Source organism: Electrona antarctica (assembly GCF_951216825.1).
Source record: "Electrona antarctica genome assembly, chromosome: 20".
Lineage (NCBI taxonomy): Eukaryota > Metazoa > Chordata > Actinopteri > Myctophiformes > Myctophidae > Electrona > Electrona antarctica.
In genome coordinates, this window is record NC_136801.1 from 20881414 (window position 1) to 20953502 (window position 72089).

The 72089-nt window shown below is 42.3% G+C and overlaps 3 protein-coding genes and 3 long non-coding RNA genes across 6 annotated transcripts; all 6 read left to right on the forward strand.

The window, feature by feature from the left end:
* The first annotated feature begins 4571 nt into the window (after positions 1 to 4571).
* On the forward strand, positions 4572 to 13342 carry LOC306913183. The gene is made up of 3 exons (XR_013788504.1): positions 4572 to 4681; positions 7850 to 8084; positions 13212 to 13342. It is a non-coding gene; the product is annotated as an uncharacterized lncRNA (long non-coding RNA).
* An 11-nt stretch (positions 13343 to 13353) lies between these two features.
* On the forward strand, positions 13354 to 23452 carry LOC306913201 (uncharacterized protein; the record flags this gene model as incomplete). The annotated part of the gene is made up of 8 exons (XM_079489789.1): positions 13354 to 13379; positions 13802 to 13942; positions 14861 to 14925; positions 16575 to 16862; positions 17872 to 18213; positions 19715 to 19825; positions 20312 to 20371; positions 21812 to 23452. The coding sequence occupies 8 exons, from the start codon at positions 13354 to 13356 to the stop codon at positions 21907 to 21909; spliced, it is 1131 nt and encodes a 376-aa protein (XP_079345915.1). The 3' UTR covers positions 21910 to 23452.
* A 7008-nt stretch (positions 23453 to 30460) lies between these two features.
* On the forward strand, positions 30461 to 32907 carry LOC306913107. Its single transcript, XR_013788481.1, has 3 exons — positions 30461 to 30728; positions 30995 to 32006; positions 32059 to 32907. It is a non-coding gene; the product is annotated as an uncharacterized lncRNA (long non-coding RNA).
* A 6260-nt stretch (positions 32908 to 39167) lies between these two features.
* On the forward strand, positions 39168 to 42056 carry LOC306913182 (uncharacterized protein). The gene is made up of 5 exons (XM_079489770.1): positions 39168 to 39345; positions 39589 to 39855; positions 41039 to 41344; positions 41792 to 41919; positions 42012 to 42056. The coding sequence occupies exons 2-4, from the start codon at positions 39609 to 39611 to the stop codon at positions 41878 to 41880; spliced, it is 642 nt and encodes a 213-aa protein (XP_079345896.1). The 5' UTR covers positions 39168 to 39345; positions 39589 to 39608; the 3' UTR covers positions 41881 to 41919; positions 42012 to 42056.
* Positions 42057 to 44392: 2336 nt separating this feature from the next.
* On the forward strand, positions 44393 to 50325 carry LOC306913202 (V-set domain-containing T-cell activation inhibitor 1-like; the record flags this gene model as incomplete). The annotated part of the gene is made up of 7 exons (XM_079489790.1): positions 44393 to 44513; positions 45806 to 46132; positions 46376 to 46642; positions 46922 to 47218; positions 48094 to 48189; positions 48609 to 48671; positions 50261 to 50325. The coding sequence occupies exons 1-7, from the start codon at positions 44444 to 44446 to the stop codon at positions 50323 to 50325; spliced, it is 1185 nt and encodes a 394-aa protein (XP_079345916.1). The 5' UTR covers positions 44393 to 44443.
* Positions 50326 to 60606: 10281 nt separating this feature from the next.
* On the forward strand, positions 60607 to 62139 carry LOC306913088. The gene is made up of 2 exons (XR_013788477.1): positions 60607 to 60660; positions 61437 to 62139. It is a non-coding gene; the product is annotated as an uncharacterized lncRNA (long non-coding RNA).
* The last annotated feature ends 9950 nt before the right edge of the window (positions 62140 to 72089 follow it).

A 72089-nucleotide genomic window follows, 5' to 3' on the forward strand; every position in this document is an offset into this window, starting at 1 on the left:
ACGGAAGGACGGACGGAAGGAAGGACACACACACACACACACACACGGACGAAGTGCAAAACATACTCTCTCCCCATGCCTTCGGCCTGGTGGAGACAATAACTTTCAACACTGTTATCTATCTTTTTTTGCCCGTGTAATAAATGTCACATGAATCTTACATAACACAGTTTAAAGAGAAGACTAACTAGAAACAAATCGCTGCAAGCAGCGATAAGGCAGGACCAAGCAGGAAGGCAATAAGAATAATATGCACAAGAAACATGGAAGACTAAACTTGATTAAAAGACCATGGAATTGTGACAGGGTCGGTTTTTTATAGTGGGGGGCAGCCAGGTACGGGTTCTTGAAGACTCATACACAGTTGGCGGTGCCCAGATTTGAACCCATGACCTTGTGTTGCAAAGGCAAGAGCTCTACCTACCGAGCTAACAAGCAAAATCATTCAGTGTTTTTGTAGCAAGTTGCGCAAGGATAACTAATGATAAGGTGGGTATAAAGATTTATGAATTGACTGCGTATAAACCAGAAAATATACCAGATTCGGATGAGGAGCTCAATGAGTGAAAACCAATGAAATGAGTCTGAAACAGGGATTAAAGGTTAACTGAAAAATTATTATTAAACTTCAGAGAAAATAAACAGCTTTGAAAATTCATGAAAAACAAACAAATGGGGCCCACTTTAAGTTGTTGACTTGAAAAGTCCCAGTTCAGTTCCTATTCAGTTCAGGGAAAGCAGTCTCTTTCTCCAATTTGGAGAACCAGATTACCACATTTGTGGGTGAAGGGGGGTTCAGAGTTCCGGGTCGGCTCGCCAGGTCTGGGTACCATCCGGTACCAGAACCATCCATGCAAGGGAATCCTTTCAGGACACAAAAAACCTGAACTGAAAGGCCAGGTGTCCAAATCAGTCTTTGTTTCAAAATCACTGTTGTACAACATCAAATAATCTATCAATGCATGAGTAAAGAACCTGATTTGATCAGGACCAAGTTCTTTATACATGTTTCCCACTAAACAAATCAGTTTCTAGCATTGTTACGGCCCTTTAAACTTGGCTCAACCAAGGGCTAACATAAAAGGACACAAAGTCAGATCAAAAGTTTACAAAGATATTACACATTTATTTAAAATCCTGCATTGCAAAACAGGGACTGATTGACAAGAATACTTACGACCAGCCCATCTGAAACTTAACTAATAACAGCAACAAAAAGGGAACACAACTGTTCAGTTTGGGTGTTTGGGAGACAATGAGCTGCTGGCCTCAAGTCCTCTTATATAGCCTGCAACTAATCAAGAACAGCTGACACAGGGTGTGGCAGCCAGAACTCTCAGGTGATTGACAGGTGAGGCACTTTAGACCAACAGAGGTCAGAAAAGCCACAGGCACTACAACAGAACAAAGTAAAGACAACATTTCACAAAACGGCAATTTTCATTGGCTCATAAAACCTTCATTCTTTCACTTAAAAAACGTACTATACTTTCCCATGTCCGTATAGGTCCAAAGTTCATGTGTAGAAGTTTCCGTGCATTTTGATCAAAGATCCTGGGAGGAGATGCATTTTAATTGATTTTCATATAATTCAAAATGGCAGGTGATCTAGAGATCAGAGGTCAAAAGTAAGAGCACCGTTCTTGTTCGGCATGAGGAGATGCATATGTGTGTCGAGGTTTCATTGCTGACGGTCAAACGGTTCATGAGCTATGCATGGTCAAAGTTTGCATTTTCAATATAGCGCCACCCATTGGCCAATGGTTGTGGGCTTCGCATCCTCACCGTTTGGCATGGCCCTCTACCATATCTCCAAATTTCACGAAAACCGACTGCACGTTTCAGCCAGAACTGCTATTTTTGGCGGAAGAAAAATAACTACAAATCCAATAAAGGACCAAGTCCTTTCAGGACTGCTTGGTCCTTTAAATATGCACAGAAGCTACATCAAAAGAACAGACATCACCTCACCTAACCTTGTCAGGCAGGCTATCTGCAGTTCATGGAAAGCCTGGTTTCTGTATACTGCTCAGTGATCTGTGGTCAGTGCTAGTGCCCGCCTACAGTACAAGGTAATTTGCACGCACACACACACACACGCACGCACACACGCGCAGGCACACGCACACACCCACGCACAAATTATTTATAGCATCGCCGATGTACAGGTCAAGGCCAAGGCCTGCTGTACAGGTCAAGAAATAAAACAACAAGGCAATACAATCAAACAAACAATAAAACGGTAGCTAATCAAGTTAAGATAAGCAAGTAATCCAGGAATCAGCTTGGCTGATTCCTAGATGACTTGATTCTAGGCTTAAAATAATAATTGATATAAATATTTTTGTTTCTCTATGGGAGGCAACAAAGTCTTATGCACAGTCTATGGGAAAAATAAATAGTAGATCTTTCAGTGGGTCCACACCCACGACATTGCTCTATAGGGCTAGCCTGGCTAATAAGCCAGACCGAATCAGCCGTTGGCAAAAAAAAAAAAGCCTGCCGGCGGATTACGGTCAGGAGAGGCTCAATTGTACCTCCATTTCCTACACCAGAGAACTGGTGTGGCCAATCGGGACACGGTATGCAATATGGGCGGGCTTTGGTACAGTGACGTTCAATGCGTGAGACCTTTGACTGACAGTAGCTCTGACCAATTGCGTCAAAGAGAAAATGTTTGAACCCGCCCCCCGGGAAACAAGATCCATACACAGCATCTCCAGACTCAAATACCACACGACAGTGTGATTTGAGTCTGGCTTAACCAGGCTACTATAGGGCAGCCACCCCCTCCTGGTGCTGCGGCCATCTTGGAAACTAAACACAATATAAACAGTGGGAGAGGGGTGGGGCCGAGAAATGCCCTTATTGGATCCGCCTCAAGGTTCTCGAGGATGCACACGCCGAGTTTGAAGTCGATTGCTGGGACGATTCTCGAGATACACAAACTGATGATGCACACATACTCCATGCTGAAAGTGGTTAATACACTTCTTAACCGTTATGTGCACAAATGCATGGAAGTCTATGTCATTTTGGGTCGCTCACAGCAAGACTGAAATTTTACCTTTTTATTTTCTACATCACAAATAAATGGCGCGCGATTCGGCTATCCAGCCTTCATGACACCGATGAAGGCTGGATAGCCGAAACATCTGCCATTTATTTGTGATGTAGAAAATAAATAAGTATACATTGCTGTGTGCGACCCAATACCTCTATTGTTATGATGTTGATTTAAGTGGGTAACGCACCATAAGTCAAAGCACGGCGGTTACAAGAAAAGTTATTCATTCTACGACGTCATGCTATCATAAGTGTTGGTATATTTATGAATCATGTGTACTGTATGCTGCATTGAATATCCGGCGTGTGTGTGTGTACATATCTGTGGGCGTAGTTTCATCAACAGACGACGATCAAAGCGTGAGTGGATAGCCGTTCTTTTGAGAGAGGTGACACGCCTGAGTGGTGCACAGTGGGGTACAAATTACATACACCTGGCTGACTCACAGCATGAACAGACAGACGTTGATGAAGGTCGTGCGGGGCCAAAACATTTTACTTTATTTTCCCTGAACAAAAGTCTCATAAAGCTATCCAATCGCTTTAGACTTAGAGCCTCAACCATCTATATGATGTACAGTACATGTTGGGAAAAGTGTTCAAATGTTCAAATACTGCAATATAGAAATACTCAAAATTATTGGTATCAAAATATAATTAAAGCACCAAAAGTAGAAAAGTACTCAATATGCAGAATGTCCCATGTCACATTTTCAAATTTATAAACTATAAATTGATATATTTTGAAAATAGAAGATCTGCGTCGCGATGCGTTACATTGTGAGCTTGTAGATCGGCTATTTTAATAGTTTAATAGTCTAATAGACAAAAATAATGCTCAGTGGGTATAACATTTCAGATGACTATTATGACTAAAACAAAATGGTATTTTATCCAAAAGACTGTGACTAAAACTAAATACAAATCAAGTCAAAATCAACACTGGTCCCTTGCAAGTTTGCCTAACATGTTTCCAAGACTTGAGCAAGCGTCTATTAGTGTGTGTTCTGGTAAAAACATGTCACATCCATCATAGGTATGGGTGTGTAAGTGCTTGACAGTGTGCGTGTGCGTGTGTGTGTGTGAATCATATCCTATCTCTCCACCCCATTCAGGGGAGGGGGGCACAGCGTAATAGAGAAGGCGGGGTTGTGCGTGTGTGTGTGTGTGTGTGTGTGTGTGTGTGTGGTGACGCGAGGTTAGTGTGTGTGTGACAGCCGTAACTCCACCCCATTCAGAGGGGCATGTGTGTAATAGTTATGCGTTTGCACGTGCGTGCGTGTGTGGTGTAGAGTGTATTCGCCTCCCTACAGTGCCTTGGGCTTTGCTAAGTGGATGTGCACATTGTTGTGTGTGTGTGTGTGTGTGTGTGTGTGTGTGTGTGTGTGTGTGTGTGTGAGAGAGAGAGAAAAAGAGAGAGAGAGAGAGAGAGAAAGCACGCACGCGCGTCAGTGAGTGCGTGCATGTCTGTCCGTGCATGCGTGAGTCTATTCTCTAAATAACCTGTTGGTCTAGTCAAGACCAGGCTCAGTCTCAAAAGGCTAAGATCGTTCTCTGGTTTGTACCTCTCCGCACCCTCACCGTGTCTGTCTGTCTACTACACCTCTGGACTACAGTAAGTCTTTTTCATCAATTTTCTTAGGATGGTTGAAGCAAAGAAAATCAATTGCCAATTGCCTTCTTCTCCCATTGACTTGGAATTCAGAGTTTTAGTAATATCTTAACATGTGGGAGATTTATTCCCCAAGTTGCTCAAACTATACTGTGCGTCACAGTGGGTTTATACCCTTTGAGACGTTTTGTTGTTACAGAGTGGCTCAAAACCATCTCATCATGTCCTTTATTTAAAGCTACACACTGAATTGCATGTCCTACCCCAGTTTTCAACCTGGGTCTCTGGCACAGATGCCGACCGTTTTACCACTGAACCATTAGAGCCTGCCTGCTTGCTCAGGGGAGAAATATAATTTTGACCTTCAATCAGTACCACCTGTCAAGTGTCAAGTAGCAGTGGTCAAACCAGACCACAGGATCAAAATGCCTCAATAGAAGAGCAGGGAGACAAAACAAAACAAACCCAAATGTGTTAGTTACCGTACCATACTTGATGGGTCAAAATACAAATGTATTGACTAAAGCGGTTACGCAGTGTAGCTTTAGCCATGCACCAGGTAAAAGTCTCATTGAGACAAGAGTCAACAAACAATACAAACAAATACAACCATCACACACTACAACCATGTGAACACAATATCCATTTCAAATGCAATACAGGGTCAACAACTAAAAAAACTGTTCAAATGCATAACCAGGTTTTTATGGAAGTTTATTTTCTATTTTGATCATTCATTATATGTACTGTATATTTGCCATTGTCTTGTTATCAAACTTTGTTCCTTTCTCTATTCTTTATTTTGATGCAGCAAAAAAAAGAAGGAAAACAAATCACCCACTCTATAAATAATGTGTGATGTGATAATAAGATAAGTTAAGATGCTGAAGCACTGAGCACCAGAGCTGTATTGTTTTGGAGCTCTGTAAGAGCAAGTGCTTTGTCTGTGAAAATCATGTAGCACTGACGAAGGTCTTAGGACCGAAACGTTTTCTACTTTTAATAGCACTTTGAGCACAGAGCACTTTATGAGCATGTTAAAAGAAAAGAAAAAATGTTTTCTTAAGTCTCGGTCTAAGGAGTTTTCCTTCATTTTTTTATACAATGAGCGACGCTTTTTCTGTCAAGTTTTCCTGAAGTTAAGATGCAACAGATTTGAAAACAAATTCAATGAAGATTTTAAAAATCTATCACAATGACAAACGGTACACATTTTTCGATCATTTTTAAACTGTGACACATCAGCTTGTAGATCACCTATTTATTCACTAGCAACCGTACAACAAAGTATACTGTATAGGACTTCAGTATCGTTAATGTGAGCTCACTGAACATTGCCCAAGTCATTCTAATCGTGACATACTGTACTGTAACTCTGTAAAGTAATATCCTCTCAGTTCCCGGTAGCTTTCCGTCTCTGCATTACAGGAACCTGAACGGGCATCATTGTGTGACAGTCAGCACAAAAAAAAAGGTTTCCTTTCAAATTTGAATCAGCTGCGGAGCTCTGACTGTATCCGTCTTGAGAGATTACAGTCACAGTGATTCGTAACATTCGTCTCTTTCCTTTCTCAAAGTGACTCACCGGTGTGTAAACACGGTCACGGTCAGCCTAATTAGCCCTTTTATCAGTGCAGAGATTAGGTTGCCGATCATTGATGCGAGGTACCAAGTCCATAGTGTTTATATTAGGCACGGTGATGGTAAGATGGTTGGCTGAGATACGGCTAAGATGGGGAGAATGAGATAACCTGCTGGGGATTTTCTTGTGAATGGAGACCAGCTGTAGAGCTAAGCCTGCCCTGTCCTCTCTCCACCCCTCTGTCACACAGTCACGCTCTGTACGTTACAATTCCAAACAACTGATGTAGAAGGGGTGTGTGTGTGTGTGCGTGTGTGTGTGTGTGTGTGTGTGTGTGTGTACTTGTTTGACAATACTTGTGAGAGCCAAATGTCCACACACACAAGTGCAGTATAGTGGAGTTTGAAAAGTAGGCATTTTGAGGAAATGTTAAGCATTTAGAGGTTATAGGTTTGGGTTAGGGTTATGCCTGATATAGTTTGTAGACCGGCTATTTTCACTGGCACATAACCAAGTAAACACTAAACAGACTTTAGGGCCTACCCGGTCCCACCCAAACAAGCCTAAGGGCCACGAGTTGGCGTGTCGAGCAACGAAGCCCCATCCGAGTTGTAACCCAATAGCCCCCCCCCCCCCCCCCCCCCCCCCCAATAGGATTGCCCATAGGATACATAACAACCTTTTGAAATAGTTAAGAGTCTTTTTTTTTAATATTTAATTTTAAAATAAATAAAAACTCTCTCTCACACTTATGCCAGTGTGTGACTGATCAACGTCTCCTGTGCCAATGTTGGCACCCGTGCCTAAGGTTGCCTACCCCTGAACTATATAGCATAGCAGCCTATATATCCAAATTGGTGCTCAGAAAATGTCATGGAAATCCAGCAGTTTTCAAGGTTTGCTGTTTGGGATCAAAGTAGTTGACAGACTGACGATGAGCCGACGTCAGCATTCTTAAAATACTTTCAATGAAAAATACTTTCCAATTTCCATGACGATTTTACTTGACTATTTACTTGCAAGCCTTTCAGCAGAGGAATAAAGTGATATTAGACAGTAGACACCCTGCAGTAAATCTATCTCCTGGAATAAAAGGGAAGGTTAAAAGTAAAACCAGAGGTGGTTGGAACATCACCGCTTATCGGGAGATCAAACCTGCGGCGTAAAAACCACAGTGTCTAAGAACAAGTTCTTCCACAGCAGTATGTTATGTGCGGTCGTGCGATTTGGAACGTGCCTCTCATTAGCTCTGCTCCTCTCTCTCTCTCTCTCACTCACTCACTCCCTCTCTCCCTCACCACCTCCCTCTCTCTCTCTCTCTGATGTGTGTGTCTCCCATGTGAGTCACTCTCTCTTTCTCCCTTGGCCTCTCGCTCTCCTCTTCTCTTCTCTTTCTTCATCTGACTGTCTCTATTGCTCTCTGAATTGTTCTCTCTCTCTCTCTCTCTCTCTCTCTGGGTGTGTGTGTGTGTGTGTGTGTGTGTGTGTGTGTGTGTGTGTGTGTGTGTGTGTGTGTGTGTGCCTGTGCACGCGTGCATGTGTGTGTGTATCTCTCTCTCTCATTACTCTGTCTCGTCACAACCACCCAGAGTGATAAAAGAGAAAGTTGCTGAAGGAAGAGCCGAGGGAGACATCACGGGGAGAGAGCCGACACCACCCCGTCAGAAGAAGAGATGGTCCCACTCTCGCCGCCTGGCTGCTCAGCGTGAGCCGCGTGCATTTCAAATGTGCACTTGTGCGCGAGGAAAAAAGCCATGTCAGCGATACACACCTGGGCCTGCCTTCTCCTCTGCATCAGCTACACACGACAGGATAAGCCACCAGGTAAGACACAGGGCCACTCATTGTCCATGATACTCGGCCGGCTGAATTGACCCATTGTCCAGCATAGCGGTTAACAGCGACTTAACCGTTTCACCCCCAGATGATGATATCGAGTTATCTTAACCATTTGAAGGAAGTGCAGCTAAGCTTACAAAAGTATCGCTTACTATCACAACGTTATAACTGAGGCACTGGTTTAACTCATTAAGACCTGAGGCCGATTCTACAAAATGCCTTTTTAAAGCAGTAGTTCTTCTCACCCTTTCAAGATTTTTCCAAAAATGTTCAAAAATGGTATATCTGCTATTTTTGAATAGCCAAGCCGAAAATCTAGAATGTAGAAATCTACAAATGTGCTTTTAATGGGTTAACTGTTTCACCCCCAAATGCTGATATAATGAATTGCATTTTTATAGCGCTTTTCTATGCACTGCGTGCCTACTCAAAGCGCTTACAATGGTTCATTCATTCATACATTGGGAGTAATCTAACCATTTGAAGGAAGTACAGCTAAGCTTACAAATGTATCGTTTGCCACAAAGCCTAAGACACTGGTTTAATAACTGTTTCCTAGTTTCCCAAAGTAGACACTGAAGTGAACTTCTCCCCCCCAAAAAATGGATAAGGATCATTCTGGAAATGAAGGGCTAGCTAGTTAGTTGGAATGAGTGACTGTTGGAGAGGTGACGGTATGAGTGTGGTTAGTGTTTGGCAGGGTCATTCTACATGTGGCAGGCAGATGGGCCGCCATTCCCTGGACTGAGCAAGTCAGGTATAGCAACCCAGTGACCACAGAGCAAATCCTGCATTCAGCAGAATGGTGTGTCAGTACATTTAGCGCAGAAGTATGAAATGTCACGTTCTGTCCCTGGGTTTCAGGCACAGACATTCACTGCTTCCTTTCAGCTTGGTCATCGACCAGAAGGAGCAGGAAATCGAGTTTTGCTGACACTAGAGTTATATGTTCTTTGATGGCCATCGGGTTGTGTACAGTGCGGGCTGAATTGATAGTACTTTGGACATCTCCATCAAAATTAGAAATGCATGATTAGGTGCAAGAATAAAATAACTTCTCTAATGACTGCAGCATCATTATAGGCCATATACAGGTCACATACATAGTGAATAATTCAAAGGGGCAGCTGTCACAATGGCAAGAACTGTGTTCAGTACTTATTCAACACCGCAGAATGAATACATTAAGGCAGACTCTTACAGTGGTCACCACTGTGTGCGTACAGCACAGCTGAATAACTGCATGAATAATACATTCATTCTAGAAAGACTAGAATGGTCGGCACTGTACACAGCCACTGTACACAGCCACTGTACACAGCCCTAGTCGAGGATACTGCACATGAAGGATGAATGCGCGAAGGAAGTCTGCCCACTGCTCTTTGATTTTGATTTGATTTCTTAGCAATTAACCGCAACATCAAAGCACACTGGTTCATGCATTCTTGAGAATAATACACAATACAGTGGCCTGGGCCATGGCTCAGTGGTCCAGGCACCTTGGCTGGTAATCCAGTCTGGCAGTGTGCCGCGGGTTCGACTCCCGATCCCGACGGCCTTTACTGCATGTCTTCCCCCCATCTCCCACCCCATTTCCTGTCAGCCTACTGTCTGTCCCTCCATAAAAAATATAAAATGAAGGCGAAAGCCACAAAAAACAAATCACACCCGTGTGAACTGAGTGGTGCAACTATCTGTGATGTCAGTGACGTCACATAGCAACCATGCTCGTTTTTTTGGTACGAACAAACACGGGTACACGTGTACACGGGTACAAAGCCAGTTGTTGGAGTGGTTTGCACCACTCAAAATCAATACACAATACAGTTATCTCCACTATGTTGTCCTCAACAGAACAAAAAGACACAACAAATAAACCCACTTTTCAGGCTCAGCCCTACACAGTAGCTAGATTCCTGCATCAGCCTACACACACAGCTAGAGTGCAGAGTCACTGTTATGACTATTGTCACTGGAGTGATTTATAGCATGGGGAAGACAGGAAAGTGCAGTCAGTGCGGTGTGTCCCCGTAGTGAACCATGTGTTGCACATGAGCTGGCAAAGTGCACAGGGCATTGTACCAATATGACAAGGGCGTACAACAATGACGCTGCTAGGCCATGGACAGACAGGCGAGACTGATGAAAGAGAGCATTCAGGTCTTTAGAACAATAACAGCCCAGGTGCTAAAACAACCGATCCCTCCCCATGATCCCGTGTTTAGACGGCGGTAACTGACACTCACATTTATTAACACTGACACGCACACGCGCGCGCACACGCGCGCGCACACACACACAAAGTATGTGGTCGTGCTACTAGGCAGATGCGTGTTATGTTGTTCATTGCGAGAAGGATAACCTGGGGGACTCCAGTCGACAAAGTATAGGGTTTAAAGCGGTTAAGAAAGGCAAGGACCCTCCTCCGTACACATGACTTCCTCTCGAGTCAGTTGCTATGTGGCAATAGAATAGAAGTACATTTTCTTGATTGCAAGTCAACGAGATTGATGGTCCTTGGCACGAAAAAGTTTGAGAACTACTGATTTAGAAGGAATTTGTGGAATCAGCCTCAAGTTTCTTCTTGTTTTTTTCTTTTAAGATTTGTTTTTGGCTTTTTGCCTTTATTGATAGGGAACAATACACAGACAGGAACGGGGAGAGAGAGACGGGGAGTGACACGCTGCAAAGGCCGTCGGGCTCGGGAGTCGAGCCCGCGGCACGCCGTCCGGCTGGCTCGGCAGCCTAGGTGCCCAGACGGTTGAGCTAACGGTCCGGGCCCAGCCTCAAGTTTTGAATGGGTTAAAAGGCTGTCAAAAACTGTTTGACAGTACAGTATGTTTACATACCTTTCACCACTCTCAGTTGTAACTTGGAAGGTGTGTCACTCTGATGGCAGTCCTTAATGTCACATGGTCAATGTGGTCATTTGTCTTGAAATGAGCAGGATCCACTTTCAGTGGTGACACTTCCTTGTTCCACCGACTTTAACAAATAGGAAAAAAAGTTCCTGGTAAGGGTGTGTGTGTGTGTGTGTGTGTGTGTGTGTGTGTGTGTGTGTGTGTGCGTGCGTGCGTGCGTGCGTGCGTGCGTGCGTGCAAACACATTTTTAGATCAGGTTTAGAACTTCTATTCCAGAGGGGGGAGACCCTATACGCACCTCTAGATTCTATATTTAATATATTGCAACATAAGTTGCAATATTACTGATACAGCTCAGATAAATCCAATCTGATCTGTATTAAATGACGTTAAACTCACCAACTTTGCAGCTCTAGGCTCCCCCCGTCCATAGGGATATCCTTTTGGTCTAGTGGTTAAGATATTGGACTTTTGCGCGGGAGACCCGAGTTCGAATCCCGGGCGTTACATTGGTGCCGTGACCCGGATCAGGTTAATTCCCTGTGGGAGGCGGTCAAAAGGGAGGTGAGTGTAGCAGAGTGGCTCAGAGCCTCAGCCTGATGGACTCAAAAGTCTAATATCTCCCCCAGAAAGTCCATATAGGCCAGGGATATCCCTTTATTATAGATCTATATAATAGATATAATAGATATTGGACTTTCGAGTTTGAATCCTGGGCGTTACACTTGAATTATCCTTTTTCCAAGTGTGCCAAGTTTGTGTTTAATGAAAATCCAGTACTGTAGACATGTTAATTTATGAGTAGCATGGATTAATCCAACATACATATTATATGAGCATCAATAATTAATTCCGTGCAGGTGATTATTTTTCTAAATGTTGGAGTTTTGAAGCCCTGGGCCCCTGCATACCACCTGTTTCGAATTTGCAAATTAATCCTGGAGGCTAATATTGTATTCATAGGAGACAATACTAGCATCCTGGAGGCTAAAAACGTGTGCTTCTAAACTCCAATACCGGTACTTTAGGAAAACAATATGGCACGGAATCTCTTGACAGAAAGTAGCTCATAAGTCATAACATGTCTACATGGATTTTTATGAAACAAACGCTTTGCATAAAGGATAATTCAAGCATTAGCTGCCTGCAATGTTGGTGAGTTTGGAGGTTTCATGGATACATGGGCTGTCAATGGTTGGTGTTGCAATTCTAGAATCAAACATATAGCCCCTTTCGCGAATCGTGACTATGTTTACCTTTTTTCTGCCACGTGACGTCCCAAATACAGAAACGGTAAACAAGTGTCTACATACACTCGTTGCTTGGCGGCTAGTAGAGGGGACCCCCTGTTATACTTACTAATGCAATGAATCCGAATCCAGAGCTGTTAACACTTATTTAAACAAAAACAGATCACTTTAACAACAGCCCCCTTTTAAAAGTGTTGCTTGGAGCGGTGGGAAGTGGAACAGTGTTTGGCCTGGCGTTGATAGTTGGGACTCTGGCCAGAGCTAGGACTCCCCCGTTTCATGTTTACACTTGAAACACATCAGCTGATGATACTCTTACTTCTGATGGACAGCAGCCAGTCAGTGTGTTGCACTGCACTACTGCCATCTACTGGTAACATGATAGGTGGGCTGCGTGGGCACCTTGGCTGTTTTTTCCAAAATGTTAAAAAATGAAATATTTGTAAACTGTTTTAAGTAAAGGTTACAAGATTAGGACATGCTTAAACATTTGACAATTAAGGTCTAATATTTCTACAACTGCTACAGACTGTTACAAAACCTGTACATATCCTATCCTGTCATGTTGGGGCATAAACAAGAAGTTGAAGGATAAAATTAAGTCTGATAATGATTTACCATGCATGATCACATCATGTATACATACGTTAGGCCTACTTCTAATTTTTCTTTTTAACTTTTTTTTTTTTTTTACAAAATAGCCACTTTTACATCGAGGTGCCCAAATGTCCTGCAGCCTGTCTGGCCAAGTACTAGATTCATTTTATGATTTTTTTAAATTTATTTTGTAGTAAACATAGGCAGTTTATGTAGGCTAGCCTATAATTGCTCTGCCATTTTCCCCCGCCTAATGTATAGCCCACCTCTCTGTGTGGACATTCTTACAAAGAATGAAAGATGATTGGGGCTAGCGAATGGTAATTATACAGACTTTTTAATCCCGAAAGAGGTCACACCCACACCCAGTGTTGTGCTTTGCCTTTCTTTCCCCCCCATGCAGACGCTCATGTGACATGTGTCTTTTCGCGGGAGTGCCTGCTGCCGTGCAGCTTCCAGCCCGCCGCCGACGGTGACGCCGACGAAGTCATCAAGTGGTTCCGGCAGAAGGAGCTGGTCTACACCTTCTTCAGGTAGGTGACCAGATGTCTTTGCGTGGGACAGTCCCTCAGTCATTTCCAAGACTTTTCAGGCGTCCCACAAAGTGAGACGCTGTCCCACATTGTGACTGGCAGGCATCAGTGTTCAAATGCCCTAATAGTTTGTCCCCTAATAGTTGGCTTTCTGTTGTAAAGCTCTCTCATCGACTCTTTTTCCTGCAAGATGTGTTTTTAAGCCTGTTAAAATAACATGAGAAATATCACCTAGAGTCTAGGGGATATTTCTCATGTTGGTACTGTAGTCTAGGGCCTAGGCCCTAGACTACAGTACCAAGTCAGCCATTAGAGACACTAGTCGGGGTTTAACAACAACATTATAAGCAATAGGCCTAACTGGTTGAATATGACATCACGGCATTTAAGTAATACGTTTCTAACCCCGTCCAATACTTCTGTCCCTCAAATGAATTGGATCTGGTCACCCTACCTTCAGGCCGAGGAGGAGGGACGATGACAGCGGGGAGGAGCTGGAGCAGTCCGTGGAAGACGAGCAGTACGCCATCTTCCCCCGCCTGGTCTCCCAGGGCAACGCCACGCTGGTGCTCCGAGGCTGCGGCATCAGAGACAGGGGCAGGTACAAGCAGGGGTGCTGGGCTATATGGTGATCAATATAAACCTGACTGCGCCGGATTGAAGAAGTTTGCTTCACACTCGTTTCACAAACTACTTCCATCTGGTATCCATGTCTGCAACCCAATCGCTGAAGAAGGCGGGCCCTTTTTTTTCAAGCTACTTAATTGGCAGGAGGTGATTGGCAGATCCCGCCCGTAGCTGCCACTGATTGGTCTGAACCGTGTTTGGTTCCTCGATACTGCGGGAGCGAATCCAGATGGAGGCTGTGTTGTGAACTTGTGAATCAATACCGCCACCATCTGGCGGTGTCAGGTTAGATCGATATTGTATCGTGATGAATATCGTATCGTGATACGATATTCAGAGATATCGTATATATCGTGATACAGTGAATGCATGATTTGCAGTTCTATACCTTAATTTACACTTTTCTAGAACGATGGTTTCGTTGTTCTGTTAATCATTTTTCCTTGTATGTACCTTGTAGGTGGTTGTACTGTTAAGTAACTTGATCAACAACCCTAAGAACTGCATGGGAAAATATTGTGATAATATCACGTATCGTGATACTGCTTGAGAAAAATGATATTACACTGTATTAGGGCTGCTATATTAGGGCGACTGTGGCTCAGGAGGTAGAGCAGGTCGTCCAATGATCCCTGGGTCGGCGGTTTGAATCTCAGCTCTTCCTGTCCACATGTCGAAGTGTCCTTGGGCAAGACACTGAACCCTACATTGCCTCCAATGAGTTGGTCGGTGTGAGCTTGCCACCATTGGTGTGTGAATGTGTGAAGTGAGGACGCTGGTGTTGACTGTTCGCCGCTTCATCTCCCAATATATGAATGAATGAGCCATTGTAAAGTGCACTTGGAAAAGCGCTATAAAAATGCAATTCATTATTATATTTTTCCACCCCTAGGTACAAGTGCCAGGTGCACACCTCAGCGGGAGTGCACGAAGCCCACGTCATTGTCAAGGTGGAGGGTGAGTTCTGTTCTGACCGTACAAAGTCTGAGCATTAAGTGTCACTTTCATGCAGTGGTGGAAAAAGTACTCAATTTTTTTACTTAAAAGTGTCAATACGTCCGGAATTCAAAATGTACTTGAGTAAAAGTACAAAAGTATTGGCATCAAAATGTACTTAAATATATCAAAAGTAGAAAGTACTCACTATGCAGCATGTCCCGTTTGAAGTTTTCAAATGTATAAAAGTCAATCTACAAGCTGAGCTTGTAGATTGGCTATTTTCAAATGGCCGAAATGTGTATAGGGCTGACGTGGTTCATGTATGTTTTGTAATAATAATGCGTTCATGTTATACCCCAAATTCCGACCCAGGTGTCCTGTGCAAGAGCTGAATTCTTTACCACTGAGCTAATAGAAGCCTGACGGCATGCTCAGCTGAGAAATACAATTTCTATTCGATCTAAATGTCTCAATAGAAAAGCAGGGGAGACCAAATACAACCACCCCATTTGTATGAGTAATATTCTATTAACATGCTCCATGATATGTATGACATGATTGTTGAAGGATCTGGCAGGGAGTATAGAGCAGTGGCTCTCAATATTTTTTAATTTCAAGGACCCCCAGATTGTTATGCTTTGATAAACCTATTTGGGCCATGGATCCCATCATTCTGTGAGTGTAGAACTGGAACCATATTTGTTTCTATTTGTATACAACTCTCAGCGTTACAGACCTGTAAGGGTCCATTTGGTTCCCTATACTAGGCCTATCAATCAATTTGGTTGTATCACGACAAGGACCTCTGGGGTCCCCGGACAACACCTTGAGAAGTGTACAGTATAACATATTATATTATATTAAAGAGTCAAATCAAATTATTGATTTGTCCACTCTCTAAATACTCTGAAAACACCCCACCACCGCATGATCCTGCATGGGAATGTACCGTACTGCTAACTTCTCCGGAACTAGCCTTATCTCCTCCTGTAGGAGTAAGAAGTCCTGAATCTCTCATATGGGTTACTCCCTTCGGAATTCTGCAGTGTTCTCAGGGTCTTGGTGGTTTGTTGGCAGGACAGACACCTCATGTTTGTTTAAATGAGAGTCCAAAACTCCAGCCATGATTAGGAAACACTTAGACAAGAAGGTAATATGAACAGATTGTAAAATGGGTGTAAGCGCTGACCCCAACAGTAATGCTTTTGTGTGTTTTTCTTTTGCTGTGATATTGATATTATAATTTAATTTCATATCAGCAAAAATACTATCTCAATACCCAATATATCACTTCCGTTGCACACATGATAGTTTTTGGTGAAACAGGAGAGAGTACTTTAGATAGTACTCATCGCTTGGCTCTATCTAGTAGTCATGATGCAATGCCAAGGAATTTTATTTAACATTCTAGAACAGTGCTTCTCAAAGTGGGGTCTGGGGACTCCCCTGGGTCCTTGAGGGGGTTCCAGGGGGTCCCTGGCCAAATGAGTTAATATCACATCAAAATGTTGATCTGCTATATATGTGCGTGTCTCTATACATAAAGCGTTAATGTGTGTCTTTGTGTGTGTGTATGTGCATGTGTGTGCATGTGTGTGCGTGTGTGTGTGTGTGTGTGTGTGTGTGTGTGTGTGTGTGTGTGTGTGTGTGTGTGTGTGTGTGTGTAGCGCCCATCCGCTCTCTGACCCTGAAGCTGTCTCGGCTGAGCGGCTACGAGGAGATGATGTGTGCCACCCGTGACGTTTACCCCGCGCCCGACGTCACCTGGGCCACCGAGCCGCCCAGCTCCGAGGTCCTCCGGCCCACCACGCGCAAGCTGCCCGACAAGCAGACCGGCCTGTACACTGTGGAGAGCCGCATGCGGAGGCTGAAGGGTCTCTCCGAGATCAACTACGTCTGCAAGGTCAACTCGTCCTACGGAACGCAAGCCTGGACCGCCTCGCTGACAGAGCGAGGTCAGCCCATTATTATACATGCACACATGTACATGTGAACAGTGTTCATTTTGTTGACTAAAAAAGACTTAGCCTCGGAGCCCACAGGCGTTTCGTTTTCACGAGAAAAAGAAAACGCACTGGGCAAACGAGCCACGTACATGAACTACAGTGCAGTGGCGTCACTCCAAATTTGGTGACGTCAGTGTTACCCGCTGTTTTCTACCGGGAAGGAGGGGGGGGGGGGGCGGGCGCTCAGATCAGTGAATCAGGATCCACCGCCTGATCTATGTATGCCGGCACCCGCCCCTCTATACCAGAAATTACGCTGGCTGGGCCAGGCTAATTAAGACTAAGACTAAACAATTTCAGATTACTAAAATAGGACTAAAACTAAATGACGTGTTATTAAAAAAAGAAATCTGTATTTGCTGTCAAAATTAACACTGTGTTCATTTTTTTCTTAACTATTAATGCACAGTACACACCTGCTGCTATATATCTCTGCTGTCGGGAGGTAACCTCATAACTCCAAAATGTTCATTTTTCAGGAAATGAAAAATATGCATTTTTCAGGAAATAAAGAAAACCTTATATTTTTAAAACAAAGCAATACAGCCTCATCAAAGTTGGTGTTGTAACTTTATATATTGTCAATTACTTCCATGAGAGGGGGAGAGGTGGTGGAGTTAGTTGCTTTAGCAGACATTTTGAGTGTCCAAGTGAGTTAAGAGGTTTTGTCCAAAGCACTTTTTACTACTTTCCATTGGTTCAATATTTTCGACACAACATGACGTTCAATAGCACTGATTTATGCCAAAAAATAATCAAAAACCTCAAAAATTTAGTTATGAGGTTTCCTCCCGACAGCAACGTATGCTCACGCACCTTATCTCAGGTTCATGTGGATTTTTGACTTTGCTTCTTTTTCTTGATCTCCTTTCCCACCACGAATTTCACCCACTCTTTTACTTTGTAAATCTGTGATGTGACAATAAAGCTGATTCTTGATTGTGATTCTGCTATACAGAGCTGCACGGCGTGGAGGGCCAGGGTCTGACCATCCCGTGCCACGCCCCCGCGTACCTCCTCCACGCGCCCGCCGTGTCCTGGAGCTTTGCGACGGGAGGCGGCGAGGTGGACGAGCACATCTTGGCCTACGACAGCGCGTCGGGGCGGTCTGAGGAGTCCGCCTCGCCCGTGTGGAAGAGCGCGGGCGTCCGGGTGGACACGCGCAGGGTCTCGTCCGGAGACGGCTCCCTGATGCTGCTGGTCCCGCACCACTCCGAGCACTCGGGCCTGTATACGTGCGTGTACTCGGCGCCGCACCACACGCACACCGAGCACATTGACGTGGTCATAGCGGCCATCGGTGAGATATCATGTTCACGGAAATAAATGAGCAAATAAATGTCATGCAGCGCACGCACACACACGCACGCACACACACGCACCACACACACACTGGCCACTCGACACACCAGGCATATGCCCCAATCTTAGGTTCATTATGGTAATTATCAGAACATGGAGGGATGTTTCTCAGTAAATGTGGTATTAGGGCTTGTTCGTTTGTGTGTGCCGCGACAGAGCGGGGAGTATGCTATCTGCGTGCCAGTTGTGGTGGGCCGGTCTGGGCCAAATGTCAGGGCCACATTTTACCCATTCCAGCCCTGAGAACTGACACACACACACGCACACACGCACGCACGCACGCACGCACGCACGCACGCACGCACGCACGCACACACACACACACACACACACACACACACACACACACACACACACACACACACACACACACACACACACACACTAGAGCATTTACTATGACAGATTCTTTTGTATTTGACTTCGAATACCAAAAAGTATTTGAATAGCGGAATATTCGTGGGTGATTTAAAAAGTAAAAAACTACATTTCTCATTATGCCGTGTTGTAAGCGTCAATTTGATTTGCTTTTACGTCATACAAGAAAAACACATGTTAAGCCCAAACCACACCAATGCAACTAGTCGCAACTCCTTGCAACAAAACAGTGTTAAGATCAGCCGCAACAATGCAACTCCTTGCCACTGCCATTGGGGATAATTGTTGCAAGGAGTTGCATGGCGAATCATTGGTGCGGTTGAGTTTTACATGTTCATAGGAGAAACGTCATCAAGGATACAAACACCCACGCCCTGGAAACCCCCAAGTCAAACACCTTGAGCTTTCTCCACTCTGCTATAAAAATATGGAACAGTCTTCCCCCTTCGGTTGTTGGAGACATTACATCAAGCAGTGTTCATGCCTTCAAGAAGAGGCTGAACAAACACCTCCTCAGTCTGTGACTGTAATCCCATAAAGCTCAAGGACTTTTAATCATCCAACATCCAGTTTACTTATACCCTGCCCTGACTGAGTAGCTGCAGATCACTGATGGCTCTTTGAATAGTTTTCTTAAAGCCTGTATCTGCCCGAAGCTTAATAAATAGAAATAAAAACAACAAAGTCGTGAGACTTACAGTAGGGTATTTCCATTGTGGTCCTTGGTCTGAGACAAACAATACATTACAACAAGTAGAGTCATGTTTGTTATGCCCTTTTATCTTTCTGGCATGAGTGCAGAGCAGTTTTAGCTCCCCCAGGTCACGTACAGTATGATTTGACAATTGTAAAAATAATGTCAGCAAATATTCGACTTTGAGGTACAGTGTTGAATAGTGGTTTGGATATTCCAATAGTCGAATATTCGATTAAAACACAAAACAGGCTTGTTGCACACACGCATAGACACACTCATAGAACACACTGACACACGCATGCGACAGGTAATTATTATTTCAAATGTCACTGCGTAGTGCTCATCATGTGTCACCTGTGTGCAGGTGAAAAACTACAAGGTGATTTGTACCCTTCCCATTGGTGGATCGTTGCCTTGGTGGTCGCCGTGGTGGCTCTCGTGCTCCTCGCCATGTTGGTGCATCTGAAACTGAAAGGTAAAAAATAACTAAGGAGAAAACTGACATTGTGTATTATTATTATTATTATTATTATTATTATTATTATTATTATTATTATTATTATTATTATTATTATTATTATTATTATTATTATTATTATTATTATTTAGCTTTTACATTGGTATAAACCTCATTTCATTGTTATATTATTTATTTTATTGTTATCTACACTGTTGAGGAAGCCTGAACAACAATAATTTCACTTCCAACAATGTTTGTTTCAAATAAAAATTGACATACAAAAAAAAGAGCCACAACCCTGGTATCTCGTCAACAATGTTTGAACCTTGACTTTATTGTATTGTATTGTATTGTATTGTATTGTATTGTATTGTATTGTATTGTATTGTATTGTATTGTATTGTATTGTATTGTATTGTATTGTATTGTATTGTATTGTATTGTATTGGCCATAAACAAAGACACATATTTCAGCTTTCCCACTATATCTCTCTCACTCAGATGTCCGTTCAAAGGCTACAAAGAGTTCCAATGAGGCTACTGAGCTGTACACGGTAAAAGGTGAGCTTTTCACACACGTGAAATATAATGTTGATCTCAGCCACTAGATAGAGCTAGACCACCGTCTTCTCATATCTCTTCTTTTCAAAATCTTTTTATTTCCGTTTTATAACAGTATGGGTGTCAAGTCACAGGTTCATAGAAAAAATAAAATATCAGATTTTAGTATCAGTGACTGAGGTAAACAAACGTAGCCTACTGTATGAATCAGAGATCGTGGGCAGACAATGAAAAGACTGTTATTGTGCAAAACATGCCCCTTCAAGACAAAAGAAAAACATTTTCTCCCCTTCAAGTCCCAATTTAGTATAGCCAATTCCCAATTCCCCAGCCTCTCTACAAGTACTCCATCTCTGCTAACCCCCACAATCAGTCATTGGGACTCCCAATTTGGGAGGGTGAAGAAAGCCTCGGGTCTCCTCCGATACCCGGGCCATCAAGCCAACATCTTCTTTACACCCGACAGTGAAAGGTCTCACTAGGGGGGGCGTAACGCATGTGGAGGTACACGCTGTCTTCTCATATCTCACTGAGCTCCATTGCCTGAGAAAAGCAAATATGACTATCAAGACTATCATGACTATCGAGCAGTGTTGTTTTCGTCGACCAAATCTAAGACGAAAAACGTTCGTCGACTACCTTTTTTCACTGACAAAAATGAAATGGAAACTAAATGAAGACTAAGCTATGATGACTAAAACTAAGACTAAATATACTGACAATTTCGTCAACAAATAAAAACTAGACTAAAATGTTAGGACTAGTGGACAAGACATCCAGTATAAGTCATTTTACACTTGGTTGCAATGCTGAAAATAGTAGATCTACACGCTCACAAGGCATCATGGCCTGCCAAAATACATTTTAGTCGACTAAATCACCTGTAGATTTAGTCGACTAAAATCTTATGATATTTAGTCGACTAAAACTAGACTAACACTAAAACATTCCAGGTAACTAAAATATGACTAAAACTAGAAGTTTTATTCCAAAGACTGTGACTAGACTAAAATAGAAATTTGCTGCCAAAAACAACACTGCTATCAAGTCAACACTACTAAATGTGTGACATTTCCCTTAATTGTGGGATCAATCAAGTTAGATAATCTATCTATCTAACATAAATTACTGTAGCTACACATAGGCTATATGCTGCCAACAACTATACGAGTCCCACAGAGTAGAGTATTAAGAGAGCAAAGAGCATGTCTCACACTACCCCCGCCATCCTGATGGACTTGAACAACAAGTCCATTCAAAATAATTTAAACAGAAAATGTTGTTTATCAAGGTAGCACAACCGAGCCCTTGTGTCTTTCTTATTCAATCCTCTTATACCTTCTGTGTTTTATCTTAAATCATTTGGAGGGATGTTTGGACTTTATGTTTCCATGCAAATAAATAAATCACAGCAAACTAAACCTCTCCATCTCATTGCAGAAACCGCAGTGGACTGTACCCTGAGCGAATGCAGCCCCTTGACAGTGGAGGACAATAATGAACACAATGGACACAAGTCTGGCTCTACCTCAACTTGAGGGCAAACCAGCGCCCCCCCCCCCCTTACACACACACACACACACACACACACACACACACACACACACACACACACACACACACACACACACACACACACACACACACACACTAACAACAACATAGACATATATGAACACAGCAAGGCTATACAAGAACATCCAGATGGCTGGGTGATGGGATAAAGAGGCCTGCATACAGTATGTTTGGAGATGTGCCTTCCTCTGTTGGCTTGCTATCGAAACCTAACACACATCCTTTGATTTTTTGTTCTTTTTACCTGTCACGTCACTCTCTTTCCTACTGTCTGTCAATCAAGAAGGGAATTGCTAAGGAACACTGTGACTGGCTTTATAAGTAGTGCCAGAGGGCAAATAACTGATGTCACAACTCAAAATCACTGTCTCACCATTGTGCCACATTGTGCCACGGGATTTAATCCACTGTGGTCTGTGGTGTCCCTCTCCCAGCTCTGTCTTAGATAGTGGACTGGCCTCTAGCTCAGTTGTTCTCAACCTGTGGGTCCCCAGTACCCCCATGATGGGGGGGGGGGGGGGGGGGGTCCAGATGACACTGGTGACAACAATTTAAGGACTTTTAAGACCTTTTTAGTACCTCAAAAAACGAAAGAAATAAAAGACAAAGACCGTTAACACATCAAAGGTAATCAACAAACTATACTATAAAAACTGGTCAAACATTGGGCAAATTGTCCTCAAACGTAATGCCTCAAAACTCCTACAATTCCAAGTGCTTGTCAGGGTTTGGGTCCCCAGTTAAAATACAATTATTTTAGGGGGTCCCCAGTTAAAATATGATTATTTGGTGGTCACAGCCTGAAAAGGTTGAGAACCTGCACTGCTCTAGCTAACTGAAATAGATGACAGCCTGTCAATGGATTTGAAATATGTAAACAATATATAAACATCCTTGTGTTAGGACAAAGGCAATTTGATTTGATTGCCATTCACTGATACTTAAAGCCATCTGAATTGGCTCAGAAAGAGGCTTGCTAGTTATGGCACGTTCATCATACGTAATCCATGCCGGAATGTCCCGCTCAGTGTAATTCTCATTATACTGAAAGATGAATTACTTGTTGGTAATGGTAATGCTGTGCATGAAACCCCCACATATGTGTATGCTTTCATGGGAGCTTAGGGGGCTCAGACCTCTCCTTATAGGAGCTCAGAACCCCCCTTACTGAATGTCACATACTGAAACCATGCTAGCATAGCATGACCAGACTGTAGCCTAATACAGAAACAGAAAGAAAATACTTGGATTTCATGCCTTAATATAACAACTTCAGTGTCAATCATTTACTTGTGTTTGGATTGTAATGATTTGTATTTGTGCTGGACGCTTCTGTTAAGAGTTAATGCAATCTGTCACCAGTTCAGTGACCTTTCCTTTTCACTGTAATGTGTTGTACAGTAGTAGCTGCACATGATGGGTCATTGTTTCAATTTTGTATTTGAAACATGTTACAATATGTTGTCTCGAACTATGAATTAAAAAACTATTTGAAGTGCGTATGAACATATATGTCATGTCTGCTTTGTTAAGGAATCAAAGGAACTACGTAACGTATAGTCCAAGTGTTGGGCACCGTGTTTTGAACAAAATGCCTGAAATCATGAACACAGCATGTGATTTCTGTTAAATTGTACACACACATTTCCACTAGGCCAAGGAAGAAATGCCACCCCTTGGCCTGTTATAGTGCCACCAGCAGATTTTTGCAAAACACATTGTTGGAACAAAATGCCTCCAATCATGAATGCAGTGTCTGATTGCCATGAAAGGCCTAAGAAGACATGGCACCCTTTTCACATTAGCACAGAGTGCACAGTCCAGTATGGCTCACTCCATAAATGCTACAGCATATTACACAGCAATAGCTTCTTGAGCATGTTGATTGATTGATTGATTGAAAATGTTATTAACCGTTTGCAGAATTACAGTACATTTCAAGCACAAACTCAATACAAAGGCTGTTAACTGTGAGTGGACGACCCAATTAAGCATTACACTTGTTTACAACAGGGTCCACCATGTTCAAATCATCAAAACATTTAGAGACGTACAAATAGACACTTCTATATAGACAAAGAACAGTACAGGAATTCATCAAAATGGAGGTAAAAAGGGAAAAGAAACATATACAGTGAGGGAAAAAGGGGGGGGGGGGGGGGGGCGGTGGGGGGGGATTCAGATTTTACGGGGGCCAGTTTCGAATTGCAGCCATCCGTAGGTGCCCTTTGAGAGCGGTTTTGAAGGAGCCAAGGGATTTGAATGTCTTAATGACTGTTGGTAGGGCGTTCCACATTTTGGTGGCATAGGAGCGAAAATAATTTAGTCCCTTGTTTGTGCCGAATCTGGGTTGAACATGATTCGTTGCACTCCCTCTGGTGTTGTGGGTGTGGACTTCGTTAACATTAAGGAAGTATCTACACAGGTACATGGGTATCTTGGTGGAGTATCGAATCTTGTGGACCAGACCCATTGCAAGATGCTGTACTCTGTCGCCGACCCTAAGCCATGCCAGTCTGTCAAAGTGGGCAGGGGTGAGGTGGGTTCGGGGGGTGAGGCCAAGTAGGAGCCTGACCAGTTTGTTTTGGGAGGTCTGGAGCCTAGTCTTAAGGGCCTTTGAGGTGCTGTGGTACCAGGAGGTGCATGCATAGTCAAAGAAGCCTTGTACAAGGGCTCCTGTTAAGGTCTTCAAGGTGTTTTTGTCGACCAGTGAGGAGATCCTGTAAAGGAATCTTGTTCTTTGGTTGACTTTTTTGATTACGTTGGTGGCCATTTTATCACCGGAAAGATTAGCCTCCAGGATGGAACCTAGGTAGGTAATTTCATCTTTACGTGTCAAAAGCCTTTTGGAGGTCCAGCATGACCATGCCGCAGTATTTGCCAGCGTCCACCTCTTGTTTGATGTGGTCGCTCAAATAGAGAAGGCATGTGTCAGTGGAGTGGGATGTTCTGAAGCCAGATTGGAACTCGTACAATAATTTATTAGTGGCAAGATACTTTTCAACCTGTTCATAGACTATTTTTTCATCACTTTCGAGATGGAGCTTAGAATAGAAATAGGGCGGTAGTTGCCGGGGTCTAATTTACTCCCTTTCTTGTGCAGGGGGGTTACTTTGGCCAGTTTGAAATCTAGGGGGACCTGTCCCTGTTTGATGGAGAGGTTTACTATGTGGGTGATGATTGGAGCTATAGAGATGGCTGAGTCTCTGAGAAATTTGGAGGGAATATTGTCATGGCCAGTGGCCTTGTGGGGTTGGAGGGCACTCAGTTTCTTAAGTACCTCATCAGTTGTTACCATAACTAATTTAAAATCGTCTTTACAAACACCTAGGTTTCTGTAGAAGGTTTTAATGTGCTCTACACCAAAGAGCCCAGAGTGGGAGGGCAGATTGTTAACCAGCGTTGTTGATATGTTTGTAAAGAAGATGTTCAAGTAGTTGGCCACATCAAGCTTGTCAGTGATGAGAGTGTTGTTCGCTTTAATGTTTATGTTTGAAAACCTGGTTTTCAGTTTCTGACTATAGCCTAATTGGTTGTTGAGTAGCTTCCAGAGCTCTCGAGGATTGTTTTTGTTCAGCTTTATTATTAATAAAGTTACTTTTGGCGGATTTGATCATGGCAGTAACATTATTTCTTAGCCTGTTGTAGTGTCTTGCCATTATTTGTCGTATATTGAGTGTCCAGGAAGCACTTTTTACCCTGTTGCATAAGTGATTGGAGAGGCCAGGCATGTCCTTATTTCTGTACCATTTTATTAAGGACAAAGCTTAGTTACCAAATTCATGATCAGTCAACTCCAGAGCCATCCTAGAGCAGTCCCATCATAGCTGTCCCCGATCTCATCTGGAACCTGGCTATAGATCTCACTCTGACTGACTGGATTCTCGACTGACCTCTCTGACTGGATTCTGTGGATTCTCACTGGATTCTGGATCTCCGCACATTTGAGACCCTCTTTATAATTCTCCCAAATAGTGCATGTGGGGTGTGCACCCCAAAGCCCTTGTATGTGTGTACGCACGTGCATGTGCGTCCCCAAATGTCTCTAGACCACCGCATACTAAGTAGATGGTCACTTCTATAGATTATTAACACAATGGTATCCACGGTTCAATACAATAGCCTTTACAATTTCATAGCAGACCTTTTCAATTGATCACATAGGCCCTTCTTGGAATGTGTCTGTGGGCCAGCTAATATCAAGCCTCTCAGAGCTCACATGCAGAAACTCAGTCAGCGCAGGTTTGTTGTGCACAACAACATATGACATTATACAACATTATATGGATATTTCATCGTAATGTGGCTCTGTAATATACGACACTGTTTCGTTGGGTTTTTAGGTTGTCCAGCTGAGCTTGGAGACCACTGTTGAAGCGCTTGGCAAGCTTTGACTTGCATTTTAGAAATTCAGAGCATTTTTTGTCTCTGGCATTCGTTGCAGTCATTATGTCCGAATTCATCCATGGCTCCGAGCGGGTTTTGACCCTGATGGTTCTCAGAGGAGCCATGTAGTTCAGTACTGATGTAAACATGCCTGAACAATGGAAGATTGTCCAGGCAATTCATTAGCCTTAGGAGTAACATATGAGGAAATGTACCTCAACTTGAGGGCAATAAACCAGCACAACTATGTACATTTTAAGTGTGATTAACAGAAATTTCTACAGGGCCATTCAGAATGCACCTGGCTGTAAACAAGTATCTGATGCTTAGTCCAGTTACCATGGGTAAATATAGTAACTTTGCTTTGCTTTGCTAACCTATGACTTCACTGACTCCTCCTTCCCTGACTTCTCAACACTCCCGAATTGAGTCATTCATTCATCCTGAAGCCAAGAGAGAGGACTATAAACAACAGAATGGTGCTTGATGGTTCCTCCTTGGACTTTGTGGGTCTTTTGTTGTTGGCTCTCTGCCAGGGCCAGTGGGGTAGGTGAAACGTCTGTCTGATCTTGACAAACATTATGGACTAACAACTTTGTCTTTAGCAGAATCTATTGTAATCCAATAATACATTTTCACCAGTGATTACAAAGATAATGGGGTATACTATGTTATTATTGTTTATTCTGTTTGTGTGACTATTATGATATTTTTTACGTTGTATATCGCCAAGCACACAATGTAAGGTTGTATTGCAATGGAATAATTTATCTTGTGAACTTTGGACAAGGTTAAGGTTTGATTGACAAACACCCTGTCTCGTTCGAATAATAGAGACTATAGGTCTATGTATAAATATGTATACACATTGATATTCAATACTTGTGGAAACATTGTGAGAAAACGTGTTTTAACTCTACCAGGAACATACTCTAATTAATGGAATGCTAGGTATGCTGCCTGCAGCCTGACCGACCCCCTCAGTTTCATGAGGAGGGGGGATTATCCCCTCCCCAAAAAAAGACATGTACCGTGGCTGCATGTGTTTTGCTGTGTTGGCAGTGTTTTGCCGTGAAATCCACTAAAAAACGCGGAAAATCTGCGTAATTATGCGCAAAAGTGGGGGGGATATCCCCCATCCTCATGACATTTTTCGGATAGCCCCCAAATATGTCCCCCCCAGTTATAAAATGCTATCTGCGCCCCTGAGTATACACATGAGTTTGCAGAACTTGGTCACTTACTAGGTACCAGTTCAGCAACACCAATAAATACATGATTGATGTCCTCAATGTATGTTCTGAACATTGTTGTCCAGAATCAACATTAGATGGTTGTTTATCTGGGAATTATGATGCATACTGTAGCTTTTAATTAAAAAACCCAATCCTAATCTGCCTATCTCTAAAGTAATTAATATGCTGTTTAACAACTAAAATCGGGTCCTCGGACAGCACAGCACCTAGGTTTGACACGGTATGAAAATCGGACGGGGTGTAACATCACATACCAAACGCCTATCAGGGCCTTTGTCAATACATTAAAATGCATTGGTCATTGAGGAAGCATGGAGGGAAGTTGACTCATACAAAACAAGTGCAAAATAAGTAGCCAATTATTATTTGTGTTGCCACTGCTGCGTCGTACCCTAACTGGCTGCACCTGCCAGTGAGGAGCCCCCACTGGGAGGATGTAGTGCCTCCATCCTCCTGTTCAACACCGCAGCCTGTAGGGGTGCAGCAGGAAAGATCACCCTTCCCAAAGTTCCCATCCGGCTTCCCTCCTGCGAGCGTCGAGTTGACAGACTCGACCTCTCTCCACTGTAATCACCCTTCTATAAATTATACTGTACGCAAATCTTTGTTTGCGTGCGTGTGTATCTGTCGTTTGCCTAACTCAAGAACCGTGTGACCAATCACCTTCAAACTCATCGTGACTGTGAACCCCGGACGACTCAAAGGAGTGTAGTGCCTGGTCAGATTGTCGTTTGTCTGCCGATCCAACTAATATACCCTAGTAGGTATACAGTATATGGAGATCTGTTCTGTCTGGTCTGTCCATATATGTGCACATCAGATACAACAGATAATATATTGCATAACCGGAGGGGCATGTGTGCCCAATGGGCATCGGCCTAGTCTAGTATAAAGTACAATTGCAAGTCGCTATACGTGTAGTGTCATCAACATGCTTTAAATGATTTAAGCCAACTGCCACTTCTCTCTCACCAAACACTGTTGTTTTGTGGTTTGACATGTTCCAGTTCCAGACACTCCGGTATCCTGTGTGTATGGAAGTATCTGCGTGCTGCCGTGCACCTTCCAGACAGCCAATGAGCTGGTAATCCACTGGCAGCAGCTAGACCCAGCTAAGAAACGCATGGTCCACTCTTACCACAGTGGAGAGAATCAATTTAGTAACCAGGACAGCTCATTCAGAGACCGAACATCTCTCTTCCACGGCCAGATTACACACGGCAATGCTTCACTCGAGCTGAGGGGAGTTAGAATTCAGGATGAGGGCAGATACCAGTGTTACACCAGCAACACCAAGGGAAACAAGGAGTCTTTTGCCGTAGTTACAGTGAAAGGTAGGACATATGAGATGGAGTAAAATTATTTTACAGGTGACCAGTTACTACTGCCACTACAACTAATGCTACTAATATTTCTACTTCTACTTTTTCTGTTACATTTTCTCATAAAGTGCTGTAGCAAAAACAAACAAACATGAAAAATGATGCATGTAATATAGCTCAGTGAAATTGAGAATGACATCTTGCAATGAACCAACCAACAATTGATCGGTTAACTATAAAATCATCCTCTCGCCATGTTACAGCCCCAGTAGTCAGTGTCACAATGGAACTGGTCAGTGATGCTGTCCACTGCACCTCCAGAGGGATCTACCCACAGCCCACACTCTCCTGGTCCACCAGCCCTCTCACCAACCACACCTTCCACAACTCAACCACGGTCAACAGGAATGCAGAGAAGCTATATGACATCAGCAGCATTCTGGCCGTTCTAGCAAATGACACACAATTCGCTTACATCTGCTCTGTTGGCACGGATGGAAAAGGAAAGACCATCACCTTGAGACAACTTCGTAAGATGACTGATGCTGACTGAAATTTTAAATATTTTTGTCAATTTCAACAAATTATTTGCTGAAGTTTGTTGACAGCTGAATGTATCAGGCATTTGCACTAAGCTCTTATATCCAAAATTGCATTTGGGTTCAGAAAGCAGGTCTACAAAACACAAAATTAGCATCAAATGTGTTACTATACCCCAGAACAGATTCTAACAAATGCTGAGAACAGATTCTAATAAATGCTGGATTGTTTCTTAACATTTCAGCTCCAGTCGTTGGTCATGGCTCAGATGATGTAACGATCCCCTGCCAGGGGATCCCACCCAACTTTGCCCATGAGGACTTCAGTGTCACCTGGCGCTTCAACCACAAAGATACCATCCATTCCACCGTCCCTGGAACTCTGGTCACAGAAGAGTGGATGGAACGAGTCAAGAGGGTGTCTGATTTGGGTGCCCTCGAGCTCAGGGTGAAATTGGAAGGGGTCTACATATGTGAACTCAGCCATGCTGAGGACACATATGTTTCATATACCTATCTGAAGAATAAGATAAACCAGCAGGAACCTGCACCTACAGGTAGTGCATTACAAATACAACATATGTTACTCGTCATGATTTGCTCGAATAAAATCGTCAATTGGACGTAATCAAGGGATTTTATGTAAACATCTTGAATTTGGGCTTTTTAGCTTGTTTTCCTATCAGATTCTAGGCCGGTTATTTCAACAGGCCTTGATGGCAGGCTCGTGACAAAAACAATAAATTGATTCTCACGAGCAAAACATTAAAAATCACGTTAAACTTGAAGAATGTAAAAAAGAGATAAGAACCCATATTATGCTACATCACCAATGTAGACATTAGAGGTTGTATTTCTAAAGGTTGGGTGACACAATGTAACACTATAGCAGACAAATCGGAATGCTTTTGGTTGATCATGTAACCAACCAAGTCATTTTTTTGAAAATTGGATAGTGCAGAAATAGCACAATAGGCCTACTTTCAGAATGTTTCCCTCTTTAGATGGTGGCTCTGTTGGAGCTATAGGCGGAACCGTTGCTGCTGCAGTTGCTGCAGTCATCATCAGCATTATAGCAATAGCTATATACCGGACCGGTATATACCGGTACATATCTTGTAAAAAGAAATCTTCAAACCAAGAGGTAAAATAAAAATTGGTCTCCACTCATTTCATATACTGTATATTCATTATTGCTGAGCATTTCCTTATCAGTCATGTCATCTCACCGTTTAGCAAGCAACAAAAGATGAAACGGACACTTTACAGAAAACACAAGGTAGGCTACAGTTAGCTGTGTTTTTATATACTGTACGTACAGTAGTGATGCAATGAATTAGTTAGACCACTGTTTCCAAATGGTGGGTCGGGACCTAAGTTTAGGTTTCAATATTATTAGTATTAGTATTAGTATTAGTATTAGTATTAGTATTAGTATTAGTATTAGTATTATCATCATAAGGCTAATGATTGATGATAATGCATATTAGTTTTCATTTCAAGTATTGCAAATGCTATGAGTTCTCTGCTTCATCTCATTTGCAGGTTAATCCTGAAGCTCAAATAGAAGGAAAGAAGTGCCACTGTTGAGGTGGTAACCCACTGCAGCCACTAAGTGGACAACGTTGGTACTGTAATGCTGAGTTGCTGGTTGATGTGAATGTGTGTATATGCAGATGAACACATTCAATGTTGTCGAGATCATGGTAAGGAAACAACGTCTTTACAACTGTCATTACAAGACCAATGTGACCAGTTGTTAACATTTGACGTAATTCCTGGAAGGTGAATATTTACAGAAAAAGGAGGGGTGCATGGTCCCGGGGGGAGAGGTTGACGGTGTTCCAAGGTGTTCTCTTAAGTCCAATTGTATTTTGAGATCAGGCAAAATTTTGGGTTTGGCAGGGACGGATTAACCCCCACATGGGCCCCTGGGCCGGGAAATAGCGAAATGCTAAATTTTGTGTGTTTTTATCTTTTTTTAACCTAAATTAAACAAAATCAATGGCCAATGAAGGTCCCCAGGAGCCCTTTTCAGGGCCTCCAACCCAGTACAGAGTGGTCCAATGTATCCGAATGGTCCCTGAGAGCCAAGGACCCCTGGGCTACAGCCACACTGGCCCAATGGCTAATTTGGCCCTGGGGTTTGGTATAAGGCTGAGGTTTTCAACTGGTGGTCCTGACCACTGGTGGTCCGTGAAGGTATTGCATGTGGTCCCTGCCCATGCATTTAGTAATGTAGGAAATTGAAGATTTGGTTTTATCGCCCACTAGTTGGGAAACAGTGCACTAAATGACCTGGTGATGTATGATGACACATCAATGTTGTCAGTTAGGGAATTTCAAGGGAAAGTGTGCCGGATTGACTGGTTGGGTCACCGTTATTAGGAAATGTGCCCATATTATCATGCAATCGCACGTGTCTGCTCACACATACATAAGTTGCAATGAATCAGACGTGAGTTTAATAAGGAAGGTTAAGAGAACAGAATAACTATGGGAAAGGAATAGATCAGTGGTTCTCAATCTGTTTTAGCTCAGTCTGGACCACTAGCACGTGTTAGTTAAATAATGACTGTTAAGGGCTTAATTTAATTTGTTAATTTGAGGTGAATTAAATCAAGCCCTTAACAGTCAATATTTCGACGTGAGGCGTGAGCTCCCTCCCCCAGACCCATTGCAAGTTGTTATACAGTCTTCCACCTTGAGCGTGACAAAGTGAGTTCTGGTCAGGCGAGTTCTAGGTTTGAGGTCTAGTAGTCTTTTCAGCTTGTTTTGGGAGGTCTGAAATGTTGTTTTCAGTGACATGGGGGTGCTAGTGAACCATGAGGTGCAAGCATAATCAAAAGGACACTGGATGAGGGCTCCGGCTAGTGTCCTCAGTGCACTCAACCATTTTTTCACCAGAACGTTTGCCAGCCAAAATACTATTGTTGACGCCACACCTGTCTCTGAAACTACATCCTCTGTTGTTGAATCCTATCAGAGCATCAATCTTATTGCTCTGCTCCACATGTCTCCCTCTCAGCTGTGTACGTTATTGTGAATTTTATGTATCCAAAATGGATTTTTGTTTTTTATTCTGTTTAAAGAATGCAAATTCTACAAAATGTATTACTATCATGTGCTCTGCAATTCTTTAAATAATTTGATTAATTATTCATGCATTACAAGCTCATAGAGTGTCACTTTGTGCCAAGCTTGTATATCCGTATATATTTTTTTACATTTTTGAAAAATCTTGAATGTGTGAGCACTACTGATTTTAGAAGGCATTTGTATAATCGGACTCAGGTCTTACTGGGTTAATCTGTGATAAATCTGACAAAGAAATAATCAATTAATTAAATATATAGTATAGTTTGGATAAAAGCATCCAACAGCAGCACTACTACTACTACTACTCCTTACTGCTGCTGCTGCTGCAGTTCCCAGGTGTCCAGTTGTGTACAGTTGTGTTATGCAGAATCCACTGACCTTTCCTTTTCATTGTAATGTGTTGTACAGTAGAAGCTGCACATGATGGGTCATTGTTTCAATTTTGTATTTGAAACATGTTACAATATGTTGTCTCGAACTATGAATTAAAAAACTATTTGAAGTGCGTATGAACATATATGTCATGTCTGCTTTGTTAAGGAATCAAAGGAACTACGTAACGTATAGTCCAAGTGTTGGGCACCGTGTTTTGAACAAAATGCCTGATATCATGAACACAGCATGTGATTTCTGTTAAATTGTACACACACATTTCCACTAGGCCAAGGAAGAAATGCCACCCCTTGGCCTGTTATAGTGCCACCAGCAGGTAGATTTTTGCAAAACACATTTTTGGAACAAAATGGCTCCAATCATGAATGCAGTGTCTGATTGCCATGAAAGGCCTAAGAAGACATGGCACCCTTTTCACATTGGCCTATTATAGCACCACCAGAAGGCCACAATAACCTACCTGACCTGGTGGCGACCTGTGCTCTGAGGAGCACTTTTTCTATTTGTATATTATTTGTTTACAATTTACAATTTAGGCATTTAGCAGACGCTCTTAATCCAGAGCGACTTACATTAAGCAATAACAAAAGCATGGCATACATCACATATATAAAAAGTAGTTATCATGAATCATAAACTAAGAACGTAACAGTGGAGTATCTATGTTAACTATACATACTATACTATATAATATATTATACATGTGTACTATAAAGTGCTATGACTACATAAAGTGCAATTCTAGAGCTGTCTACGTAACAAGCTATAGGTCTGTTTAAAATACTATCTAAGTCTACATAATGTGCTATCTAAGGGGCTAAGCTAGGGCAAGTGCTACGGGCCATGGTGGAGTCTGAAGAGGTGGGTTTTCAGACTACGGCGGAAGATTGGGAGTGAGGCTGCAGTTCTGACTGTGATGGGAAGTGCATTCCATAGTTTTGGAGCCAGAAGGGAGAAGAGTTTGGGACGTGTGGAGCGTTGTCCCGGCGTTTTTAGTGAAGGTACCTCCAGCTTCCCTGCGTTGGCTGATCTGAGTGCGCGGGAGGGTTTGTAGGGTACGATCATACTTGTGAGATATGGGGGGGCCATGCCTTTGGTTGCTTTGAATGCCAGCATCAGAGTTTTGTATTCTGTGCGGGCAGCGACCGGGAGCCAATGGAGGGAGCGGAGAAGGGGGGTGACGTGTGAGAATTTTGGCTGGTTGAAGACCAAGCGGGCTGCAGCATTTTGGATCAGTTGGAGGGGCTTAAATGCACATGCCGGTAGGCCAGTAAGGAGGGAGTTACAATAGTCAAGTTTTGACAAGACTGTTGTCTGGATTAGGAGCTGGGCTGACTCCTGGGTGAGGAACGGTCTAATTCGTCGTATGTTGTAGAGTGTAAACCTACAGGATCTAGTGACAGCTGTGATGTGTGTTTTGAACGAGAGCTGACTGTCCAGGACAACACCAAGGTTCCTGGCTGTCGGGACAGACTTTACCAGGGCGTTGTCTACGGAGATAGTTAGCTCCCGCATAGGGCAGGACTTAGCTGGGAAGAACAGAAGCTCAGTCTTGTCTGGGTTCAGCTTGAGGTGGTTGGAAGACATCCACTGTGAGATGTCAGCCAGGCATGCAGTGATGCGCTCTTCTACCTGGGTGGCAGAGGGGGGGAAGGATAGAAACAGTTGTGTGTCATCGGCATAGCAGTGATAGGATATATTGTGAGCGGAGATGATGGTGCCAAGGGATTTAGTGTACAGTGAGAAGAAGAGGGGACCAAGTACAGATCCCTGTGGGACCCCAGTTTGGAGGGTGCGGGGGGATGATAGCAAACCTTTCCAAGAAACCTGGTAAGTCCGGTCAGAGAGGTAGGAGGAGAACCACTTCAGCGCCGTCCCGCCGATGCCTAGATCAGCTAGGGTGCCTAGGAGCAGCTGGTGGTTCACTGTGTCAAATGCCGCCGATAGGTCTAGGAGAATCAGGAAGCAGCCTGGGCAGCATGTAGTGCTTCTGTGACTGCGAGGAGTGCAGTTTCCGTGGAGTGTGCCTTCTTGAATCCTGACTGGTTGGGATCCAGCAGGTTGTTCTGTGAGAGATGGAGAGAAAGCTGGTTAGAGACAACACGTTCAAGGGTTTTGGAAAGAAAGGAAAGGAGTGATACCGGTCTGTAGTTCTTGACATCTGAGGGGTCAAGAGTTGTTTTTTTGAGGAGTGGTGATACCCTGGCTGACTTGAAGGCAGATGGGACGCAGCCTGAGGTTACTGAGGTGTTGATAATGGAGGTGATGAAGGGGAGCAGGTCAGGTGCGATGGTCTGGAAGATTGGAGACGGGGCGGGGTCGAGAGGACAGGTGGTAGGTCTAGTGGATGTGACTAGTTTCAGGACCTCGTCTGGGGATAGAGGAGAGAAGGAGGACATGCATGGTATGTTATGGTTAGCATTGGTTGAGTCGAGTGCTTCTTTATGGGGGAGGGGGGTAAAGGAGCTACTGATATCATCAACCTTCTTTTCGAAGTAAATGGTAAATGGTAAATGGTGCATTTATATAGCGCCTTTATCCAAGGCGCTTTACAGAGATTGTGCATTACATTCACCCATTCACACACATTCATACACCGATGGCAGCGGAAACCATGCAAGGCACCAACCAGCACATCAGGAGCAATTAGGGGTTCAGTGTCTTGCTCAAGGACACTTCGACAGTAACTCTGGGGGAGCCCGGGTTTGAACTGGCAACCTTGCGGTTCCCATCCAGGCACTCTACCCCTGAGCCACCGCCGCCGAAGTAGGTGGCAAAGGCCTCCGCGGTGAGGGATGAGGGTTGAGTGGGGGGGGGGGGTTTAAGGAGGGAGGAGAAAGTGGAGAAGAGTTTCCTTGGGTTAGAGGTGCAGGATTGGATTTTGGTGTGGTAGAAGGAGGTTTTAGCAGTGGTTAGTGAGAGGGAGAAGGCAGAGAGGAGTGAGTGAAAGTGGGAGAGATCATCTGGTAGCTTTGTCTTGTGCCACTTCCTTTCAGCTGCCCTGAGAGGTGTTCGTTCAGATCTGAGGGTTTCAGATAACCAGGGGGCCGGTGGGGATGAGCGAGCTGGCCTGGTCGAGAGAGGGCAGTGTTGGTCAAATGCAGATGAGATAGAGGAGAGGAAGGATGTGGTTGCGGAGTCGGGTGAGAGAGAGAGGAAGGACTCCAGGGAGGGTAGAGTGGAGAGAATAGAGGATGAGAGGGAGGAGGGGTTTAGGGACTTGAGATTGCGTCGGGTGGTGACGGTCGGAGGGTGAGTAGGTTTAGGTGGGAGAGTAGAGAGAGAGAGGGAAAAGGTTATGAAGTGGTGATCAGACCTAATTAAGGGAGTAACAGAGAGGAGGGGGAGCAGGCTCTGCAGAACACAAGGTCCAAAACATTACCAGCCTTGTGAGTGGGAGGGGAGGGAGAAAGGGAGAGGTCAAACGAGGATAGGAGGGACGTAACGGGAAGATACTTCTCTGCCGTAGGTAGGTTAAAGTCACCCAGTAGAATCAGGGGGGTGCCATCCTCCGGGAACGAGCTGATCAGAGAGTCTAGTTCTTCCAGGAAGTTCCCAAGGGTTCCTGGGGGGCGATAGAGCACAATGAGGGTGAGGGGGACTGGTTGTGATATTGAAATAGCATGAAATTCACATGTGGTGAGGGAAAGGTGAGAGAGATTTAAGACACGGAAATTCCATTTCGGGGACATGAGTATCCCTGTACCACCCCCCCTACCTGTTGAGCGAGGGGTGTGTGTGAATTTGTGTGAAACAGAGAGGGCGGCGGGGGTAGCAGTGTTATCATTGCACAGTTGTACTGCTCCAGCCCCTGAATCACTAACCACACCCATCACAACAAATATTCTGGCGATTCAGGGAGTGAAACGAAAGTGTCAGGCTGTACAGGTCAACTAAACTCAAAAACATGGCAGGCAGAGGCACTGTGGATTCCATCTCACTATCAGCACTTTGAGAAAAAGTGTTGAATGAAAAACAGAAATGGCACTGTGGCCTTGTGTAATGTGTAGCCAACTCTCTCTCTCTCTCTCTCTCTCTCTCACACACACACACACACACACACACACACACACACACACACACACACACACACACACACACACACACACACACACACACACACACACACACACACACAAATCAGTATCATGTGTCGATGTCTAAAGTTAGCACAGTCCAGTGCACAGTCCAGTATGGCTCACTCCATAAATGCTACAGCATATTACACAGCAATAGCTTCTTGAACATGTTGAAGATTGTCCAGGCAATTCATTAGCCTTAGGAGTAACGTATGAGGAAATGTACCTCAACTTGAGGGCAATAAACCAGCACAACTATACCGGTATGTACATTTTAAGTGTGATTAACAGAAATCTCTACGGGGCCATTCAGAATGCTTTTTTTGATTGATTGATTGAAATATTTATTAACAGTTTGCAGAATTACAGTACATTTCAAGCACAAACTCAATACAAAGGCTGTTAACTGTGAGTGGACGACCCAATTAAGCATTACACTTGTTTACAAGAGGGTCCACCATGTTCAATTCATCAAAACATTTAGAGACGTACAAATAGACACTTCTATATAGACAAAGAACAGAACAGGAATTCATGAAGTCATGCACCTTCACTGACTCCCACTGACTCCCACTGACTCCTCCTTCCCTGACTTCTCTTACACTCCCGAATTGAGTCATTCATTTATCCTGAAGCCAAGAGAGAGGACTATAAACAACAGAATGGTGCTTGATGGTTCCTCCTTGAACTTTGTGGGTCTTTTGTTGTTGGCTCTCTGCCAGGGCCAGGGAGGTAGGTGAAACGTCTGTCTGATCTTGACAAACATTATGGACTAACAGCTTGTCTTTAGCAGAATCTATTGTAATCCAATAATACATTTTCACCAGTGATTACAAAGATAATGGGGTATACTATGTTATTACTGTTTATTCTGTTTGTGTGACTTTATATTATATTATGAGATTTTTTATGTTGTATATCGCCTCTGCCAAGCACACAATGTAAGGTCGTATTGCAATTACAATTACAATTTAGGCATTTAGCAGACGCTCTTAATCCAGAGCGATTTACATTAAGCAAGAACAAAAAGCATGGGAATACGTAAAATGCTTTTATCGCGAAACATGCGTAAGCTAAGAACGTTTAGATGGTTGTTTATCTGGAATTATGATGCATACTGTAGCTTTTAATTAAAAAACCCAATCCTAATCTGCCTATCTCTAAAGTAATTAATATGCTGTTTAACAACTAAAATCGGGTCCTCGGACAGCACAGCACCTAGGTTTGACACGGTATGAAAATCGGACGGGGTGTAACATCACATACCAAACGCCTATCAGGGCCTTTGTAAATACATTAAAATGCATTGGTCATTGAGGAAGCATGGAGGGAAGTTGAGTCATACAAAACAAGTGCAAAATAAGTAGCCAATTATTATTTGTGTTGCCACTGCTGCGTCGTACCCTAACTGGCTGCACCTGCCAGTGAGGAGCCCCCACTGGGAGGATGTAGTGCCTCCATCCTCCTGTTCAACACCGCAGCCTGTAGGGGTGCAGCAGGAAAGATCACCCTTCCCAAAGTTCCCATCCGGCTTCCCTCCTGCGAGCGTCGAGTTGACAGACTCGACCTCTCTCCACTGTAATCACCCTTCTATAAATTATACTGTACGCAAATCTTTGTTTGCGTGCGTGTGTATCTGTCGTTTGCCTAACTCAAGAACCGTGTGACCAATCACCTTCAAACTCATCGTGACTGTGAACCCAGGACGACTCAAAGGAGTGTAGTGCCTGGTCAGATTGTCGTTTGTCTGCCGATCCAACTAATATACCCTAGTAGGTATACAGTATATGGAGATCTGTTCTGTCTGGTCTGTCCATATATGTGCACATCAGATACAACAGATAATATATTGCATAACCGGAGGGGCATGTGTGCCCAATGGGCATCGGCCTAGTCTAGTATAAAGTACAATTGCAAGTCGCTATACGTGTAGTGTCATCAACATGCTTTAAATGATTAAAGCCAACTGCCACTTCTCTCTCACCAAACACTGTTGTTTTGTGGTTTGACGTGTTCCAGTTCCAGACACTCCGGTATCCTGTGTGTATGGAAGTATCTGCGTGCTGCCGTGCACCTTCCAGACAGCCGATGAGCTGGTAATCCAGTGGCAGCAGCTAGGCCAAGCTAAGAAACGCATGGTCCACTCTTACCACAGTGGAGAGGATCAATTTAGTAACCAGGACAGCTCATTCAGAGACCGAACATCTCTCTTCCACGGCAATGCTTCACTCGAGCTGAGGGGAGTTAGAATTCAGGATGAGGGCAGATGTTACACCAGCAACACCAAGGGAAACAAGGAGTCTTTTGACGTAGTTACAGTGAAAGGTAGGACATATGAGATGGAGTAAAATGATTTTGCAGGTGACCAGTTACTACTGCCACTACAACTAATGCTACTAATATTTCTACTTCTACTTTTTCTGTTACATTTTCTCATAAAGTGCTGTAGCAAAAACAAACAAAATTATGCATGTAATATAGCTCAGTGAAATAGAGAATGACATCTTGCAATGAACCAACCAACAATTGATCGGTTAACTATAAAATCATCCTCTCGCCATGTTACAGCCCCAGTAGTCAGTGTCACAATGGAACTGGTCAGTGATGCTGTCCGCTGCACCTCCAGAGGGATCTACCCACAGCCCACACTCTCCTGGTCCACCAGCCCTCTCACCAACCACACCTTCCACAACTCAACCACGGTCAACAGGAATGCAGAGAAGCTATATGACATCAGCAGCATTCTGGCCGTTCTAGCGAATGACACACAATTCGCTTACATCTGCTCCGTTGGCACGGATGGAAAAGGAAAGACCATCACCTTGAGACAACTTCGTAAGATGACTGATGCTGACTGAATTCGCGTTTTGTAATTAGCACAATGAAAAGTGAATGCATATCTCCATGAAACTTTAAATATTTTTGTCAATTTCAACATATTTTTTGCTGAAGTTTGTTGACAGCTGAATGTATCAGGCATTTGCACTAAGCTCTTATATCCAAAATTGCATTTGGGTTCAGAAAGCAGGTCTACAAAACACAAAATTAGCATCAAATGTGTTACTATACCCCAGAACAGATTCTAACAAATGCTGAGAACAGATTCTAACTAGAAAAAGTGCCCTTCTGGGCACAGGTCTCCACCAGGAGGATAGGACTGTGTGAGATGTTTGGCAAAATGTTTAGGAGTAATATAAACATGTTTGCCTTTGATGGCAATTGGATGACTTGAGGCATTTTGTTCCAAAAATGTGTTTTGCAAAAATCAACCTGTTGGTGGCGCTATAACAGGCCAATGTGAAAAGGGTGGGATATATTCCTCAGCCTAGTAAGAAAATGTGTGAAAGATTTCACGTAAATTGCATGCTGCGTTCATGATTTGAGGCTTTTGTTCAAAACGGGGCAATCTTGCAAACTGTGAAAGCCAATTATAGCCAATTAGGATGGAATATGAAATATTGGACAGATCCGACTTGAGCACATGACCATAGAGATACTGTGTAACGATTTGTGAGATTTTTGGACAGAATCTGGAGGAGTAATATCAAAAAATGTGTTTTACAAAAGTCGGCCTCCTGGTGGCGCTATAAAAGGCAGATGCGGAAAATGCAGGTCAAAGGTTTGTCCTTGGCCTCTAGGGAGTGTGCATGCAACGTTTCACGCAGATCGGTGCAGTTTTAGGTAAAAAATGTGAAAAGCTGCCTCATGGTGGCGCTATAACAGGCCGTTCTGGAAATTGCGGGGCAGAGGTTCATCGTTGGCATCCAGGGAGTGTGTGTGCAAAGTTTGGCATCGACCAGGTTAACGGTGCCGGAGATTAGCTGGTAACAGACGGACGGAAGGACGGACGGACGGACACACACACGGACACACACACACAAGAACGGAGTGCAAAACATACTCTCTCCCCATGCCTTCGGCCTGGTGGAGACAAAGAACGGAGTGCAAAACATACTCTCTCCCCATGCCTTCGGCCTGGTGGAGACAATAAATGCTGGATTGTTTCTTAACATTTCAGCTCCAGTCGTTGGTCATGGCTCAGATGATGTAACGATCCCCTGCCAGGCACCCAACTTTGCCCTGGAGGACTTCAGTGTCACCTGGCGTTTCAACCACAAAGATACCATCCATTCCACCGTCCCTGGAACTCTGGTCACAGAAGAGTGGATGGAACGAGTCAAGGGGGTGTCTGATTTGGGTGCCCTCGAGCTCAGGGTGAAATTGGAAGGGGTCTACATATGTGAACTCAGCCATGCTGAGGACACATATGTTTCATATACCTATCTGAAGAATAAGATAAACCAGCAGGAACCTGCACCTACAGGTAGTGCATTACAAATACAACATGTGTTACTCGTCATGATTTGCTCGAATAAAATCGTCAATTGGATGTAATCAAGGGATTTTATGTAAACATCTTGAATTTGGGCTTTTTAGTTTGTTTTCCTATCAGATTCTAGGCCGGTTATTTCAACAGGCCTTGATGGCAGGCTCGTGACAAAAACAATAAATTGATTCTCACGAGCAAAACATTAAAAATCACGTTAAACTTGAAGAATGTAAAAAAGAGATAAGAACCCATATTATGCTACATCACCAATGTAGACATTAGAGGTTGTATTTCTAAAGGTTGGGTGACACAATGTAACACTATAGCAGACAAATCGGAATGCTTTTGGTTGATCATGTAACCAACCAAGTCATTTTTTTGAAAATTGGATAGTGCAGAAATAGCACAATAGGCCTATTTTCAGAATGTTTCCCTCTTTAGATGGTGGCTCTGTTGGAGCTATTGTAGGCGGAACAGTTGCTGGTGCAGTTGCTGCAGTCATCATCAGCATTATAGCAATAGCTATATAACGGAACATATCTCGTAAAAAGAAATCTTCAGACCCAGAGGTAAAATAAAAATTGGTCTCCACTCATTTCATATACTGTATATTCATTATTGATGAGCATTTCCTTATCAGTCATGTCATCTCTCCGTTTAGCAAGCAACAAAAGGTGAAATGGACACTTTACAGAAAACACAAGGTAGGCTACAGTTAGCTGTGTTTTTATATACTGTACGTACAGTAGTGATGCAATGAATTAGTTAGACCACTGTTTCCAAATGGTGGGTCGGGACCTAAGTTTAGGTTTCAATATTATTAGTATTATTAGTATTAGTATTAGTATTAGTATTAGTATTAGTATTAGTATTAGTATTAGTATTAGTATTAGTATTAGTATTAGTATTAGTATTATCATCATAAGGCTAATGATTGATGATAATGCATATTAGTTTTCATTTCAAGTATTGAAAATGCTATGAGTTCTCTGCTTCATCTCATTTGCAGGTTAATCCTGAAGCTCAAATAGAAGGAAAGAAGTGCCACTGTTGAGGTGGTAACCCACTGCAGCCACTAAGTCGCCACACCTGTCTCTGAAACTACATCCTCTGTTGTTGAATCCTATCAGAGCATCAATCTTATTGCTCTGCTCCACATGTCTCCCTCTCAGCTGTGTACGTTATTGTGAATTTTATGTATCCAAAATGGATTTTTGTTTTTTATTCTGTTTAAAGAATGCAAATTCTACAAAATGTATTACTATCATGTGCTCGGCAATTATTTAAATAATTTGATTAATTATTCATGCATTACAAGCTCATAGAGTGTCACTTTGTGCCACTCTGCAAGCTTGTATATCCGTATATCTGTATATATTTTTTTACATTTTTGAAAAATCTTGAATGTGTGAGCACTACTGATTTTAGAAGGCATTTGTATAATCGGACTCAGGTCTTACTGGGTTAATCTGTGATAAATCTGACAAAGACATAATCAATTAATTAAATATATAGTATAGTTTGGATAAAAGCATCCAACAGCAGCACTACTACTACTACTACTCCTTAGTCCTTACTGCTGCTGCTGCTGCTGCTAGGTGTCCAGTTGTGTACAGTTGTGTTATGCTCCACTGACCTTTCCTTTTCATTGTAATGTGTTGTACAGTAAAAGCTGCACATGATGGGTCATTGTTTCAATTTTGTATTTGAAACATGTTACAATATGTTGTCTCGAACTATGAATTAAAAAACTATTTGAAGTGCGTATGAACATATATGTCATGTCTGCTTTGTTAAGGAATCAAAGGAACTACGTATAGTCCAAGTGTTGGGCACCGTGTTTTGAACAAAATGCCTGAAATCATGAACACAGCATGTGATTTCTGTTAAATTGTACACACACATTTCCACTAGGCCAAGGAAGAAATGCCACCCCTTGGACTGTTATAGTTCCACCAGCAGGTAGATTTTTGCAAAACACATTTTTGGAACAAAATGGCTCCAATCATGAATGCAGTGTCTGATTGCCATGAAAGGCCTAAGAAGACATGGCACCCTTTTCACATTGGCCTATTATAGCACCACCAGAAGGCCACAATAACCTACCTGACCTGGTGGCGACCTGTGCTCTGAGGAGCACTTTTTCTATTTGTATATTATTTGTTTCATTGCACAGTTGTACTGCTCCAGCCCCTGAATCACTAACCACACCCATCACAAAAAATATTCTGGCGATTCAGGGAGTGAAACGAAAGTGTCAGGCTGTACAGGTCAACTAAACTCAAAAACATGGCAGGCAGAGGCACTGTGGATTCCATCTCACTATCAGCACTTTGAGAAAAAGTGTTGAATGAAAAACAGAAATGGCACTGTGGCCTTGTGTAATGTGTAGCCAACTCTCTCTCTCTCTCTCTCTCTCTCACACACACACACACACACACACACACACACACACACACACACACACACACACACACACACACACACACACACACACACACACACACACACACAAATCAGTATCATGTGTCGATGTCTAAAGAGTGCACAGTCCAGTATGGCTCACTCCATAAATGCTACAGCATATTACACAGCAATAGCTTCTTGAACATGTTGAAGATTGTCCAGGCAATTCATTAGCCTTAGGAGTAACGTATGAGGAAATGTACCTCAACTTGAGGGCAATAAACCAGCACAACTACCGGTATGTACATTTTAAGTGTGATTAACAGAAATCTCTATGGGGCCATTCAGAATGCTTTTTTTGATTGATTGATTGAAATATTTATTAACAGTTTGCAGAATTACAGTACATTTCAAGCACAAACTCAATACAAAGGCTGTTAACTGTGAGTGGACGACCCAATTAAGCATTACACTTGTTTACAAGAGGGTCCACCATGTTCAATTCATCAAAACATTTAGAGACGTATAAATAGACACTTCTATATAGACAAAGAACAGAACAGGAATTCATGAAGTCATGCACCTTCACTGACTCCCACTGACTCCTCCTTCCCTGACTTCTCTTACACTCCCGAATTGAGTCATTCATTTATCCTGAAGCCAAGAGAGAGGACTATAAACAACAGAATGGTGCTTGATGGTTCCTCCTTGAACTTTGTGGGTCTTTTGTTGTTGGCTCTCTGCCAGGGCCAGGGAGGTAGGTGAAACGTCTGTCTGATCTTGACAAACATTATGGACTAACAGCTTGTCTTTAGCAGAATCTATTGTAATCCAATAATACATTTTCACCAGTGATTACAAAGATAATGGGGTATACTATGTTATTACTGTTTATTCTGTTTGTGTGACTTTATATTATATTATGAGATTTTTTATGTTGTATATCGCCTCTGCCAAGCACACAATGTAAGGTCGTATTGCAATTACAATTACAATTTAGGCATTTAGCAGACGCTCTTAATCCAGAGCGATTTACATTAAGCAAGAACAAAAAGCATGGGAATACGTAAAATGCTTTTATCGCGAAACATGCGTAAGCTAAGAACGTTTAGATGGTTGTTTATCTGGGAATTATGATGCATACTGTAGCTTTTAATTAAAAAACCCAATCCTAATCTGCCTATCTCTAAAGTAATTAATATGCTGTTTAACAACTAAAATCGGGTCCTCGGACAGCACAGCACCTAGGTTTGACACGGTATGAAAATCGGACGGGGTGTAACATCACATACCAAACGCCTATCAGGGCCTTTGTCAATACATTAAAATGCATTGGTCATTGAGGAAGCATGGAGGGAAGTTGAGTCAGACAAAACAAGTGCAAAATAAGTAGCCAATTATTATTTGTGTTGCCACTGCTGCGTCGTACCCTAACTGGCTGCACCTGCCAGTGAGGAGCCCCCACTGGGAGGATGTAGTGCCTCCATCCTCCTGTTCAACACCGCAGCCTGTAGGGGTGCAGCAGGAAAGATCACCCTTCCCAAAGTTCCCATCCGGCTTCCCTCCTGCGAGCGTCGAGTTGACAGACTCGACCTCTCTCCACTGTAATCACCCTTCTATAAATTATACTGTACGCAAATCTTTGTTTGCGTGCGTGTGTATCTGTCGTTTGCCTAACTCAAGAACCGTGTGACCAATCACCTTCAAACTCATCGTGACTGTGAACCCCGGACGACTCAAAGGAGTGTAGTGCCTGGTCAGAATGTCGTCTGTCTGCCGATCCAACTAATATACCCTAGTAGGTATACAGTATATGGAGATCTGTTCTGTCTGGTCTGTCCATATATGTGCACATCAGATACAACAGATAATATATTGCATAACCGTAGGGGCATGTGTGCCCAATGGGCATCGGCCTAGTCTAGTATAAAGTACAATTGCAAGTCGCTATACGTGTAGTGTCATCAACATGCTTTAAATGATTTAAGCCAATTAACTGCCACTTCTCTCTCACCAAACACTGTTGTTTTGTGGTTTGACGTGTTCCAGTTCCAGACACTCCGGTATCCTGTGTGTATGGAAGTATCTGCGTGCTGCCATGCACCTTCCAGACAGCCGATGAGCTGGTAATCCACTGGCAGCAGCTAGACCCAGCTAAGAAACGCATGGTCCACTCTTACCACAGTGGAGAGGATCAATTTAGTAACCAGGACAGCTCATTCAGAGACCGAACATCTCTCTTCCACGGCCAGATTACACACGGCAATGCTTCACTCGAGCTGAGGGGAGTTAGAATTCAGGATGAGGGCAGATACCAGTGTTACACCAGCAACACCAAGGGAAACAAGGATTCTTTTGCCGTAGTTACAGTGAAAGGTACGACATATGAGATGGAGTAAAATTATTTTGCAGGTGACCAGTTACTACTGCCACTACAACTAATGCTACTAATATTTCTACTTTTACTTTTTCTGTTACATTTTCTCATAAAGTGCTGTAGCAAAAACAAACAAAATTATGCATGTAATATAGCTCAGTGAAATAGAGAATGACATCTTGCAATGAACCAACCAACAATTGATCGGTTAACTATAAAATCATCCTCTCGCCATGTTACAGCCCCAGTAGTCAGTGTCACAATGGAACTGGTCAGTGATGCTGTCCGCTGCACCTCCAGAGGGATCTACCCACAGCCCACACTCTCCTGGTCCACCAGCCCTCTCACCAACCACACCTTCCACAACTCAACCATGGTCAACAGGAATGCAGAGAAGCTATATGACATCAGCAGCATTCTGGCCGTTCTAGCGAATGACACACAATTCGCTTACATCTGCTCCGTTGGCACGGATGGAAAAGGAAAGACCATCACCTTGAGACAACTTCGTAAGATGACTGATGCTGACTGAATTCGCACAATGAAAAGTGAATGCATATCTCCATATTTTTATATATTTCAACATATTTTTTGCTGAAGTTTGTTGACAGCTGAATGTATCAGGCATTTTGCACTAAGCTCTTATATCCAAAATTGCATTTGGGTTCAGAAAGCAGGTCTACAAAACACAAAATTAGCATCAAATGTGTTACTATACCCCAGAACAGATTCTAACAAATGCTGAGAACAGATTCTAATAAATGCTGGATTGTTTCTTAACATTTCAGCTCCAGTCGTTGGTCATGGCTCAGATGATGTAACGATCCCCTGCCAGGCCCCCAACTTTGCCCTGGAGGACTTCAGTGTCACCTGGCGCTTCAACCACACAGATACCATCCATTCTGGAACTCTGGTCACAGAAGAGTGGATGGAACGAGTCAAGGGGGTGTCTGATTTGGGTGCCCTCGAGCTCAGGGTGAAATTGGAAGGGGTCTACATATGTGAACTCAGCCATGCTGAGGACACATATGTTTCATATACCTATCTGAAGAATAAGATAAACCAGCAGGAACCTGCACCTACAGGTAGTGCATTACAAATACAACATATGTTACTCGTCATGATTTGCTTGAATAAAATCGTCAATTGGACGTAATCAAGGGATTTTATGTAAACATCTTGAATTTGGGCTTTTTAGTTTATTTCTAAAGGTTGGGTGACACAATGTAACACTATAGCAGACAAATCGGAATGCTTTTGGTTGATCATGTAACCAACCAAGTCATTTTTTTGAAAATTGGATAGTGCAGAAATAGCACACTTTCTCCAAGACTATGGAACAGTCTTCCCCCTGCGGTTGTTGGAGACATTACATCAAGCAGTGCCTTCAAGAAGAGGCTGAACAAACACCTCCTCAGTCTGTGACTGTAATCCCATAAAGCTCAAGGACTTTTAATCATCCAACATCCAGTTTACTTATACCCTGCCCTGACTGAGTAGCTGCAGATCACTGATGAATAGTTTTCTTAAAGCCTGTATCTGCCCGAAGCTTAATAAATAGAAATAAAAACAACAAAGTCGTGAGACTTACAGTAGGGTATTTCCATTGTGGTCCTTGGTCTGAGACAAACAATACATTACAACAAGTAGAGTCATGTTTGTTATGCCCTTTTATCTTTATGGCATGAGTGCAGAGCAGTTTTAGCTCCCCCAGGTCACGTACAGTATGCAATTATTTGACAATTATAAAAATAATGTCAGCAAATATTCGACTTTGAGGTACAGTGTCGAATAGTGGTTTGGATATTCCAATAGTCGAATATTCGATTAACACACAAAACAGGCTTGTTGCACACACGCATAGACACACTCATAGAACACACTGACACACGCATGCAACAGGTAATTATTATTTCAAATGTCACTGCGTAGTGCTCATCATGTGTCACCTGTGTGCAAGGTGATTTGTACCCTTCCCATTGGTGGATCGTTGCCTTGGTGGTCGCCGTGGTGGCTCTCGTGCTCCTCGCCATGTTGGTGCATCTGAAACTGAAAGGTAAAAAATAACTAAGGAGAAAACTGATATGTTTGATATTGTGTATTATTATTATTATTATTATTATTACAATTATTATTATTATTATTATTTAGCTTTTACATTGATATAAACCTAATTTCATTGTTATATTATTTATTTTATTGTTATCTACACTGTTGAGGAAGCCTGAACAACAATAATTTCACTTCCAACAATTTTTGTTCAAAATTTCTTTATTAACGTTTTTTAAAAAAAAAACTTGCCATACAAAAAAAGGTTCCCGCCCCGAAAGAGCCACAACCCTGGTATCTCGTAAAATCTCATCAAATGTTTGAACCTTGACTCTATTGTATTGTATTGTATTGTATTGTATTGTATTGTATTGGACATATATTTCACATATTTCAGCTTTCCCCACGTCTATCTCTCTCACTCAGATGTCCGTTCAAAGGCTACAAAGAGTTCCAATGAGGCTACTGCAGAGCTGTACACGGTAAAAGGTGAGCTTTTCACACACGTGAAATATAATGTTGATCTCAGCCACTAGATGGAGCTAGACCACCGTCTTCTCATATCTCACTGAGCTCCATTGCCTGAGAAAAGCATGACTATCGAGCAGTGTTGTTTTCGTCGACTAAAACTAAGACGAAAAATGTTCGTTGACTACCTTTTTTCACTGACAAAAACGAAATGGAAACTAAATGAAGACTAAGCTATGATGACTAAAACTAAGACTAAATATACTGACAATTTCGTCAACAAATAAAAACTAGACTAAAATGTTAGGAAGGGACTAGTGGACAAGACATCCAGTATAAGTCATTTTACACTTGGTTGCAATGCTGTAGATAGTAGATGTAGTAGATCTACAAGCCCACAAGGCATCATGGCCTGCCAAAATACATTTTAGTCGACTAAATCACCTGTAGATTTAGTCGACTAAAATCTTATGATATTTAGTCGACTAAAACTAGACTTAACACTAAAACATTCCAGGTAGCTAAAATATGACTAAAACTAGATGACGTTTTATTCCAAAGACTGTGACTAGACTCAAATAGAAATTTGCTGCCAAAAACAACACTGCTATCAAGTCAACACTACTAAATGTGTGACATTTCCCTTAATTGTGGGATCAATCAAGTTAGATAATCTATCTATCTAACATAAATTACTGTAGCTACACATAGGCTATATGCTGCCAAAAACTATACGAGTCCCACAGAGTAGAGTATTAAGAGAGCAAAGAGCATGTCTCACACTACCCCCGCCATCCTGATGGACTTGAACAACAAGTCCATTCAAAATAAGTGAAACAGAAAACCGAGCCCTTGTGTCTTTCTTATTTTTTCCTCTTATACCTTCTGTGTTTTATCTTAAATCATGTGATATATGACTGTATTTTGCACACACACACACACACACACACACACACACACACACGCACACACAAACGCACGCACGCACGCATGCACGCACGCTTTGGACTTTATGTTTCCATGCAAATAAATAAATCACAGCAAACTAAACCTCCTCTCCATCTCATTGCAGAAACCGCAGTGGACTGTACCCTGAGCGAATTGCAGCCCCTTGACAGTGGAGGACAATAATGAACACAATGGACACAAGTCTGGCTCTACCTCAACTTGAGAGCAAACCAGCACCCCCCCCCCCCCACACACACACACACACACACACACACACACACACACACACACTAACAACAACATAGACGTATATGAACACAGCAAGGCTATACAAGAACATCCAGATGGCTGGGTGATGGTGGGATAAAGAGGCCTGCATACAGTATGTTTGGAGATGTGCCTTCCTCTGTTGGCTTGCTATCGAAACCTAACACACATCCTTTGATTTTTTTTCTTTTTACCTGTCACGTCACTCTCTTTCCTACTGTCTGTCAATCAAGAAGGGAATTGCTAAGGAACACTGTGACTGGCTTTATAAGTAGTGCCAGAGGGCAAATAACTGATGTCACAACTCAAAATCACTGTCTCACCATCGTGCCACATTGTGCCACGGGATTGAATCCACTGTGGTCTGTGGTGTCCCTCTCCCAGCTCTGTCTCAGAAAGTGGACTGGCCTCTAGCTCAGTTGTTCTCAACCTGTGGGTCCCCAGTACCCCCATGATGTAGGGGGGGTCCAGATGACACTGGTGACAATTTAAGGACTTTTAAGACCTTTTTAGTACCTCAAAAAACGAAAGAAATAAAAGACAAAGACCGTTAACACATCAATGGTAATCAACAAACTATACTATAAAAACTGGTCAAACATTGGGCAAATTGTCCTCAAACATAATGCCTCAAAACTCCTACAATTCCAAGTGCTTGTCAGGGTTTGGGTCCCCAGTTAAAATATAATTATTTTAGGGGGTCCCCAGTTAAAATATGATTATTTGGTGGTCACAGCCTGAAAAGGTTGAGAACCTGCACTGCTCTAGCTAACTGAAATAGATGACAGCCTGTCAATGGATTTGAAATATGTACAGTTGTACACATCCTTGTGTTAGGACAAAGGCAATTTGATTTGATTGCCATTCACTGATACTTAAAGCCATCTGAATTGGCTCAGAAAGAGGCTAGCTAGTTATGGCACGTTCATCATACGTAATCCATGCCGGAATGTCCCGTTCAGTGTAATTCTCATTATACTGAAAGATGAATTACTTGTTGGTAATGGTAATGCTGTGCATGAAACCCCCACATATGTGTATGCTTTCATGGGAGCTTAGGGGGCTCAGACCTCTCCTTATAGGAGCTCAGAACCCCCCTTACTGAATGTCACATACTGAAACCATGCTAGCATAGCATGACCAGACTGTAGCCTAATACAGAAACAGAAAGAAAAGACTTGGATTTCATGCCCTAATATAACAACTTCAGTGTCAATCATTTACTTGTGTTTGGATTGTAATGATTTGTATTTGTGCTGGACGCTTCCGTTAAGAGTTAATGTAATCTGTCACCAGTTCAGTGACCTTTCCTTTTCACTGTAATGTGTTGTACAGTAGTAGCTGCACATGATGGGTCATTGTTTCAATTTTGTATTTGAAACATGTTACAATATGTTGTCTCGAACTATGAATTAAAAAACTATTTGAAGTGCTTATGAACATATATGTCATGTCTGCTTTGTTAAGGAATCAAAGGAACTACGTATAGTCCAAGTGTTTTGAACAAAATGCCTGAAATCATGAACATAGCATGTGATTTCTGTTAAATTGTACACACACATTTCCACTAGGCCAAGGAAGAAATGCCACCCCTTGGCCTGTTATAGTGCCACCAGCAGGTAGATTTTTGCAAAACACATGTTTGGAACAAAATGCCTCGCCTTTACATAGATTGTGCATTACATTCACACACACATTCATACACCGATTGCGGCGGAAGCCATCATGCAAGGTACCAACCAGCACATCGGGAGCAATTTGGGGTTCAGTGTCTTTGCCCAAGGACACTTTGACATGTAGACAGGAGGAGCCGGGATTTGAACCGCTGACCCATGGATCATTGGACGACCTGCTCTACCTCTTGAGCCACAGTGTCTGATTGCCATGAAAGGCCTAAGAAGACATGGCACCCTTTTCACATTGGCCTATTATAGCACCACCAGAAGGCCACAATAACCTACCTGACCTGGTGGCGACCTGTGCTCCGAGGAGCACTTTTTCTATTTGTATATTTGTTTCATTGCACAGTTGTACTGCTCCAGCCCCTGAATCACTAACCACACCCATCACAAAAAATATTCTGGCGATTCAGGGAGTGAAACGAAAGTCTCAGGCTGTACAGGTCAACTAAACTCAAAAACATGGCAGAGGCACTGTGGATTCCATCTCACTATCAGCACTTTGATAACAGTACAAAGCAGAAATGCCCTCGAAACTAGAGAAAAAGTGTTGGCACACAAATGGCACTGTGGCCTTGTGTAATGTGTAACCAACTCTCTCTCTCTCTCTCTCTCTCTCTCTCTCTCTCTCACACACACACACACACACACACACACACACACACACACACACACACACACACACACACACACACACACACACACACACACACACAAATCAGTATCATGTTGCCATGTCTAAAGTTAGCACAGAGTGCACAGTCCAGTATGGCTTCTTGAACATGTTGAAGATTGTCCAGGCAATTCATTAGCCTTAGGAGTAACGTATGAGGAAATGTACCTCAACTTGAGGGCAATAAACCAGCACAACTATGTACATTTTAAGTGTGATTAACAGAAATTTCTACAGGGCCATTCAGAATGCACCTGGCTGTAAACAAGTATCTGATGCTTAGTCCAGTTACCCTGGGTAAATATAGTAACTTTGCTTTGCATTGCTAACCTATGACTTCACTGACTCCTCCTTCCCAGCTGACTTCTCAACACTCCTGAATTGTGTCATTCATTTATCCTGAAGCCAAGAGAGAGGACTATAAACAACAGAATGGTGCTTGATGGTTCCTCCTTGGACTTTGTGGGTCTTTTGTTGTTGGCTCTCTGCCAGGGCCAAGGGGGTAGGTGAAACGTCTGTCTGATCTTGACAAACATTATGGACTAACAGCTTTGTCTTTAGCAGAATCTATTGTAATCCAATAATACATTTTCACCATTGATTACAAAGATAATGGGGTATACTATGTTATTATTGTTGTCTCCACCAGGCCGAAGGCATGGGGAGAGAGTATGTTTTGCACTCCGTCCGTCCGTCCGTGTGTCCGTCCGTCCGTCCGTGTGTCCGTCCGTGTGTCCGTCCGTGTGTCCGTCTGTGAACAGCTAATCTCTGGCACTGTTGGCTTGATCGCAGCCATACTCTGCACACACACTCCCTGAATGCCAGAGCTGAACCTCTGCCCCAAAGTTTTCACATTGGCCTGTTATAGCGCCACCAGGAGGCCGCTTTGTGCAAAACAAATGTTTTGACAGTACACCTACAGATTTTGTCCAAACATTACGCAAATTGGTACACAGTCTCTCTAGAGCCATTCAACGAAACGGGTCTTTCAGATTTTTCAGACTCCATCCTGATTGGCTAAGATTGGCTTCCAAAGTTCGCAGGAGTGCTCCGTTTCAAACAAAATGCTGCAAATCATTAACACATGGTGTGATTTCCGTGAAATTTTGCACGCACATTCCCACTAGGTCGAGGAAGAAATGCCACTTGAATATTTTCAACTCAGACTCATGGTGGCGCTATAACTGGCCGATTTGTGTTTTTACCTATAACTGCACCGATCTGTGTAAAACCATGTATGCACACTCCCTAGAGGCCAAGGAAAAACCTTTGCCTGGAATTTTTCACATCTGCTCTTTATAGCGCCACCAGGAGGCCGACATATGTAAAACACATTTTCTAATATTACTCCTTAAGATTTTATCCAAATTTCACGCAAATCTGTACACATGCTCTCCATAGTCATGTGATCATGTGATTTGTTTGATTTCTCATAATTATCCATCCTGATTGGCTACGATTGGCTTCTAAAGTTTTCAGGAGTAGCCCGTTTTGTACAAATTGCCACAACTCCGCAACGCAGCGTCCGATTGCCGTGAAACTGTGCATGCCTATTCCCACTACTAGGCTGAGGAAGAAATGCCACTTGACAGTTTTCAAATCAGCCTCATGGTGGCGCTACAACAGGCCAAGTCGCGTCACACACACACACACACACACACACACACACACACACACACACACACACACAAATAAACATGTTTATATTACTCCTAAACATTTTGCCAAACATCACACACAATCCTATCCTCCTGGTGGAGACCTGTGCCCAGAAGGGCACTTTTTCTAGTTTATTCTGTTTGTGTGACTTTATATTATATTATGAGATTTTTTATGTTGTATATCGCCTCTGCCAAGCACACAATGTAAGGTTGTATTGCAATGGAATAATTTATCTTGTGAACTTTGGACAAGGTTAAGGTTTGATTGACAAACACCCTGTCTCGTTCGAATAATAGAGACTACTAGGTCTATGTATGTATACACATTGATATTCAAAACTTATGGAAACATTGTGAGAAAAAGTGTTACATCTGTTAGTGTTAACTCTACCAGGAACATACTCTAATTAATGGAATGCTAGGTATGCTGCTTGACTAGCTGGGTCAGATTAGGCCCCACCTGTCCCTGGGCTCTCCCATGATCAACATTGTAGGAGTTGACAGTAGGCCTATACGCATGAGTTTGCAGAACTTGGTCACTTACTAGCTACCAGTTCAGCAACACCAATAAATACATGATTGATGTCCTCAATGTATACAGTTCTGAACATTGTTGTCCAGAATCAACATTAGATGGTTGTTTATCTGGAATTATGATGCATACTGTAGCTTTTAATTAAAAAACCCAATCCTAATCTGCCTATCTCTAAAGTAATTAATATGCTGTTAAACAACTAAAATCGGGTCCTCGGACAGCACAGCACCTAGGTTTGACACGGCATGAAAATCGGACGGGGTGTAACATCACATACCAAACGCCTATCAGGGCCTTTGTCAATACATTAAAATGCATTGGTCATTGAGGAAGCATGGAGGGAAGTTGAGTCATACAAAACAAGTGCAAAATAAGTAGCCAATTATTATTTGTGTTGCCACTGCTGCACCTGCCAGTGAGGAGCCCCCACTGGGAGGATGTAGTGCCTCCATCCTCCTGTTCAACACCGCAGCCTGTAGGGGTGCAGCAGGAAAGATCACCCTTCCCAAAGTTCCCATCCGGCTTCCCTCCTGCGAGCGTCGAGTTGACAGACTCGACCTCTCTCCACTGTAATCACCCTTCTATAAATTATACTGTACGCAAATCTTTGTTTGCGTGCGTGTGTATCTGTCGTTTGCCTAACTCAAGAACCGTGTGACCAATCACCTTCAAACTCATCGTGACTGTGAACCCCGGACGACTCAAAGGAGTGTAGTGCCTGGTCAGATTGTCGTTTGTCTGCCGATCCAACTAATATACCCTAGTAGGTATACAGTGTATATGGAGATCTGTTCTGTCTGGTCTGTCCATATATGTGCACATCAGATACAACAGATAATATATTGCATAACCGGAGGGGCATGTGTGCCACTGCCCAATGGGCATCGGCCTAGTCTAGTAAAAAGTACAATTGCAAGTCGCTATACGTGTAGTGTCATCAACATGCTTTAAATGATTTAAGCCAACTGCCACTTCTCTCTCACCAAACACTGTTGTTTTGTGGTTTGACGTGTTCCAGTTCCAGACACTCCGGTATCCTGTGTGTATGGAAGTATCTGCGTGCTGCCGTGCACCTTCCAGACAGCCGATGAGCTGGTAATCCACTGGCAGCAGCTAGACCCAGCTAAGAAACGCATGGTCCACTCTTACCACAGTGGAGAGGATCAATTTAGTAACCAGGACAGCTCATTCAGAGACCGAACATCTCTCTTCCACGGCCAGATTACACACGGCAATGCTTCACTCGAGCTGAGGGGAGTTAGAATTCAGGATGAGGGCAGATACCAGTGTTACACCAGCAACACCAAGGGAAACAAGGAGTCTTTTGACGTAGTTACAGTGAAAGGTAGGACATATGAGATGGAGTAAAATTATTTTGCAGGTGACCAGTTACTACTGCCACTACAACTAATGCTACTAATATTTCTACTTCTACTTTTTCTATTACATTTTCTCATAAAGTGCAGTAGCAAAAACAAACAAAATTATGCATGTAATATAGCTCAGTGAAATAGAGAATGACATCTTGCAATGAACCAACCAACAATTGATCGGTTAACTATAAAATCATCCTCTCACCATGTTACAGCCCCAGTAGTCAGTGTCACAATGGAACTGGTCAGTGATGCTGTCCGCTGCACCTCCAGAGGGATCTACCCACAGCCCACACTCTCCTGGTCCACCAGCCCTCTCACCAACCACACCTTCCACAACTCAACCACGGTCAACAGGAATGCAGAGAAGCTATATGACATCAGCAGCATTCTGGCCGTTCTAGCGAATGACACACAATTCGCTTACATCTGCTCCGTTGGCACGGATGGAAAAGGAAAGACCATCACCTTGAGACAACTTCGTAAGATGACTGATGCTGACTGAATTCGCGTTTTGTAATTAGCACAATGAAAAGTGAATGCATATCTCCATGAAACTTTAAATATCTTTGTAAATTTCAACATATTTTTTGCTGAAGTTTGTTGACAGCTGAATGTATCAGGCATTTGCACTAAGCTCTTATATCCAAAATTGCATTTGGGTTCAGAAAGCAGGTCTACAAAACACAAAATTAGCATAAAATGTGTTACTATACCCCAAAACAGATTCTAGCAAATGCTGGATTGTTTCTTAACATTTCAGCTCCAGTCGTTGGTCATGGCTCAGATGATGTAACGATCCCCTGCCAGGGGATCCCACCCAACTTTGCCCTGGAGGACTTCAGTGTCACCTGGCGCTTCAACCACAAAGATACCATCCATTCCACCGTCCCTGGAACTCTGGTCACAGAAGAGTGGATGGAACGAGTCAAGGGGGTGTCTGATTTGGGTGCCCTCGAGCTCAGGGTGAAATTGGAAGGGGTCTACATATGTGAACTCAGCCATGCTGAGGACACATATGTTTCATATACCTATCTGAAGAATAAGATAAACCAGCAGGAACCTGCACCTACAGGTAGTGCATTACAAATACAACATATGTTACTCGTCATGATTTGCTCGAATAAAATCGTCAATTGGACGTAATCAAGGGATTTTATGTAAACATCTTGAATTTGGGCTTTTTAGTTTGTTTTCCTATCAGATTCTAGGCCGGTTATTTCAACAGGCCTTGATGGCAGGCTCGTGACAAAAACAATAAATTGATTCTCACGAGCAAAACATAAAAAATCACGTTAAACTTGAAGAATGTAAAAAAGAGATAAGAACCCATATTATGCTACATCACCAATGTAGACATTAGAGGTTGTATTTCTAAAGGTTGGGTGACACAATGTAACACTATAGCAGACAAATCGGAATGCTTTTGGTTGATCATGTAACCAACCAAGTAATTTTTTTGAAAATTGGATAGTGCAGAAATAGCACAATAGGCCTACTTTCAGAATGTTTCCCTCTTTAGATGGTGGCTCTGTTGGTGTTGGAGCTATTGTAGGCGGAACAGTTGCTGCTGCAGTTGTCATCATCAGCATTATAGCAATAGCTATATACCGGTACATATCTCGTAAAAATAAATCTTCAGACCCAGAGGTAAAATAAAAATTTGTCTCCACTAATTTCATATACTGTATATTCATTATTGTTGAGCATTTCCTTATCAGTCATGTCCTCTCTCCGTATAGCAAGCAACAAAAGATGAAATGGACACTTTACAGAAAACACAAGGTAGGCTACAGTTACCTGTGTTTTTATATACTGTACGTACAGTAGTGATGCAATGAATTAGTTAGACCACTGTTTCCAAATGGTGGGTCGGGACCTAAGTTTAGGTTTCAATATTATTAGTATTATTAGTATTAGTATTATCATCATAAGGCTAATGATTGATGATAATGCATATTAGTTTTCATTTCAAGTATTGAAAATGCTATGAGTTCTCTGCTTCATCTCATTTGCAGGTTAATCCTGAAGCTCAAATAGAAGGAAAGAAGTGCCACTGTTGAGGTGGTAACCCACTGCAGCCACTAAGTGGACAACGTTAGTGTGGTACTGTAATGCTGAGTTGCTGGTTGATGTGAATGTGTGTATATGCAGATGAACACATTCAATGTTGTCGAGATCATGGTAAGGAAACAACTGTCATTACAAGACCAATGTGACCAGTTGTTAACATTTTACGTAATTCCTGGAAGGTGAATATTTACAGAAAAAGGAGGGGTGCATGGTCCCGGGGGGAGAGGTTGTTACTACCAAGATGTTCCAAGGTGTTCTCTTAAGTCCAATTGTATTTTGAGATCAGGCAAAATTTTGGGTTTGGCAGGTACGGATTAACCCCCACATGGGCCCCTGGGCCGGGAAATAGCGAAATACTAAATTTTGTGTGTTTTTATCTTTTCTTAACCTAAATTAAACAAAATCAATGGCCAATGAAGGTCCCCAGGAGCCCTTTTCAGGGCCTCCAACCCAGTACAGAGCGGTCCAATGTATCCGAATGGTCCCTGAGAGCCAAGGACCGCTGGGCTACAGCCACACTGGCCCAATGGCTAATTTGGCCCTGGGGTTTGGTATAAGGCTGAGGTTTTCAACTGGTGGTCCGGACCACTGGTGGTCCGTGAAGGTATTGCATGTGGTCCCTGACCATGCATTTAGTAATGTAGGAAATTGAAGATTTGGTTTTATCGCCCACTAGTTGGGAAACAGTGCACTAAATGACCTGGTGATGTATGATGACACATCAATGTTGTCAGCTAGGGAATTTCAAGGGAAAGTGTACCGGATTGACTGGTTGGGTCACCGTTATTAGGAAATGTGCCCATATTATCATGCAATCGCACGTGTCTGCTCACACATACATAAGTTGCAATGAATCAGACGTGAGTTTAATAAGGAAGGTTAAGAGAACAGAATAACTATGGGAAAGGAATAGATCAGTGGTTCTCAATCTTTTTTTAGCTCAGTCTGGACCACTAGCACGTGTTAGTTAAATAATGACTGTTAAGGGCTTAATTTAATTTGTTAATTTGAGGTGAATTAAATCAAGCCCTTAGCAGTCAATATTTCGACGTGAGGCGTGAGCTCCCTCCCCCAGACTCATTGCAAGTTGCTATACAGTCTTCCACCTTGAGCGTGACAAAGTGAGTTCTGGTCATACGAGTTCTAGGTTTGAGGTCTAGTAGTCTTTTCAGCTTGTTTTGGGAGGTCTGAAATGTTGTTTTCAGTGACATGGGGGTGCTAGTGAACCATGAGGTGCAAGCATATTTTATGTATCCAAAATGGATTTTTGTGTTTTATTCTTTAAAAAAAAAAATCTTTTGTGGCTTTCGCCTTTATTTTATATATTTTATGGAGGGACAGACAGTAGTCTGACAGGTAATGGGGAGAGAGATGGGGGGGAAGACATGCAGTAAAGGCCGTCGGGATCGGGAGTCGAACCCGCGGCACACTGCCAGACTGGATTACCAGCCAAGGTGCCTGAACCACTGAGCCATGGCCCAGGCCTTTCTTTTTTATTCTGTTTAAAGAATGCAAATTCAACAAAATGTATTACTATCATGTGCTCTGCAATTCTTTAAATAATTTGATTAATTATTCATACATTACAAGCTCATAGAGTGTCACTTTGTGCCACTCTGCAAGCTTGTATATCTGCAATTTTTGTAACATTTTTGAAAAATCTTGAATGTGTGAGCACTACTGATTTTTGAAGGCATTTGTATAATCGGACTCAGGTCTTACTGGGTTAATCTGTGATAAATCTGACAAAGAAATAATCAATTAATTAAATATATAGTATAGTTTGGATAAAAGCATCCAACAGCAGCACTACTACTACTATACTCCTTACTGCTGCTGCTGCTGCTGCAGTTCCCAGGTGTCCAGTTGTGTACAGTTGTGTTATGCAGATAAATGTTCACATGTTATTATTTAGATTTGTTGTTCCTTGATCATAATGCTAAGAATGTTATACTTGGTAAGCAAGCATGTTGTCTTTGAAAGCATTACATTGTTTTGTTTGTACACTACTTATGTTATTTTCGTCTGTTGGGCTGGGTTCGTGCACGTGCAATTTACTCAGATTTTGCACTTGCAAGTCTGGATGTCTGGACGTCTGCTAAATGTCCAAATTGTAAAATGTTTACCGCTTCAATAAGGATGTATTTTATGTGCAAATGCTGTGATTGTCTGTATTGAATGATACAACTTTGGTGCTATAATCATGTCCTGTAATCATGCATGCATTTAGCCCCATATGGTACCTCAGTCCCTACGCTCATACTGTAGCTCCGAGATGTTGCATTCCACCGCCTTTCAGAACCCTTTTCTGCACATCGTATCCAAAAAGTAAAGGTCGGATAAAGAGCTTAACTATTTTGACTTTATTAACAGTCAACAAGAAAATCCAAGTCACTTATTTATGTTTTGCATGGCTAAATAGTTGCAGCCGGAGAGGCAGCATTAGCACCTCCCCTGGTCGAATGTTGAGTGAACTGAAGTTCACTGAAGTCATTTGAAAAATCAAAATTTTACTTTACTTTTTGAATACGATATGCAGAAAAGGGTAAGAAATGTTCCTAGTGGAAACCATGCACCGGAAACGTGGTGGAAGGCTATAAGACGGTGGGACCTCATCTCGGAGCTGCGACATTCTAAATCCTACACGGGTTGTGCTTATAAACGCCCAGCTTCTGTGGCCAACGCGGAAGTGCCTCTTGGCCTCTCGCCTCCAACAACTGCGGACTAGACCTAAATATATTACTCTATGGACTAGACCGTGACGGAGGCCCGCCGTCTCAAGCGAACTTGAGCCACGTCACGTGCTCAATGATCAATGATCTGGTCAGGAGCAAACAAGGGAGATCTGGGAAAGCTGCAGCGGGTTCAAAACAGAGCAGCTCGGCTTGCCCTGAGATGTACAATGAGATGTAATGTTAGAAAAATGCATGTCAAGCTCTCCTGGACGACAGTCCAAGAGAGGCTGACAATATCACTCCTTGTTTTCTTGAGACATATTAATGAAATGAAACATCCTACCTGTTTATACAATCAACTTACACATAGTTCTAAATTACATCAATATGAGACTAGACATGCCACAAGAGGGTGCTATCAAGTCCCTAAAGCCAGAACAGGGTCTATGCAGCACACAGTACTGTATAGAGCCATGGCTGAGTGGAACAAACTGCCAGCTATGATCACAAGAGAAAAAACTAAATCAAGTTTCAAGAGACATTATTGAAGAGGCATCTTGAAACCCAAAGACTGTAGGGCGCAGTCATGATCATGATTAGGATAATATTTTCAATTTTTATCTCTACTTTTGTTTTCTATCCCAGGAGAATGGAAGGCTAATATGTAACTGAGGCAGATATAATGATGTGCTTTTTTTTTTTTTCAAGAAAATGGGGAATCAGAAGGTGGATGAGGAAATTGTTGATCAAATATTTTTTTATTTTATTTTATATTATTTTATTTATATATCATTGTCCTGTAATGTCCTGTTTATGTTATGTGTGGACCCCAGGAAGATTAGCTACTGCTATGCACCAGCTAATGGGGATCCTAATAAAACTCTAAAACTCTAAAACGTGAGACACCACCGAGCGAGCTAAAGCGATCGAGTTGCCGTGTCGAACATTGCAAGGTTCGCTTACCCGACTCAGGGCCGTTCGAGTTGCGACCCGATAGGCAGAGAATAGTAAATAATGTTCTGGCAAGAGCCACTCAAAGTGGCTATACTGGCCAATCGCAGCCCGTCCTTGCACCATCCATGCAGCTTTCGAAGGACGCCTCAGAGCTGTACAGTATGAGCGTAGGGACTGAGGTACCATATGGGGATAGCATGTATTCATATCTTCCCGTCTGGACTATTGCAACGGTCTCTACAGCTACACCACTCCTGACTTCAATTTAGTTCAAAACACGGCAGCTATATAATCCTCACTAATACCAACCGCAGGGCACACATAACTCCAGTATTAGTCGCATTGCGCTGGCTAGTACCATTTCAGGCCAGAATTGATTTTGAAATACTTTGAACTACTTTGAACTACTTACGGGCTGGCCCCGTTGCATATTATTGACCTACTGCCCCTAAGACCAATATATGAGACCTCTTAGGTCAATGTAAGTATATTCATTTGACAGGAGAAAACGGCATAGACATACAATGTATTGTCCCCTAATGCCTTATGGATTATGCTTAATTTAAAGCATCAATGTGACTTAAAGCACATTTCCTGTGCTTTACTGTTCTCATCTGAAGATCTCACATGCTAATAAATGCATACAGTAAAGCTTTGAGAAGTCTTTTTTATTGTTATGTTGATGAGTTAACAGTAAATGTACGCTATTCTGTGGTCAACTAGTAGACAACACTTTTAATGTATCACTAGGCCCCCCACCTCAGTCTACCACTAGATGGAAGTATAACTCAACTTCAGTCAGTTGTTCAATTTACAATTTACAATTTAGGCATTTAGCAGACGCTCTTAATCCAGAGCGATTTACATTAAGTAATAACAAAAGCATGGCGTACATCACATATATAAGAAGTAGTTATCATGAATCATGCGTAAACTAAGAACATAACAATGGAGTATCTATGTTAACTATACATACTATACTATATAATATATTATACATGTGTACTATAAAGTGCTATGACTGCATAAAGTGCAATTCTAGAGCTGTCTACGTAACAAGCTATAAGTCTGTTTAAAATACTATCTAAGTCTACATAATGTGCTATCTAAGGGGCTAGGCTAGGGCAAGTGCTACGGGCCATGGTGGAGTCTGAAGAGGTGGGTTTTCAGACTACGGCGGAAGATTGGGAGTGAGGCTGCAGTTCTGACTGTGATGGGAAGTGCATTCCATAGTTTTGGAGCCAGAAGGGAGAAGAGTTTGGGACGTGTGGAGCGTTGTCCCGGCGTTTTTAGTGAAGGTACCTCCAGCTTCCCTGCGTTGGCTGATCTGAGTGCGCGGGAGGGTTTGTAGGGTACGATCATACTTGTGAGATATGGGGGGGCCATGCCTTTGGTTGCTTTGAATGCCAGCATCAGAGTTTTGTATTCTGTGCGGGCAGCGACCGGGAGCCAATGGAGGGAGCGGAGAAGGGGGGTGACGTGTGAGAATTTTGGCTGGTTGAAGACCAAGCGGGCTGCGGCATTTTGGATCAGTTGGAGGGGCTTAAAGGGGCATTCCACTCATTTTCAACATTTTACTATGTCATTAATATACCTTAGAGCTGTTGTGTGGAAATAATAACAAAGTCCCCCCCATTCTGTGTTTCCTAGAACTAGAGGTCTGAAAAAAATCATTAACATGGTGAAACACATCTTGATGACATCATCAAGATGTGTTTCACCATGTTAATGATTCTTTTCATAATTACAGTTCTAGGAAACACAGAATGGGGGGGCTTTTTTATTATTTCCACACAACAGCTCTAAGGTATATTAATGACATAGTAAAATGTTGAAAATTAGTGGAATGCCCCTTTAAGTGCACATGCCGGTAGGCCAGTAAGGAGGGAGTTACAATAGTCAAGTTTTGACAAGACTGTTGTCTGGATTAGGAGCTGGGCTGACTCCTGGGTGAGGAACGGTCTAATTCGCCGTATGTTGTAGAGTGTAAACCTACAGGATCTAGTGACAGCTGTGATGTGTGTGTTGTTCGTCAGTTTACATCAGTTTTAGGCCTTCACCCCGAGATGATTTGCATTTAGATACATGCTTTATTTCACTTTACTTACATCTTGTTAAATTGTGCAGATTAGGCTACTATAGGCTAAAAGTCAAAGTAATGATTCCATGAAGCCTAAGATTAAGAAACAATAGAATGGTAGCTTTTCTTCTTTCATTTTCCCAATGTGAAAATTGAAACGTGATTTAAAGTTGAGGCTTGCGTATAATGATGTTGCGAAAACCATTATCAGTTTTATTAAATGTAGGCTACTGTCTAACGCCTGACATGTTTTTTAGATATCATATTCGTATAATAATATTGTCATATGTATAAGCTTGATTTGAATGATTATTATTGATTATTATGTATTATTTACTATGAAAATGTACATTTCCCGTCAGTCAGTCAGTCCGTCCGTCCGTCATCCCACGCCTCATCCCACGACCTGATGTCATCAATATTAAGCCCATATATGGAGATCCCTGATGTCATCAATATTGGCCAGCAACTCTAAATCTGACCTCAAACCCTTAGATCTCCATATATGGAGCTGACCTGTTCTGACATTCCATATGTTGATCCTTCCCCTTGTCCATCCTTCCTCTTCGATGTCTGCATGCCTTTTGACTGATTAATACCTGTCCATTCAAACTCTAGATGGGCCCGTCCCAAAGTTATTAGTGCAGCCGTGCCCGGCAGCCAGAAGGCCCGGCCCTATGTACACTCAAGAGTAAGACACTGCCCCCACTGCCACCCTTAGATCTCCATATGGAGCTGACCTGTTCCGACATTCCATATGTTGATTTGACCTCATCAAACCCTGTACACTCAAGACACGCTCCATATATGGCCAGTACAGAATTCATTCCATATGTTGATCTGACCCCCCCATGCCAAAGCGCCAGCACTCGCCCAGCAGTCTGCTGTCACCCAGGTGGATGTGTGCACGCAACCTCGCCCTTTAGGCCCGAAAATTAAGGCCCGGCCCTACTGGGCCCTCATCAAACCCTGTACACTCAAGACACCCTTAAATCTCCATATATGGACATCTGTCCTGATATTCCATATGTTGATCTGACCCCATCAAACCAAGCAGTCTGCCTTCACCAAGGTGGATGCATGCAAAGAAATGTGTTTTGCAAAGATTGGCCTCATGGTGGCGCTTATAACAGGCCATTTGGGGCAGAGGTTTGTGGTTGGCATCCTGGTTTTGGCATCGGCCGGGCCAAAAGTGCCGGCGATTAGCTGTACGCAGACGGACAGACACACACGGACACATGGACGGAGTGCAAAACATACTCTCCCCATGCATTCGGCTGGTGGAGACAATAATAAGCTGCAACTGCAAGGAACACACTTCTCCCTTCAGTGCTTCATAGATACGAGAGAAAGTTCGAATGACGTTCCAATTATTTTGAGGTTTTTCTACAGATCAGAAATGCACCCGATAACAGCATGAACAGAATATGAATGAGGATTTTGTTCTTTCGAAAACTCCAAGTCCAATGGATAATTCATAGAATGACAGCATCACTAATGTCTTATTTTCAGTGAGTAATAATAAAAAAGAAGAAAAACAGCTAGTTGACTTTATTGTCAAAACAATAGCAACATGACACCTCTTGTAATCACTGTGTTCCAAACATAACCAGTCTCGTGGAGCCAAAACAAGTCCACATGCAATTCCCTTGAGCTGTGCCAGCTGTTTAATTAAGCCTCTGAAGAGAGATGATGTTTGTCACCTTTGCCTTACAGTTTCAGCATACTGATGCAACCATTAAGAAAGTGCTGGCAAGGGAAAAAGCATACTTTGTCTAGTTTACTTTCTGTTAAATAGATAAATATAAGCTCAATTGTTGCACAGCACATAAACAGACAAATATAGCACAAATCTAGACACAAAAACAAGTTTAAAAGATGATAGTTAAAACTGCAAAATGTATTACTGATTAGCAACAATAACCCAATGAATGAACAGAACATAAAAAGGTGTGGTGGGTGGAGGTAATGGAGGTTGTAGGACTGTGGGGATAATGGATGTAGTGTTATGGGCCGTACAGGAGGTATCAGGTACGGTCGCCCCTAAACCTTCTCGCCGACCTCACGCCGACCGCTCGGTCCGACGGTTCTTATATTCTTTATTTTTGTTTTACTGGAGGTTCTATAAGGTTAGAAATAAGTTTAGGGCTAGGAATAGTTTTACTGGGGTTAGGTTTAAGTATAGGGTTAGGTTTAGGCATAGTTTTACTGAGGTTAAGGTTATAGGAATAAGGTTATGTTTAAATGTTTAAGCATAATTTACTTAGGTTACTTTAGGAATACCAGGCCGCGCAGTTCCGCCGGCTGTACGCCCGTGGCGAGTTGGTAAAGGGGCGAGTCGTTTGGTATTCGTACAGGTTAGGGGTGTGGGGCTATTGGATGCAAGGGGTGTGTGGGTATTGCATGTAGGACTTCCCAAACTTTGTCAAGGACCCCCAAATTATGACAGGCAGTTGCTGCTGTTAAAATATTACTACGCAGTAAAAGAAAAAACTCTTGTGTTTGAAATAGACACTCGTGCTTTCTAAGGTGTGATTTGGGGCCCTAATGATGAATACAGAATTAATTTCAACATCTTTATACTGTCCAATAATTAGATAGGGAGGGGTGTGAAATTATGACAGGCAGTTGCTGCCATCAAAACACACTTTATGTTTGAAATAGACACTTGTGCTTTCTAATGTGTGATTTGGGGCCCTAAAGATGAATACAAAATTAATATCAACATCTTAATACTTTCCAATACTTCGATACAGAGGGGGGTGAAATTATGACAGGCTTACTGCCGTCAAAATACGACTCCCAGGTAAAAAACACTTTGTGTTTGAAATACAGTACACTCATGCTTTCTAAGGTGTGATTTGGGTCCCTAAAGATGAATACAAATTTAGGTAACACTTATGCTATGCATCCCAAATAAGCTTTGTAATGTGTTATGATAAAGGTTATGATAATTTACAAGTACTTATATTAGTATAAATGTTTATGAGAAAATTATATTGTCTCATAATATTTTTTATAATGTGCTATAAACATGGAACACATAGCAAGTTATGAAGTATTATAAGTAGTATAGTTATTAAATAGTAATAAAGTTTATAGTGTGTTATGATTAAGGTTATAAAGTATTATGATTATTTATGAGTGCTTATAAATATAATTATAGCCTACATGTTTATGAGAATATTATAATGTCTTATAAATGTGTTCATAATGCATTATAAACATGGGATGCAGAGCAAGTGTTACGCGCAGGCTAATGCCTCGACCCCTACGCAAAAGTATGTGGGTCCACAACCCCCTTACCCCCTAAATCACACTGCCATCCATGTTCCGTGCTCTTGACCATCTAAGCCACACACTACACGCTTGAGTGTGGCGATGACCAGGCTTAGATGTTCATGCCGGCGCCCCACATGTCATTCGTGCCCCTGTGTAGTGATGACCTTAGATGACCACGCTGGCTCCCCAAACGTCATTTCATGCCGTGGCCATCTAAGCCACACACTCCTCTGGTGTGTGATGATGATCTTAGATGGCCATTTCGCGCTCTGCATCCTTATAGCCATTTATGACACACGGCCCACACACTCCATGCTATGCATGTGACACGCGCATAAATGACCATACTCCATGTTTATTCAATAAACAACCCTAAGACCTATTGTCTAATGCTTGTGTGATTCCTTCCCCTGGTTGTATATGTGTGTATGATTCCTTCCCCATATGTGTGTATGATTCCTTCCCCTGGTGGCCACACAGGGATAGCCTAATGGCTTCATTCTCTGTCCTGAGTGTCATAGTCTAGTTCAAGCCCAAATAAGGACTGTCAATAAGGTGTGAGTGCTTGTCATTGATTTGTGTCTGCCCACTTATACCTCTATATATACCTGTACTATATGCGTTGCTATCCAATATACCTGGCGAAGGCCACAGAGGCCGAAACGTTGTGTTTTTTACACCGCCTTGGCTAATAGAGTTTTTGGGGAGCTTTCAAAACGGTGTGCAGACTTATTCTTCCTTTTTCAGTATGTTCTTTTGTGTTCGAGCACCCGTTGAATTAACCCGGGATGTGCGTGCACCTCCTGACCACATCAAAGTACAACTTGCATTCCAGACTTTTACTTGTAGGCCTACATTGCAGTATTGATACTACTTACCCAAGTAAAACATACGAGTAGTTTTTCCACCACTGTTGCTTTTGGGCAGAAACCTTGTATTTTCATTGGTAAACTAATGTCCTAGTTTGTGTCTACTACAGCCTACTACAGCCTACTACAGTGTCACACAAAAGCAGCAACAAGTACAGATCTACAGGCCAATTTGAGCAGTTTTGCTATTGAAAGACAAGAAAAAATAAGTGAAAGTTAAAGTGTGTCTGTGGATTGTATAAATACTGAACCAATGAAAAGTATGCATATCCACTTTGGCACATTTATTTCCATATTCATCCATTAATCGTGTTACATGCACACATAAATGAAACAGAAATCACATCACATATTTAACAAAGCATCAGACCTAGCAGAGCCTTAGAAATAGACAGAGTTCTGCAAACTCTGTTCACTTCATGGGGCCGGCGTAATGGCGGGCTATAGCGCTACTGGGGCAGAGCCTTAGAAATGTCACTGAGACCTAGTAAAGAAGTGCCCAAAGAGGCATCACAGACACAGGCAACTAAAGACAATACGAATCATCCATTATGTGTCTTGTCTTGACATGACAAAACTCTGGCTAATTTCCGATAAGGGAGTATCAGAGAAGGTTTTGGTTACCTCAGCAATGTACAATCCTGATATACAGTACCTTCTTAAAGCCCCAGTCTCAAGACTCCTTGAGCCCTATTAAGCAAGACGAAAAACCCATGCGGTAATACAGATTTCGCCCTCGCTCTGCGCCTTTTCGTATTATGGAAGCCGTGGTGAGCGCTCACTCATATGGAATACCACGTTCCTGCATAATTTAGCATTGGGGGAGTGTCCATATGTTAATTATTTTCGCTTTGCGCTAATTTGCTATTAAGCCCCTTGACCTAAAAACACTCAGCGCATACCGATTCCGCCTGGGTCTGACCACGTCTTAAAAGCAAAAAGCACTGTTTCATTTTACACTTGAGCGGCTCTGGAGTGCTGCTGGAGTGTTGCCATGTCTGTTTATTATAAGCGGCTTCTTTTTCTGCAAAGATGCTTGTAAATATTGGTAGTTGTGGTTGCTTTTCTTGTTTCTAAAGTGCTTATTTGGGCTTTTCTCCTAATGTTGTTTAAACCAGTGATCCTCACACAGCGACATTCCCATGTCAAGGACCCCCAGATTAATGCATTTGCCCAACTAAGCCAGTGACCCCCATGACAGATTTGTGTTTTTAAATGTTTCAATAACATTTTTCAAAAATATTCCACAATTGTCACTTTTTTCAAAGATTACTTTTGAAAATAGCAGATCTACCAGCTCACAATGCATCACATTCATTCATTAAAACAATGAACTCTGACTGCAGGGGGATATATATTTATAATGATCATTCTAACAATGTGCAAGAAAATATGTAAAAAGAAGGAAGAACTTTATATTTGTGGACAATCAAAATATGCTGGAAATTTTAATGTGGTGTCATTAAAAGGAATCTTGATATGGCAGACTCACTATCTAGAAAATAAAAACATGGCACTTCATTTAAAATAGGTTGTAGACCCCTGTTATATGCGATTCTTTTGGGAGTATGTTTATAGACCTATTTACTTGTTTATATGACACATGGCAACAGCGAGTTTTCTGGCTTTCTCGTTGAGATTATAAAGGGTCATATATCGCTCATTTCTCAACCTTTTTTAGAAATTAAAACATCTCCATACTCATTGGGAGGTTTGCTTTCATACGCTGTATCACACCCGACTCAATTCTTCTTCAATAATATGCTACGAGCGAAGACCATAACATTGGGGCCGCAGCAATACGCATGGCGCACGTATGGCATTTCAACTCATTCCTTCGTCGTGACTCGAATGAAATAAAAATAAAATAAACGTTATTTTACTGGTGTTTTTCAATAGAAACAAATAAAGAGCGTGTGTGCAACAGTCAGTGCATATACGTGCATGCACTATAGGCTATATTTCCTCCTTGTCGGGATGGTGAGCTGAGCTCTTCACAGCCCGTTTGTCTTTCATATTATTCTTATAATATTTGATATTATAAACACTCATGGTTCTCTCATTTCTCAACCGTTTTTTAAAATGTAAAAATCCCCATATTCCTTAGGAATCTTGCTTTCATTCGCTGTATGGTACATGGTTCTATTTTTATCGAATTAAACAATATCAAACGAACTTGTATGTTCGGGGGTTAGACGATTCTGGGAACATTACGCATGGATTGCCAATTTGCCAGCCAATGCTGCGTATCTACTCGCAGTTCCATTCCGATCTGAAAGGTATAGGTAGGTGCCATTTCAAAGTCTTAGTTATTCATTTATGAATCAAATGAACTAGAATAAAGATTTTTACAGCTGTTTTTCATGCTTAGAACAGAAACAAATTAAGTGACGATGTGCGTATATCTCCCTCCCTTAGCATATGGCTGCGCCGCTGTAATGACTTTCCAATGAAAACTGCAAGTTACTTAACAAAATAGAGACATAGGCCTACAAGCTATGCACATCATGGCTGTGACAGCTTGTGGATCTGTTCTTTGGAGGCATAAAGGTGACAGCATGCAGTGCAATATGAATAATTAACCCAAATGTGACAAAGTCATGTCATGTCTATGGTGCCAGTCTGCAGAAATGTAATACCACTTGCCGAAAAGGGCGCATCATCAGCTGGTGTCGTAAAGAGAATAGTACGGACATGTTCATTGGGTAAGCCTCAAAACTCCCTTAAACACTCCCATGACTAATTTAAGGCCGTTTTGCTCACACCACGGGGTGTCGAAAGCGCTTCTTACCTGGCCCATAATTGTAATATGACATTGCACCCGCCCCCACGTCTTAAAAACTGTAAAATTATATGTAATTAGATTCCACTTGCTTAATAGGGCCCCTTATATTCTAATGATAATAATAATAATGTCCAACATAATGCAAAATATAATATAATATACAGTAATAAAAGAGGAGAAGTTATAATACAGGTAAGGTAATACTGTGACTAGTATAGGCAATGCATAGTATTAAAGTTTAATGAGGTGAATGACTATAGACTATAGGATATACAATAACATACACGTACAATGTTCCACCTCAACAGGATATCGTTGCTGTCGGGAGGAAACCTCATGACTCCATTTTTGAGGAGTCATAAGCCTTTACGTCTGTGTGTTGTTTCGAAAATATTGAACCAATGGAAAGTAATAAAACGTGCTTTGGACAAAACCTCTTAACTCCATTGGACCCTCAAAATGTCTGCTAAAGCAACTAACTCCACCACCTCTCCCCCTCTCATGGAATTAATTGACAATATATAAAGTTACAACACCAACTTTGATGAGGCTGTATTGCTTTATAAAAAAATATAAGGTTTTCTTAATTTCCTGAAAAATGTATATTTTTGATTTCCTGAAAAATGAACATTTTGGAGCAGAGATATACAGAATACAATACAGAATCACAAAGCTGATCATAATTATAGTCACAGATTGGCTGGAATGAAAAGTTAAGATGTTAACTCCAGGTAGGTTTAAATCTTAGACCTTTCCCACTTGATTTTGTTTAGGGTAAAACACAGTACACTTTGATGTCGTTGAAAACGTACAATATGTTACAGTACCTTACAGCAGATCATTTTCGACAATCCCAAGACGGAATGCACTTAATAGTCATGCACCCCCCACCCAAGTAAAAAAACAATGCAGAAATGGATATAGCTCAAAACTTTAAAGTAATTTCCTTGTAAGATAGCATTTTAAAAAATGCATGAGATGTTTACAGATTGTAGGCTATATAGGCATACACATTGAGTTAAATAATGTATATTATATGAATAAAATATAAAATACGATCTGTTACCAGTAAATATGAACGTATGTCTATCAACTGGCATAGCTTTAAACACTGACACTTGAACTCTGAGTATTATGGCTTTTAAATGCACTTGAGCTGGATTGCAAATCAATTTCGTGGTCTTGTACAATGACAATAGAGATATTCTGATTCTGATGTGTGTGTACACATTCTGATGTGTGTGTACTCATTCGACGACTGTCATAGAAAATAAATATACAACTTTGGTTTGCTACATTGATTGCTATATTCAATATAGCAATCAATGTAGCAATTTGCTTTTCCTTCCTTTTACTTTTTGCTTTCATTTATCTTCCCATCCTCTTCTTTTTGCCTCGATGTATGTTTTTATGCTCTGTGATGTGAAGCACTTTGGTTCGACCTCGGTCGTTGGAAATGTGCTATACAAATTGATTTGATTTGATTTGATATTGAAACACTATCATAATGATCAAGTGAGTGTACAATTTCCTATTTAACCACAACCAACCAGTGTCCCTATTCTGGGCAGGTCAAAACAGGAGT

Excerpts from the sequence above, each read along its gene's own strand:
- LOC306913182 (XM_079489770.1), top strand. The coding sequence starts at position 39,609 with ATGGAACTGGTCAGTGATGCTGTCCGCTGCACCTCCAGAGGGATCTAC. Across the intron at positions 39,856-41,038 it reads CATCACCTTGAGACAACTTC|CTCCAGTCGTTGGTCATGGC; the intron begins GTAAGATGACTG and ends TTAACATTTCAG. Across the intron at positions 41,345-41,791 it reads GCAGGAACCTGCACCTACAG|ATGGTGGCTCTGTTGGAGCT; the intron begins GTAGTGCATTAC and ends TTCCCTCTTTAG.